The 72,089-nt window shown below is 41.8% G+C and overlaps 2 protein-coding genes across 6 annotated transcripts; both read right to left on the reverse strand.

Annotated features, from left to right (window-relative positions):
* Positions 1-13,669: 13,669 nt before the first annotated feature.
* wu:fc50b12 (Death domain-containing protein) lies at positions 13,670-17,371 on the reverse strand. Of its 2 annotated transcripts, none has more exons than XM_014163773.3 (3): positions 17,082-17,371; positions 14,734-14,897; positions 13,670-14,106 (listed from the first exon to the last, which is right to left on the reverse strand). In XM_014163773.3, the coding sequence occupies exons 1-3, from the start codon at positions 17,100-17,102 to the stop codon at positions 13,872-13,874; spliced, it is 420 nt and encodes a 139-aa protein (XP_014019248.1). In that variant the 5' UTR covers positions 17,103-17,371; the 3' UTR covers positions 13,670-13,871. The 2 variants fall into 2 exon arrangements, with proteins under 2 accessions (XP_014019248.1, XP_045560316.1); XM_045704360.2 differs by lacking the exon at positions 17,082-17,371 and adding an exon at positions 16,768-16,904.
* Positions 17,372-18,286: 915 nt separating this feature from the next.
* On the reverse strand, positions 18,287-50,783 carry scel (sciellin). 4 transcript variants are annotated; one of them, XM_014163770.3, is made up of 24 exons: positions 50,627-50,783; positions 44,226-44,293; positions 42,014-42,122; positions 41,749-41,811; positions 41,420-41,482; positions 36,171-36,206; positions 35,842-35,889; positions 35,728-35,760; positions 35,555-35,602; positions 35,270-35,344; positions 35,112-35,183; positions 27,191-27,259; positions 26,944-27,009; positions 26,786-26,833; positions 26,517-26,585; positions 25,505-25,555; positions 25,334-25,384; positions 25,013-25,072; positions 24,393-24,449; positions 20,408-20,458; positions 20,208-20,279; positions 19,419-19,527; positions 19,025-19,127; positions 18,287-18,840 (listed from the first exon to the last, which is right to left on the reverse strand). In XM_014163770.3, exons 2-24 carry the CDS (start codon positions 44,266-44,268, stop codon positions 18,824-18,826), a joined length of 1,413 nt encoding a protein of 470 aa, XP_014019245.1. In that variant the 5' UTR covers positions 44,269-44,293; positions 50,627-50,783; the 3' UTR covers positions 18,287-18,823. The 4 variants fall into 4 exon arrangements, with proteins under 4 accessions (XP_014019245.1, XP_014019244.1, XP_014019247.1 ...); XM_014163769.3 differs by having other exon boundaries at positions 19,419-19,536; XM_014163772.3 differs by lacking the exon at positions 20,408-20,458.
* Between the last annotated feature and the right edge of the window lie 21,306 nt (positions 50,784-72,089).

Genomic DNA, 72,089 nt, shown 5'->3' on the forward strand with positions numbered 1-72,089 from the left:
CAACAAGACAACGAAGTGATACGTGCCATGGAGACTTATAACGGATACTTTCCCAACACCAAAAGTTCCAACGCTGAGCGATATTGTTTACTGAACTATTATGCATACAATCCAAGTCATACGTTTATTGTCATTCGTACTCTTATTTGTAACCGAATATCTTTGCAAAATGTTCATTGTGTCAATTCAGAGCTCGGAAATATTGGAATAATGTGCTTAAGGGGACTGACACTCAAGGCGCACAACAGGATAACACAACAACCACATTTTCAATTGACAATCATTGCTTTAAATGGATGTGGTCGATAGATTTGTATAGGCGTATATAAACAATGTATTTACCTTGTAAACCAAGGTTGGTTTGTAAACATTCTATTTTGCGCCAAACATCGCCTACAACTCAATTCTAAGTGCAGCATATTGGACGACAACACAGTCATTGATTGTTCGCGACTTTAAGTCATTCCTGTTATCTCTAGAGCATCCCGTATATCTATAGCGCTGCATTTCTTCCCCATCTTACCATGGATAGGGTTTGGTGCATTCCGGAGTTCACTTATGGTCCCACAAAGGTAATCTTAGGATAAATAAATTTTAGCATACTGTAAATGCCTGTGCATAATGTGCATAACAAAGCATCATCATTTTCATTATCTTCAAAGGAATTCTGTAGAAGCAGCCTTTATTTTCAGACTCTGCAGGCCTTCTGGGAGGAAACATATTACAATAAACAGATAAGATTCATCCCACAAAAACATAAACAACAGAAAGAGAGTTGTATTTCAAGACAGTTTAGAGAAGTTGGTCATAAGAGTTCTCAATATCACTTGCAAATTGTCAGGCATGAGTAGTTGTGAAATGTTGCGAGAGGCCCTTCTGAAAGCACATGACATGGTATTTCATGGCATGGTCTCACACCTTACCTCATCTTGCAGAAGAAGCTCATGGTCCACTATCTGCTGCCCCAGAGTCAAGGCCAGGTCCCACCCCATGTCACCACGGAGCACATGAGCAACTGGCTGGTGTCTCAGGGCAAAAATCCCTTAGGGAGAGGTGAGCACCACGTCAGCACTCACCTTCACTGCCATTCCCTGCCACCAGCAGCACTCCAGGAAGTGTGGGTAAAATAAACAACAGAAAAATCACAAGCCAGGAAAGTTGAATTGCTCTGTGTTTTATTTGAAGGGTGTGGCAGGAAAGCATGGAGGAGGGAAACGACCTCGCTCGGCTGGTAAGAGAATGAGAGTTAGAGACATACTACAAGTTAGTGAGCTCTTTTACTAGCCTTTCAACAACGAGTTAGCACAGCAGGATAGATCTGTTGTGAAATTAACCTGTTTAGGATAGGGGGCAGTATTTTCACGGCCGGATAAAAAAAAAAACCCGATTTAATCTGGTTATTACTCCTGCCCAGTAACTAGAATATGCATATAATTATTTGATTTGGATAGAAACACCCTAAAGTTTCTAAAACTGTTTAAATGGTGGCTTTGAGTATAACAGAACTCATTTGGCAGGCCAAAACCTGAGAAGATTCCATACAGGAAGTGCCCTGTCTGACCATTCCTTGTCCTTCTATAGCCTCTTTATCGAAAATAGAGGATCTCTGCTGTAACGTGACATTTTCTAAGGCTCCCATAGGCTCTCAGAAGGCGCCAGAATGGGGAATGATGACTCTGCAGTCCCTGGGCGAAAAACAGTAGGGCTTTTGGAAAGTGGTCGTTCTGAGAACAATGACACGGGCGCACGCGTGCATGTGAAGACTCCATTTTCTATTTTCAGTGTTTGAACAAAAACAAGGTCTCCCGGTCGGAATATTATCGCTATTTTACGAGAAAAATCGCATAAAAATTGATTTTAAACAGCGTTTGACATGCTTCGAAGTACGGTAATGGAATATTTTGAATTTTTTTGTCACGATATGCGCTGGCGCATCACCCTTCGGATAGTGTCTTGAACGCAAGAACAAAACGCAGCTATTTGGATATAACTATGGATTATTTGGAACAAAAACAACATTGGGTGTTGAAGTAGAAGTCCTGGGAGTGCATTCTGATGAAGAACACCAAAGGTAATCCAATTTTTCTTATAGTAAATCTGAGTTTGGTGAGTGCCAAACTTGGTGGGTGTCAAAATAGCTAGCCTGTGATGGCCGGGCTATCTACTCAGAATATTGCAAAATGTGCTTTCACCGAAAAGCTATTTTAAAATCGGACATAGCGATTGCATAAAGGAGTTCTGTATCTATAATTCTTAAAATAATTGTTATGTTTTTTGTGAACGTTTATCGTGAGTAATTTAGTAAATTCACCGGAAGTTTCGGTGGGTTCCGCTAGCGACACATCTAGATGTAAGAGGTTAAACACTTGCCTAAAAATTATGGACAAAGAGCACAAGGCTTTCTGCAAGCTCCGCCGCTCCATGCACTCCATCTCGCCAGCTGACATGTGAGTTCCTTGTACTGCCCTGCATATGACTTGATCCATTTATCTCACATCTGGAACTACGCAGAAACAGACTAAGACAGTGTTCTCTGTGAGCACATTGCACATCGTTTAGCTTTGTCTTCTCCTTTTTGTTGATTTCAGCGATCCTAAAGTCCACAGCATCGTGGAGAGAGCTGTGAGGAGCATTCTGGGCAAGCAGTCCAATGAGCCCCGTAGCAACCTGCTCAGCCCTTCTCAGGTGGTGGTGGAGGTGGTGCCCAGGCTCCTCCTGGCCCTGTGGCTTCAGCCAGAGGAAGGCCATTCAGAGCACCCAATCCTAATAAGCGGGATGGCCGTGGGCATGGTGGCAGCCGTAGTGGAGAAGCTCTCCTGCATGTTAACCTGTTGGGTCTAGGGGGCAGCATTTGCACGTCTGGATAAAAAAAATGTACCCGATTTAATCTGGTTACTAATCCTACCCAGTAACTAGAATATGCATATACTTATTATATATGGATAGAAAACACTCTAAAGTTTCCAAAACTGTTTGAATGGTGTCTGTGAGTATAACAGAACTCATTTGGCAGGCAAAACCCTGAGACATTTTCTGACAGGAAGTGGATACCTGATGTGTTGTATTGACTTTAAACCTATCCCATTGAAAAACACAGGGGTTTAGGAATATTTTGGCACTTCCTATTGGTCCACTAGATGTCACCAGCCTTTACAAAGTGTTTTGAGTCTTCTGGAGGGAGATCTGACCGAACAAGAGCCATGGAACGGTGATGTCCCATTAGACACCTGGCGCGCTAGTTCATGTTGGGTACCCTCGTTCCAATACGTTATAAAAGAGTATGCATTCGTCCACCTTGAATATTATTCATGTTCTGGTTAAAAAAGGCCCTAATGATTTATGCTATACAACGTTTGACATGTTTGAACGAACGGAAATATATTTTTTCCCCTCGTTCATGATGAGAAGTCCGGCTGGCTTACATCATGTGCTAACGAGACGGAGATTTTTGGACATAAATGATGAGCTTTTTTGAACAAAACTACATTCGTTATGGACCTGTGATACCTGGAAGTGACATCTGATGAAGAGAATCAAAGGTAATGGATTATTTACATAGTATTTTCGATTTTAGATCTCCCCAACATGACGTCTAGTCTGTATCGCAACGCGTATTTTTCTGGGCGCAGTGCTCAGATTATTGCAAAGTGTGATTTCCCAGTAAGGTTATTTTTAAATCTGGCAAGTTGATTGCGTTCAAGAGATGTAAATCTATAATTCTTTAAATGACAATATAATATTTTACCAATGTTTTCTAATTTTAATTATTTAATTTGTGACGCTGACTTGACTGCCGGTTATTGGAGGGAAACGATTTCCTCAACATCAATGCCATAGTAAAACGCTGTTTTTGGATATAAATATGAACTTGATAGAACTAAAAATGCATGCATTGTCTAACATAATGTCCTAGGAGTGTCATCTGATGGAGATTGTAAAAGGTTAGTGCATCATTTTAGCTGGTTTTATGGTTTTGGTGACCCTGTCTTTGACTTGACAAAACATTACACACAACTCTTGTAAATGTACTGTCCTAACATACTCTAAATTTATGCTTTCGCCGTAAAACCTTTTTGAAATCGTAAAACGTGGTTAGATTAAGGAGATGTTTATCTTTCAAATGGTGTAACATAGTTGTATTTTTGAAAAATTTGAATTTTGACATTTATTTGGATTCAAATTTGCCGCTCTTGAAATGCACCTGCTGTTGATGGAGTGCACCACGGGTGGCACGCTAGCGTCCCACCTAGCCCCAAGAGGTTAAAGGATCCTTCCCCTCACATCTCTTTCTCCCGGGCTGCTGCTTTTGACTCTGTGTGGTCGATCCTCGGGAGAATCAGTCAGTCCTTCTCCATGGATGACCTCCAGAGCCCTTTTTATATAAGGTCTGTCTGTGCCTATGTGGCGAACGAGGTTCAGAGCTGCTTCCAGCCCCCTGCAGCCACCCTACCAGTCCCCCCTGTCCTCACGGTGGCCATCTCCACTACACGACCAGCTGACATCCAAGCAGGTGAGTAGCAATGATAGAGAGCACTCTAACAGATGCCTGTTCTGATGACATCTTGGTGCCTTGTAGTAGTAGAGCTCATCAGGATTGTTGTTGTCACCCATAACACAGACCCGGCATCTTCCCACCTGGAGGTTGTGAAAGTCACCCCTAACACAGAGGCAGACCCGGGTTCTTCCCAACTAGATATTGTGGACATCACCCCTAACACAGAGGCAGACCCGGGTTCTTCCCACCTGGAGGTTGTGGACATAACCCCTAAGACAGAGGCATACCCAGGTTCTTCCCAACTAGATATTGTGGACATCACCCCAAAAACAGAGGCAGACCCGGCATCTTCCCACCTGGAGGTTCAAGACATCACCCCAAAAACAGAGGCAGATCCGGCTTCTTCCCACCTGGAGGTTGTGGACATCACCCCTAATACAGCGGCAGAGCCCATCTCTTCCCTCTTGGAGGTTGTGGACGTCACACCTGAAGAAAGGACTCTCACGATGGCCGTCTTCACCACTCTGCCAGGTGACATCCAAGCAGGTGAGTAACACTTAGAGAGCACTCTGACAGGGGCCATTTGTCATGACGTCTTAGTAGAACCTTTCAACTGGCCAGTGTTTAGAACCTACGGTTTGCATTTGTTTACATTCTGTTCCTCTTTTTTCCCTTTCCAGAGGATGTTGCTGTGGTCATCCCGGATGTCACCCCACACGTCACCAAGGACGTGACACTGGATGTTCCATGCAGAGCTAGGAAAGGGGCAGTCCGGCGATTATTTTGCAGGCTTTGGAGGGCAGTGTGCTGCTGCGCCTGCTACAAGGAAGAGGAGGAACAATATTAATTATTCATCAGACCTTCAGAAATGGGATTGAACCATTGACCATTAAATTATTTGCATTATAATTGGACTCAATTCTGCTTTTCTTCTGTTTACTACTTAATTTCAGAACTTTTCTATAAACTTTCACTTTGCAAGTGTGGAGTAGGTTGTGTAAATACGTGGGAAACATCTCAATTTTAATGCTTTTAATAATTTACTTAGAACATTTAAAAAATATTATTTGACAACAAAAGAACGAAGGGAAAGGAAAATGGCAGACGGAAGGGAGGGTGGTGTGGCAGATGCCGCTTCTCATACGAATGCTGTTATTTTATCTAAAACATCAGGTGTACGCCGACACTAGCTAAGTAACTCATGCAAAGATTTAAAGCGCAATGATGTGTTTTATCTCCAGTACATTGCCATGATTGTCAGTTATGTAGCTGCTCTACTGATAATCTCAGTGCGTCCTTGCTGGGATGACACAATCAATCTACTGCCGGAGAATATCGACACCAAACACATTGGTTCACCGTTCTATGGGAGCAGACAGTACACAGCATACCATAATGTTCTGAATAATGGCCAAGTCTACCTCGCTCCCTATTCCACTGACCTGCTTAGGCGTAACAAACACAAGTCCAACAGTTATCGGAAACTGTTCAACTACCTGTTCACTACCCTCCTGCTCTCCGGGGATGTGTAACTCAATCCTGGGCCAAACATCACCGAGCCAGCGATACTCACCGGAGTGGAAAGCAGTGGATGTCCTCGTCTGCAGATCGTCGCCGCTGTGGAAGTGGGGGAGTGCTATGGTTTCTCTCGACTCACCCGGCTCCAGGATAGATTTTGACTCTTCAAACATACACAAGTCGCTATATACGATCCCTGACTTTGTTTCTGGTACGCAAGCTGTTTTAATTAGTTCCCCGCATCCAGTGCAAGCGGGAGGGATTGTTAATTGCGCTACCGAACTGCCCCTAATCAAAACAAAACAAAACAGCCTGAACCCAGCCATCAGAAAATACAGAAAATCTAACTTTTTTCAATGTGTCAATCACACTCTGAGCAGCTAACCGATCGCTGCAGCTGTACATAGTCCATCTGTAAATAGCCCATCCAATCTACCTACCTCATCCCCATATAGTTTTTATTTACTTTGCTGCTCTTTTGTACACCAGCATCACTACTTACATACCATCATCTGCTCATCATCATCTGCTCATCTATCACTCCAGTGTTAATCTGCTAAATTGTAATTACTTTGCTACTATGGCCTATTTATTGCCATACCTCCTCATGCCATTTGCACACACTGTATGTAGACTTTCTTTTTTTCTATTGTGTTATTAACTGTACGCTTGTTTATTACATATAACTCTGTGTTGTCGTTTCTGTCGCACTACTTTGCTTTATCTTGGGCAGGTCGCAGTTGTAAATGAGAACTTGTTCTCAACTAGCTTACCTGGTTAAATAAAGGTGAAGAAAAAAAAACTCTCGAGTCATCTGGGACCCAAGGGACTACTAGGGGGGCACTTGAACATTCGTAGTGTCATTCCAAAAAGTGATCAAAGTGAACATCTTCTCACAGACTCCAACTTTGACTTCCTCTGCCTTTCAGATACATGGCTCCATAAAAACGCTCCATATGCTGCTTTGATTGTGCCTGGTTACAATGTTTTCAGGAGAGACGGGATTGAAGGAAGAGGAGGGGGTCTGATGATTTACATTAAAGAACATATCCGATGTAAACAAATTGAGTGGTCATGTGATAATGAACTAGAATGTATTGGCAATGTATTGGCCTGAACGTTACACTGTCTCCCCAAATGTCTTTTACCCTTATTGAAATGTATAGACCACCTTCCACCAAAAGTGTGTTTTTTGATCAGTTTAATAATGTCACGTCCTGACCATAGAAAGCTGTTATTTTCTATGGTAGAGTAGGTCAGGGCGTGACAGGTTTTTTTTCTAGTTTAGTTTTTCCATGTTGTCATGTTCTAGTTTTGTATTTCTATGTTGGGTTTTGTTTGGGATGATCTCCAATTAGAGGCAGTTGGTCATCGTTGTCTCTAATTGGAGATCATACTTAAGTAGGTATTTTTCCCACCTGGGTTTGTGGGAGATTGTCTTTGAGTTAGTGTATGTTTCACCTCTGCGTCATGGTTTGTTGTTTTTGTTATTTCGTTTATTTTGTATGTATTGCATAGTTTCACAGTTCAAAAAAGAAAATGTGGAACGATACACACGCTGCGCTTTGGTCCGCTCCTTCATCGTACGACAACCGTGACAAATAACATGCTTAGGGAATGTGATTTTGGGAAAGAGGTCATCTTAATCAGAGATTTTAATATTAATTATGAAGACAAGTCTTGTAGGAAAACCCTCAAATGGATCACTAATACCTTTGACCTTACACAGCTAGTTAACCTGTTATGGCTAGGGGGCAGTATTTTCACGGCCGGAAAAAAAACGTACCCGATTTAATCTGATTATTACTTCTGCCCAGAAACTAGAATATGCATATAATTATTAGCTTTGGATAGAAAACACTTTCTAAAACAAACGTTTCTAAAACTGTTTGAATGGTGTCTGTGAGTATAACAGAACTCACTTGGCAGGCCAAAACCTGAGAAGATTCCATGCAGGAAGTGCCCTGTCTGACAATTTCTTGGCCTTCTTGATTATCTCTATCCATTACAGAGGATCTCTGCTGTTACGTGACACTTCCTACGGCTCCCATGGGCTCTCAGAAGGCGGCAAAAAGCTGAATCGTGGCTTTGCAGGCTCTGGCTGAAAAAAAGTAGCGCGTTTGGATAGTGGCTGGTCACAGTACTGTGAGACTCAGGCGCGTGCCCGAGTCGACCCCATGCTTTGTTTTCTTTCGTCTGTTTACCTAAACGCAGATTCCCGGTCGGAATATTATCGCTTTTTTACGAGAAAAATGGCATAAAAATTGATTTTAAACAGCGGTTGACATGCTTCGAAGTACGGTAATGGAATATTTAGAAATCTTTTGTCACGAAATGCGCCATGCTCGTGACCCTTATTTACACTTCGGATAGTGTCTTGAACGCACAAACAAAACGCCGCTATTTGGATATAACAATGGATTATTTTGAACCAAACCAACATTTGTTATTGAAGTAGCAGTGCTGGGAGTGCATTCTGACGAAGAACACCAAAGGTAATCAAACTTTTCTAATAGTAAATCTGACTTTGGTCAGGGCTAAACTTGGTGGGTGTCTAAATAGCTAGCCGTGATGGCTGGGCTATCTACTCAGAATATTGCAAAATGTGCTTTCACCAGAAAGCTATTTTAAAATCGGACACCTCGATTGCACAAAGGAGTTCTGTATCTATAATTCTTAAAATAATTGTTATGTTTTTTGTGAACGTTTATCGTGAGTAATTCAGTAAATTCACTGGAGGTTTGCGGGGGTACGCTAGTTCTGAACGTCACATGCTAATGTAAAAAGCTGTTTTTTGATATAAATATGAACTTGATTGTTAATCTAATGTTTTGCTTTCGCTGTAAAGCCTTTTTGAAATCAGACAGTGTGGTTAGATAAAGGAGAGTCTTGTCTTTATAATGCTGTGAAATAGTCAGATGTTTGAAAAATTGAAGTTTTTGTATTTTTGAGGAATTTGTAATTCGCGCCAAGCCTATCATTGGATATTGGAGCAGGTGTTCCGCTAGCGGAACGTCTAGATGTAAGAGGTTAAAAATTACTTATGTCAAGCACAAAGTAGATGTCCTAACCGACTTGCCAAAACTATACTTTGTTAACCTCTCTAGGGTTGGCGGGACGAAATCGTTATTCAAATACCTCAAAAATGCTATTACTTCAATTTCTCAAACATATGACTATTTTACACCATTTTAAAGACAAGACTCTCGTTAACCTCTATGGGCTAGGTGGCACGCTTGCGTCCCACCTACTCAACAGCCAGTTGAATCCTGTGGCGCGTTATTCAAATCCTTAAATATGCTATTACTTCAATTTTTCAAAAATATGACTATTTTACACCATTTTAAAGATAAGACTCTCGTTAATCTAACCACACTGTCCGATTTCAAAAAGGCTTTACAACGAAAGCAAAACATTAGATTATGTCAGCAGAGTACCCAGCCAGAAATAATCAGACACCCATTTTTCAAGCTAGCATATAATGTCACATAAACCCAAACCACAGCTAAATGTTGCACTAACCTTTGATGATCTTCATCAGATGACAACCCTAGGACATTATGTTATACAATACATGCATGTTTTGTTCAATCAAGTTCATATTTATATCAAAAACCAGCTTTTTACATTAGCATGTGACTAGCATGTGACTAGCATTCCCACCGAACACTGCCGGTGAATTTACTAAATTACTCACGATAAACGTTCACAAAAAGCATAATAATTATTTTAAGAATTATAGATACAGAACTCCTCTATGCACTCCATATGTCCGATTTTAAAATAGCTTTTCGGTGAAAGCACATTTTGCAATATTCTCAGTAGATAGCCCGGCATCACAGGGCTAGCTATTTAGACACCCAGCAGGTTTAGCACTCATCAAAGTCAGATTTACTATAAAAAAAATGTTCTTACCTTTGTTGTCTTCGTCAGAATGCACTCCCAGGACTTCTACTTCAATAACAAATGTTGGTTTGGTCCAAAATAATCCATCGTTATATCCAAACAGCAGCGTTTTGTTCGTGCGTTCTAGACACTATCCGAAAGGCTAAATAAGGGTGACGAGCATGGCGCAATTCGTGACAAAAGAATTCTAAATATTCCATTACCGTACTTCGAAGCATGTCAACCGCTGTTTAAAATAAATTTTTATGCCATTTTTCTCATAAAAAAGCGATAATATTCCGACCGGGAATCTGCGTTTAGATAAACAGACAAATGAAAAGAAACCATTCGGTCGAAGCGGGCACGCGCCTAAGCCCATAGTACTCTGAGTGGCCACTTGCCAAAAGCGATAAAGTGTTTCAGCCAGAGCCTGCCTCGATATCGTTCAACGTTTTCCCGGGCTCTGAGACCCTATGGAAGACGTAGGAAGTGTCACGTTATTGCACAGATCCTGAGTCTTCAATAAAAAGAGCCAAGATGAAACACTACTTCTCAGACAGGCCACTTCCTGCTTGAAATCTTCTCAGGTTTTGGCCTGCCATAGGAGTTCTGTTATACTCACAGACACCATTCAAACAGTTTTAGAAACTTTAGGGTGTTTTCTATCCAAAGCCAATAATTATATGCATATTCTAGTTACTGGGCAGGAGTAGTAACCAGATTAAATCGGGTACGTTTTTTATCCGGCCGTGCAAATACTGCCCCCTAGCCCCAACAGGTTAACTCTACCTACATGTACATATTACTTCAACTAACCGGTGCCCCTGCACATTGACTCTGTACCGGTACCCCCTATATATAGCCTCGCTTGTTATTTTATTGCTGCTGTTTAATTATTTGTTGCTTTTATTTTAAATTTTTTACTTAACACTTATTTTTTTAAAGCATTGTTGGTTAAGGGCTTGTAACTAAGCATTTCACTGTAAGATCTACACCTGTTGTATTCGGCGCATGTCACAAATAACGTTTGATTTGATTTGTCACTCCAAGCTCCAACTCTGTGCACTCGTTGGAAAGCCACCTTGTTTACAGTCTCCCCTCTGGATAATTGGAAGCTTCGGGTTTGTATATCTAGTTTCGACTCCCTCATCATCCTGTTTTACCTGAGTAGACAATCCATGTTGGAATCGAGGGTTTTTACCTTGGCTGTGAGTGCCTTGTTCTCTCCTTGAAGCATGAGAATTTCACTCTGACTAAACTCCAAACTCCCCCTCTGCCCTGCTACCTCCTCACACAACTTTTCAAGTGTTGCATGGATTCCAACTAGAGCACTAGCCTCTACCTCAATGGTAAGTAAATCATCCGTGTGTGTAGATGAATCTGTCTTTCTTTTTTTGACGGGTTAGAGTTATTTTGTGAGGTAGCCGGATCTTTCCACGATGGAGTACGTTTTTCCTCCATAGCATAAAGCTGTTAATACTCGTCGATATCCCTCAGGATCTCCTTAGTATCTAGGTTGGCTCAGAACTGCAAGCAGTAGTTACAAATGTTTTCCCACGACGACCGAAGATGTAACAAGGAGCTTGTTCGTGGTTTCCTCTTGGAACTGTGTCACCTGATTCCAGATCCCAGTTGAATCAGTGTTGCAAGCTCGCTAGCGAGCTGGACCCAGTTGATACAAGTTCGCAAGCGATAGCTCAAGACAGACAAATAGGCAAACAGGTGTAGTATGAGTTGAATGCGATTGAAAGAACCTGAACCAACCCTACTTGAAAAATGTATACTGAACAAAAACATAAAAGATCCCAGAAAAGATCAAAAAGCTTATTTCTCTCAAATGTTGTGCACAAATTTGTTTACATCCCTGTTAGAGAGCATTTCTCCTTTGCCAAAATAATCCATCAATTAAACAGCATGATCATTACACAGGTGCACCTTGTGCTGGGGACAAGAAAAAGTTCTCTAAAATGTGCAACAAAACACAATGCTACAGATATTTCACGTTTTGAGAGAGCATGTAATTGCCATGCTGACCGCAGAAATGTCCACCAGAGCTGTTGCTAGAGAAAATGTATGTTCATTTCTCTATCATAAGCCACCTTCAAATCGTTTTAGAGAATTTGGCAGTACGTCCAACCGGCCTCACAACCGCAGGCCACATGTAACCATGCCAGCCTGGACCTCCACATCTGGCTTCTTCACCTGCAGGATCGTCTGTGATCAGCCACTCGGACAGCTGTTGAAAGTCTGTGTTTGCACAACTGAAGAACTTCTGCACAAACTGTCAGAAACCGTCTCATCTGCTTGCTCGTCGTCCTCACCAGGGTCTTGACCTGACTGTAGTTTGGAATCGTAACTCACCTTTGATGGACAATGGCACGCTGGAGAAGTGTGCTCTTCACAGATGAATCCCATTTTCAACTGCAGATGGCAGACATGTGGGCGTCATGTGGGCGAGAAGTTTGCTGATGTTACTGATTACAGTTAGCCTACTTGATGAATAAAGTAGGCTAATCAGTAACCTAATCCTGTGGAATAACTTAATCTGATTACTTTTTGATTACTTTCACTTCTAACACACAGACATATTGTCAAAAGTTTTTAAAACGTGCTCTAAGATAGATTTTTTAAATTTAGTAACATTACTATTTGTCATGGCCTGATCTGTTTCACCTGTCCCTGTGATTGTCTCCACCCCCTCCAGGTGTCGCTTATTTTCCCCAGTGTATTTATCCCTGTGTTTCCTGTCTCCCTGTGCCAGTTCGTCTTGTATGTTTTCCAAGTTACCAGCGGTTTTCCCGTTCGCCTGCTTTTTGCTATTCTCCTTTTTCTAGTCCTGCCGGTTTTGACCCCTGCCTGTTTCTGGACTTTGTACCTGCCTTCCTTGACCATTCTGCCTGCCTTGACCACGAGCCTGTCTGCCACTGTACCTCCTGGACTCTGATCTGGATTTGACCTTTTGCCTGTCCACGACCATTCTCTTGACTAATCCTTTTGGATTATTAAACATTTTAAGACTCCAACCATCTGCCTCCTGTGTCTGCATCTGGGTCTCGCCTTGTGTCATGATAACTATTTCCAAATTGCGAATTGTGTGAGAGCATAAAGGTCCTAAATATAATATAGATTATGTGAATTATAGCCTATGTCTGAAAGCATAGTCAAAGGGCTCCATACTATCATTTAATTTGGGGCATGAGCCAATGATTTGGTTGCACCAACATTTTGTTGCGGTCAGACAATGGAAGATATGAGTGGCCTAATCATCTTATAAAGTAATTCAAAGTGCTCCATTAACTGTAGTGGATGGTATGATTCTAGAAATAAATTGTCCAAGCAGGAATGCATGATTCCAGATATTTTGATGTGCAACCTAAACCAGTTACTGTCATGAATTTTGGGTTAGACAGTCAGGCAATTGTTCCTTTTATTTACTGTCAAAATAGGGTTCCTGAACTTTAATATTTGTCTACATCTTTTTGGGCAGTAATATCAAATGGGCTTAATTCATTTGGTGCTCATTCAACACCTGAGGAAGTCGTTGGCTAGATCGCTAACTCAAAAGAATTCAGTTGAGCAATTTCACATCCTCAGGAGGAATGGATACTTTGAAGTTTACTACTTGAACCAAGAGAAGCTACCTCTGACCTCGATATGGAGGGCTGGCTATTTATTACAGTAATACTGCAGGTTGCTGGTTTTCTGAATTTTATTTCACCTTTTTATGGTATGTAGTGACAGTGCAGTGTTTTCAAAAAAGACTGAAATCCATTATCTTAAAATCTGTTTATTTGTCTATATTTTTCAAAGACTGTTTTGAATGTGAATTCAATCTGTTATTTGAAGTGGCTGTACAGGCATCCATCTCATCAGTGATAGATCAATAGATGTCTGCCTGTGTGTGTTTGCATGTGCTTAGAGAATATGTGTCCATGTGTTTTCAGGTGTATCAAGGCATATTTTTTCTCATGCCTCAGGTGAATCTGCGGCTGAGGTCATTGATCCGGCGGAGGCCGTCACGGTTCTCGATGGTCCTGTGGACAGTGATGAGGAAGGGGAAGGCGGATGGCAGCTCCACCCTGCGGCTCAATTTCTGGTGGCCCCAGTGGAGGCAGCGCAGCCTCTCAGCCAGGTCGCGGCGCCCGGCACGCTCCAGACCATCCTGCAGCAACTTGGTCTTGTTGGACTTGTCCCAAGATCTCTCATACCTGGGATGGGAGGGAGATACAGGGATAGATTGATAGAGAAATTAGGAATAGAGCGAGGGGAAGAGGGTTTAACATTATGTCTCTGCATTGGAAATTCATATTTTCTATAATCAATTAATGTAATGACTATGTACATTTCAAGTGTTGTTCTTGTGATGTTAGTATCTATGCTGTTGATCATAAATACAACTGTTTTACAGAATAAATCCAGTCATGCCTAATAGCACAAGAATGATCAGTAATCATCTGTCTCTCTTACACACACACTGCTGCCCTCTATTGAGACATAGGCTGAGTTCAACAGGGTACATTACGATATAAACTAATTATGGTATTACCTGTGTGTAGAACAAAGACAATGCCCCTCTGACGTAGAATAAAGATTCATGTCAGATCTTTACAAGACATTTCTTCCATATTACATTAGGTATTCATTCCATGACAGAGGCCCTGTTCGAACCCTCCAAAAATGCATCCCCTTGACCTTTCCTTTCCTAGTCACGGATCTGTATGTGATATGGATAGGTCAAAGGAACCAATCCAGTCATCTTATATCTGTGATTATATCAAGGACAGGAGGAAAGAAGGATGCATTGGAAAGCTATTCAAACGGGGCCCTTCACACACCAGCACTCAAGCATGCTTCTGGCCTGGACCGTCTTCTCTGTGGATGTGGTATGGAACTGATGGACCTCAGTCCTGGAGAAGCCCAGCTCGTAGGCCAGAACAGTCCACTCAAACCCCAGCTCCCTGGAGATCTCCTGGACAGACTTCAGGTTGATCACAGCATCCTAAAAAACACACCAGAGTTGTGTTGTTCAATAGACTCAAAAAGGCGGACTGAAATTGAGTGACCGAAATCTAAAATTGTCCAAACGGTTGTTTTTCATTGCAAAAAGTTTTGCTACGGTGTGCCAGAAGACAAAAACTAAGTGAAGGCTACATTTGTGATTATTTACCTTTGTTTGAACAGGGAGTCCCATTGAGGGATCCCTGTCACAAGGGAGCCCTGCATGCAAACAATTTACAAAATAATATAAATACACAAAATTCAAAACTATCAAATTCCTCAGCAGAGGTCCCCATTCATCATTTTAACCTGCCGGAAATGCACCAATACATCCAGTTGTAGGAAACTGTAGATTGTTCCATACATGGGGTGCAAAGAAACTGATTTACCTAACTCTGAAGAGACTGAAGGGATTTCCAGAGTTGGCCATCCCTGCGACCGGGTATGGTAACTCGTACGTCTAAAGGTTAATAATGATGTTTGGTGAGCGGCAGTTTTTGTAAAAGAGCTTTATAAATACACTAAAACAAAAATATAAACGCAACTTGTAAAGTGTTGGTCCCATGTTTCATGAGCTGAAAAATGCACAAAAAGCTTATCTCAAATTGTGTACACGTCCCAGTTAGTGAGCATTTCTCCTTTGCCAAGATAATCCATCCACCTGTGGCATACCAAGAAGCTAATTAAACAGCATGACCATTACACAGGTGCACCTTGTGCTGGGGGCAATAAACGGCCACTTTAAAATATGCAGTTTTGTCACACAACACAATGCCAAAGATACCTCAAGTTTTGAGGGAGCATGCAATTAGCAGGCTGACTACAGGAATGTCCACCAGAGCTCCTGCCAGAGAATCTAATGTTAATTTCTGTACCATAAGCCGTCTCCAACATATTTTAAAGAATTTGGCAGTACGTCCAAACGGCCTCACAACCGCAGACAATGCGAATTGTGTCATGTGATAAATAAACAGATTGGGGCGGCAGCGTAGCCTAGTGGTTAGAGCGTTGGACTGGTAACCGAAAGGTTGCAAGTTTGAATCCCCGAGCTGAGAAGGTACAAATCTGTCATTCTGCCCCTGAACAAGGCAGTTCACCCACTGTTCCTAGGCCATCATTGAAAAATTTGTTCTTAACTGACTTGCCTAGCAAAAAAAAAAAATGTGGGTGAGCAGTTTGCTGATGTCAACATTGAGAAAAGAGTGCCCCATGGTGGCGGTAGCATAAGCTATGAACAATAAACACAATTGCATTTTATTGATGGCAATTTCAATGCACAGAGATACAGTGATTAGATCCTGAGGCCCGTTGTCATGCCGTCACCATGCCGTCGCCATCACCTCATGTTTCAGCATGATAATGCACGGCCCCATGTTGCAAGGATCTGTACACAATTCCTGGAAGCTAAAAATGTCCCAGTTCTTCCATTGCCTGCATACTCTCCAGACATATCACCCATTGAGCATGTTTGGGATGCTCTGGATCAACTTGTTCCAATTCCCATCAATATCCAGCATCTTCGCACAGCCATTGAAGAGGAGTGGGACAACATTCCACAGGCCACAATCAACAGCCTGATCAACTCTGCGAAGGAGACGTGTTGCAGTCACACCAGATACTGACTGTTTTTTTGATCCACGCCCCTACCTATTTTTTTAAGGTATCTGTGACCAACAGATGCAAGTATATATTCGCAGTCATGTGAAATCCATAGATTAGGGCCTAGTGAATGTATTTCTGATTTCCTAATATGAACTGTAACTGAGTAAAATCTTTGAAATTGTTGCATGTTGCGTTTATATTTTTGTTCAGTATAAAAAGAGAGCAATAAATTGATCTACAGTAAGTTACTTCAAAGAGGGTCGGCCTACTTTCTGGTAAAGAATGCAATGATGAACCTGAACCTGTCGCCCGTAGTAAAACGAAGTGTGCTGGTAAACCGCATCAAACAACTTTAATGAAGATGACCTGGAGAAAAAAAAATGCATTTCCAAGTAGAATATAACTTAATAAATATTTGTATTACATGTTGTGCATTATGAGAGTATAAAGTACTTGTAATAGCTCATGGCTTTTTACAAAAGCCTTATACATGCATAATTTCTAAACCACATTACACAGGTACAGTGCATTTCCTGCTATTTTGCTTTTCTCGACAAACCTTCCAACTTGCTCATTGACTTACCTCTTGTGCTTTACTTGGCATTGTCACGTCTCGGCTCCACACAAGGCACAGCAGCCACACTTTTGTTGATTTGCCAATACAAATTCAAAAAGAATGTTCTTAAATTATTGGGCTATTTTCCCAAAGGAAAGGTACAACATTAATATCTACTCAGTCTTCACCAGCTTATCTGTTTTGCTGTTTTTTCGTACTTTCAACCAAGTCATCAATAGCTACTTGCCTATTTTTGAGACATTTCTGGAAAATAACAATCTAAAATAAAACTGAAAAGGCTCTCTCTTTGCTCATAGCTGTTCAATGGGAATGTTGCCTTAGAGATTCATCAACAACATACAATCCTGTTAAAAATTAAACTTTTTAGCCTCAGTGACTCTGTTCCACCTTATTAATTTCAGAGAATTGGGCCTCCTACCATGTAAACTGTAAGCAGAGGTTCACTCAGATTAGATCAGTACCAACAGTACCAACAGCCAAGATATAGAGCAAAACTATCACAATATGAATTAGAGTTGCGTAATATTGAATTTAAAATGAAACATACGTGTTTCATGTCAGCCCACTGTTGTTTCAAATATATTACCGTTCTTCTCTATCTTTTATTTCATATAAAACAATGCCCCCTGCTGTTGATTTCCAGCATAGAACAAAAAAAGTATTTTGTTTCAGGAATAGGGGTTTCCACAAATGATGGAAAGAGAGACATGACGGAACACATTCAATTCCTTTAAATGTGTAGGACAATGGGCATTATTTTGTAAAGCTTTCATTTACATTGTAAAATGCAGTCATTCCTTTTCAACACAGTGTGTTATAGAAAAAGACTCAACTCCCCTATATGTGCAAATGTTACTTCACTATGCAAAACCTGTCAACATCACGCGCAGCAGGGAATCATTGGACTCACCTGAACCCCATCATTATTTGATTGCCTCCCCTTTATCTGTCTGCTGCCTCTGTGTTTTCCCCGTGTCTGTATTCATGTCATTGTGTGTTCCTGTCCTGATGCTGTCCTGTCCTGTTCCATGTCTGTTGGTTAAGTTAAATGTCTACTACTCCCTGTACCTGCTTCCTGTCTCCAGAGTCGAGCCTTACATTGGGGTGCGTTCAGTTCGTTTGAGCGTTTGCTAGATTGCGTAACGCTTTGTACTGAGCGGTATGTTTACTCAAAATGCATACAAATACTGTACTTGAAAGAAAACAAACAGTTTTGTGTAACTTCTGTCAATTTTAATAAAGAATGCTTAATTGTTTTGTATTGCACACACAACCAACCCCCGGCCCTAATTATTGCACCATATGGATATCTTACCGTAAGCCTATTTTGGTAGCCTGAATGCCTGTGAAATATGTTGATTATGGAGACAAACAGCTGGCTGAGACAAGTTAAAAAAAAAATGTTTGGCTTACATGCATTTTACTGTGGATGTTTAACCTATCATGATTCAGAGACTGAGTCAATTAATTATAGGTGCCTAAAAGTAAAAAGAACAGAGATAAAAAAAAAAACATGCTTACATATCCCATATAGTATATTCATGCATGAAAACATTAACTGTCAGTGTAGTTTTTATGTAAAAGATTAATATCCTCTCCATTTTATAAACAAGAATTCATACCTAATTCTGAAAAATATGCTATTTTTCAACCTCTATACATGTCACCAAAATGTAATTCAAAACTTAAATCTATTTAAACGGCCATAGAATAAAGACCCCATCTTCATCCGCATGAACTTTGGAGGTTCAACGATGCCATTTTTCTGTAAAATAAAATATGTGTTATCTCACAGTGACCCAACATAGGTTTGGAGATGTTATGCCCCCACAATTTAGCAAATCAATTGAAAGCCAGTAAATTCTGACCCATCATTTATGAAACATGAATACAGTGTATACAGTAAATCAGTATGAGCTCTAGTTGTGTGTTTTTCTAAATGTGCTTACCTCTGGTGACTTCGAAGCAGCGCTCACAGTGGACGGTGCGTCTGTAGACCCACATACTGTCCCCGGCCTTGAGATGGCCCAGGTCACTGCTACACACCTCACACTGAGGACACAGAGACACACAATGTCAGATACTCTCATTAGGCGAAGAAGAAGATCATGATGCATGTGTATTGCCTGTTACATCTCAAGGCAGACACAGAGTCCGATAATCTCAATGAGAAGATGGTTGGCTGTAATCCAATCAATCAATTATTGGATGTAGTGGTGCAAATGTAACATATTTATATCACAATATTGCAGATCTGATAAGAAGACAGAGGCCTCTGTACACACACTCAGGCATGGATACTCAAATATTAGATTATAGTGTTCATATTTCAATAGTGTTTACCTTAAAGCAGGTAGTGTGGCAGTTGATCTTCATATCCTCCAGCACCATCTTGGGGTCAGAACTCATGGGCTTACGGCAGTAAGAGCACAGGTCTCTCTCCAAAACAGTCCTAGAGGGACTGATCATCATCACATGGCTGTATGAGAGCTCATGCATTGACCTCATGTAAGGCCAGACAGCATCAGCGAGGGGAGTTATTTTATCAACACCATCCGCGTCTTTTTATTTGTGGCTAGATAACTATGTCATATGTTCTAACTATGTCTTAGATCTGTTACAACTGTTATATGGAATAATAACCATAAAATAAATGTTTTTGTTTGTACATGTGATGTCTTAATCATGTGCACAGTCATAGAGGAAAACATGGATATAAATAGCACAGTTTGAAAGCATGATGATCATGACATAGGAGATGACGGGATTCTTGAAAATTGGGACAATCCTTGTGCTAACGAAATTAGCCCTGGAGCATTATATTGTGCTATAAAAAAATATATAGTATATATGTTTGAAAATGTGTATTACATATTTAAATAATCTAATGTTAGAATTAAATAATCAAGGCCTTTAAACACTTGTTGGACAGTAAATATAAAAATGTAATGCCTCTTATGGTGTCTGACAGAGTTAACGTAAATCATTTTCTGAAGAAAAAAAATAAGAATTAGGAGGTTGTTCCTTTATATGGTGTAATCGCTAATACTTTGGTTTATTAAAAAAAAAAGTAGAGCTTGTCCCGTCTTTCAGGAATCCCATATGAGATGATATGCATTCCTGCAATCTCACCTTTCAGGAGTAGAATACACCGTCTTGGTGGGTTTTAACATGAGAGAATCGAACAGATCGTCCTCAGCCCGGCTGAAGATGAGAATGGAATCGTTCAAATACAGTTTGTTACATGTATTCTTCAAAATGGATGTCGATGGTGGCCTAGTTCATTTACATGTAAATCACTGCCAGGTAGGAGCCGATTAATACTACCATACCTGCTGTCCTTGTAGGTAGTAGACGTGGTATAGACACTGGTGCTGGTGACACTGGTGTAGTAACATAATATATATTGTCATATAGGTGCACATAAGAAAAATCACAACCATTTACATTTCAGTCATTCAGCAGACGCTCTTATCCAGAGCGACATACAGCTAGTGTATTCATCTTAAGATAGCTAAGTGGGACACCACATATCACAGTCATAGTAAATGTTTTCTCAATAAAGCGGCTATCAGCAAAGTCAGAGATAGTAAGGCAGGGAAAAAGTCAAGTGCAAGAGTTCACAAAAGCCTTTTTTTGGGTGAGGGGGGTTGGGGTGAGATGGGGTGAATTGGGATTATTTAAAATACTCTTTGAAGATGCTTTCGAAAGATGGGCAGGGACTCTGCTGTCCTAGCTTCAGGGGGAAGCTGGTTCCACCATTGGGCTGCCAGGACAGAGAAGAGCTTGGACTGGGCTAAGTGGGAGCTGCCCTCCCATCGGGGTGGGAGGGCCAAGAGACCAGAGACCAGATGGAGTGCTCGGGTTGAGGTGAAGGGTTTGAGCATAGCCTGAAGGTAGGGAGGGGCAGTTCCTCTTGCTGCTCCGTAGACAAGTACTACGATCTTGAGGTGGATGCGAGCTTCGACTGGAAGCCAGTGGAGTGTGAAGAGGAGCAAAGTGACATGGGAGAACTTGGGAAGGTTGAAACACCAGGCGGGCTGCAGTGTTCTGTATAAATTTCATGGGTTTGATGTGGAGTCCAGCGGAGTCCAGCCAACATCGAGTTGTAGTAGTCCAGACGAGAGATGATAAGTGCCTGGACAATTGCCTGGATTAGGACCGGCGCCGTTTCCTGTGTGACGTCGGGTCACACTCAATGGATGTTGTAGCACATGAACCTGCAGGAGCAGGTCACTGCTTTGATTTTTTGAAGAGAAAGACAGGGTGTTGTCCAGGGTCACGCCAAGGTTCTTTGCACTTTGGGAGGGGGACACCGTGGAGTTGTTCACTGTAATGGAGAGGTCTTGAGCGGGAAGGTTGATGTTGAGCTTGAGGTGGTGGGTCAACATCCAAGCTGAGATATATACAGTGGGGGGGGGGGGGGAGTATTTGATCCCCTGTTGATTTTGTACGTTTTCCCACTTACAAAGAAATGATCAGTCTATAATTTTGATGGTAGGTTTATATGAACAGTGAGAGACAGAATAACAACAACAAAAAATCCAGAAAAACACATGTCTAAAATGTTATAAATTGATTTGCATTTTAATGAGGGAAATAAGTATTTGACCCCTCTGGAAAACATTACTTAGTACTTGGTGGCAAAACCCTTGTTGACAATCACAGAGGTGAGACGTTTCTTGTAGTTGGCCACCAAGTTTGCACACATCTCAGGAGGGATTTTGTCCCACTCCTCTTTGCAGATCTTCTCCAAGTCATTAAGGTTTCGAGGCAGACGTTTGGCAACTCGAACGTTCAGCTCCCTCTACAGATTTTCTATGGGATTACGGTCTGGAGACTGGCTAGGCCACTCCAGGACCTTAATGTGCTTCTTCTTGAGCCACTCCTTTGTTGCCTTGGCCGTGTGTTTTGGGTCATTGTCATGCTGGAATACCCATCCACGACCCATTTTCAATGCCCTGGCTGAGGGAAGGAGGTTCTCACCCAAGATTTGACAGTACATGGCCCCGCAAATGACGCGGTGAAGTTGTCCTGTCCCCTTAGCAGAAAAACACCCCCAAAGCATAATGTTTCCACCTCCATGTTTGACGGTGGAGATGGTGTTCTTGGGGTCATAGGCAGCATTCCTCCTCCTCCAAACACGGAAAGTTGAGTTGATGCCAAAGAGCTCCATTTTGGTCTCATCTGACCACAACACTTTCACCCAGTTGTCCTCTGAATCATTCAGATGTTCATTGGCAAACTTCAGACGGGCATGTATATGTATTCTTGAGCAAGGGGACCTTGCGGGCGCTGCAGGATTTCAGTCCTTCATGGCGTAGTGTGTTACCAATTGTTTTCTTGGTGACTATGGTCCCAGCTGCCTTGAGATCATTGACAAGATCCTCCCGTGTCGTTCTGGGCTGATTCCTCACCGTTCTCATGATCATTGCAACTCCACGAGGTGAGATCTTGCATGGAGCCCCAGGCCGAGGGATATTGACAGTTCTTTTGTGTTTCTTCCATTTGCGAATAATCACACCAAATGTTGTCACCTTCTCACCAAGCTGCTTGGTGATGGTCTTGTAGCCCATTCCAACCTTGTGTAGGTCTACAATCCTGTCCCTGACATCCTTGGAGAGCTTTTTGGTCTTGGCCGTGGTGGAGAGTTTGGAATCTGATTGATTGATTGCTTCTGTGGACAGGTGTCTTTTATACAGGTAACAAGCTGTGGTTAGGAGCACTCCCTTTAAGAGTGTGCTCCTAATCTCAGCCTGTTACCTGTATAAAAGACACCTGGGAGCCAGAAATCTTTCTGATTGAGAGGGGGTCAAATCCTTATTTCCCTCATTAAAATGCAAATCAATTTATAACATTTTTGACATGCGTTTTTCTCAATATTTTTGTTGTTATCCTGTCTCTCACTGTTCAAATAAACGTACCATTAAAATTATAGACTGATCATTTCTTTGCCAGTGGGCAAACGTACAAAATCAGCAGGGGATCAAATACTTTTTTCCCCCACTGTATGCTAGGCAGATAGGATGCAATCCAAGAGTGTGCAGAGCCTGAAACACCCAGCCCGGTGTCGAAAGCAGGGGATAGATCTAGGAGGATGAAAACAGAGAGTCAGCTTTGGCAGTGCGGAGAGCCTCCGTGAAGTAAAGAGCAGTCTCGGTTGAGTGACCCGTCTTGAAGCCTGACTGGTTAGGGTTAAAAGACTGTTCTGAGAGAGATAGTGAGAGAGTTGGTCAGAGACAACACTCTCAAGTGTTTTGGAAATAAAAGAAAGGGATGAGTCAAGGGTTGGTTTCTTGAGGAGCGGAGTGACTCGGGCCATTTTGAAGAGGGGTATAAGGATGACTTGAAAGGTACAGCGAGGGACTTCTCCAGACCATCTCTCCAGACATGGTCTGGAGAAGGGAGGAGGGGATGGGGTCGAGCAGGCATGATGTCGGGGGACAGGGCCTCACTAGTTGCAGGATTTCATCTGGAGAGAGACGGGTCAAGGGGTCAAGAGGTCAAGGCATAGGGTAGTTCTGTGTGAGTGGGACCAGTGGACTCAATAGGCTGCATGAATGTGGAGCGGATTTTGTCAACCTTCATTTCAAAGTGGTTGAAAAGTCATCAGCAGAGAGGGAGGAGGGAGGGGGAGGGGTGGAAGGTTAAGGAGGGAGGAGAAGCTGGAAAATAGTTTAATCGGGTTAGAGGCAGAAGCTTGAAATTTAGAATGATAGAAAGTGGCTTTATCAGTGGATAAAGAGGAAGAGCTAGGTAGAGAGGAGGGAGTGAAAGGATGATAGGTCCTCCGGAAAGTTTAGTTTTCCCAAATTTTCGCTCAGCTGCCCACTGCCCTTTTCTGTAAGCTCGCAATGAGTCACTCAGCCACGGAGCAGGAGGGGAGTGCCGAGCCGGCCGGGAGGAGGACAGAGTGAGTCATAGGATGTGGAATAGGAGGAACGTAGGGTCGAAGAGGCAGAATCAGGAGACAGGAGGGAGAAGGATTTAGCAGAAGGGAGAGATGATAGAATAGAAAAGGAGATAGTAGTGGTAGAGGGAGAGCGAAGATTGCAACAGCGCATGAGCATCTGGGTAGGGGCTAAGTGGTTAGGGTTGGAGGAAAAGGAGACAGAAAAGGAAACAAAATAGTGATCAGAGAACTGGAGGGTCGTGAGAGTAGTGGTCGAACAGACTCTAGTAAAATGAGGTCAAGCGTATTTCCTGCCTTGTGAGTGACATTGACTTTGAAACTATGTTTATTGATAAAGATAGATACAATCCCAGGCGTGATGCCATTAATAATTTCATCAGATCAATTTAAAGGGCATTACATACCTGTTGTCTGGCTTGCTGGAGTAGCTTTTACGGGTGTTGGTTGAGGTGTAGTCCTCACTGTGTGAGAGGAAATAGGGTGGGATTGTATGTCATTTTCAAAGTCTTGTGAGGATTTATGGGCTGTGAAACCCGTTTCTGATAGGTTGTGTTCGAGATGATTGCATTGCAGTCTGCGACAGCAGACTTACTGATTTCCAGTACATAATTACCTTTCATCCTAAAAAAAACTCATTATTATTTGTACATCAGTCAGTCTGACACCACCTACTGGACGTAGACGTCAGTTCAACTTCTAATTTTGATTGAAATTTGGTTGAGTTGTCAACTATTGTGCATTCAACAAAACATTTCACCATGTCATTGGATTTAGGTTAAAAGTGGAGAAAAACGAAATGCCCTTATGCCGATGAGTTTTTGCAAATCCATTGAGTGTTCCTCGTGGATTCAATGTCATATAGATTTTTGGGGGTTGAAATGCGATGGAAATAGTGTTGATTGAACCAGTTTTACCCAGTGGTCATTTACCCACATCACAAATTTGATGCTCTCGAGCGTGCCCATATATTAGTCAGGGGCCATTGTACAGAGCATTTTGTAGTACACCATTCTACAACCATTACCTTGGCTTGGAGCTGATGGTGTAGGAAGAGGACCTGGTAGTGGAGACATCGTCACTCCTACTGTAGGAGCAGTTTGGAACGGGAGACAGAACGCAATATTAAGGAAGATGGCATGTGTTATTGTGAAATCTGGCTGAAATGACAACAGAAATCTTATAATTTGATGTCAACTATCGGTCCAATATGCAATCCCTGGAAAGCTATAGTTATGTTGCATGAAGGACAGTAACTGTTGATCATATAAGTTGTAAATACGATATTGTTGAAGACGAATATATCATCATTAACTACTGGTTCTTGTGTAGAGGTTATCATGTTTACCTGGTGATGGTCCTAGTAGTAGAGGTCGGAGATTTCACAGTTTTGACATCCCTAAATGGAAACAAAGATTGGATACATTTTGGCTACTCACCTCACACACAGATAATGAACTGTTACTAATATTGAGAAGTATTTTGCTGAAATCGATTTTATTAAATCAGTAAAACTTACCCTTTGGGGCTGTCCACAGTGACAACTTCTTTATTGGTGATGGTTGTAGTGCTGTAAGTATAAACAATGGAAATAATATGCTCAGTTTGAGTTGATCTACAAATATCACATGATGAAACCAATTTTTATGATCAGAAATGTTATATACTGTGGACCACTTGAGTGTTCGGATGATAATAATGTTTAGCTTTAATAATGTTTACATACAATTTTACCAACTTTATATGTATTATACTGCGGCTTGTCATCCTCCAGACCCTCCTAAAAGTCTTAAATTAAGGCGCCTGTCTCGGTTAGCTGTGTCTTGCACACTTCTGTGGAGATCCTCATACAGTTTGCCGTTCTGCTCTGCTTTCTTAATCAGTCATCCTCCAGCGTTGATATCCAACCCTCTGCCTCATCTAGCCTCTGTAATACGCCCAATACATTTTCTTGCATATCCATCTGAGATTGCATGACCTGAGAAACATTCGATTCAAGAATAGTGCTGACTCTACCCATTTCTTCCATGGCCTTCTGTAGGGATGATTGCAAGGCCGACAATGAGCTGGGTTCTATGTTCTGCGTGTTCAAGGTCATGCTTGCTGAAGTGCTAGCAACAGAGCTAGCCCTGTTAGACGCTGCGCTAGCGATTGTGCTACATGCTACATACGTGCTGAAGCTGAATTCAACACAGACATTGTTGAAATACTTTGATAAAACAAATAAAAATAACTTTCCCCTCAAAAACAATGATAGTAAATTGACAATTTTATCGAACTTTGAGGAAATTGGGAGGGTTTTATCTGGAGGCTCCTTTCAGACAGCCACCTTGCTTCGCAGCATCACGTCTCAATATTGAATAATATAGATTATTCTAGCTTGTACTGAATTAAATGTATTATATTACACAGGTACTGTAGGAGTTTATTGGATTCAACAGACTTTTTAGTGAACCTTTCAAGTTCAATACAGAGGGCAGTATCCTGCAGTATCTGGAATAACATGAACACCTCCCCAAGGGAGACCTTACCTGTCAGGGGAGGAGTAGCGAGCGATTATGGTTGTCGGCAGGAGAGTATCAAAGAGGTCATCCTCGGTCCTGTGAAGATTATACTTATACTGTAATTATATGCATTACAATAGTAAATTATGTTCAATGTCAACACCGTTATAACAATTTGAAACCGAAGTCATTATCGTTAGCTAAATGGATTTTTGCACCAAACGTATTTGACAGAAGGGACAATATGAAAATAATGGACCAATCCAAGGCCTTCAATTGAAGGTCAGTATGCTTACTTTGAGGAAGTCCCCCTTGGGGTAGTGGGGGGTTTCTTGCTGCCATCTCTGAATGAAAAGGAATGTGTTTTTAGGGAAATATAGTATTTCATTACGGTTTTGCAAAAGTCGTTCACATTGTGTGTTTATGTTTAGTGCATATCGCTGCTCAAACTCACCCATAAGTGCTTTCCTTTTTAGTGGTTTTCAGTGTCACAGTATCTGTTTTGGAGACACTTGTCGTGCTTGAAGAACATGGAAGAAATGGATCAATATGTTGACCAATATTCATCAATATTCCTACACTAGTTCATTGGTGTATGTGGACACGACCAAATCAAGTAGGTATGTGAAAGTTTTTTAATCGCCTTCTAAAATCTTTTAAATAATGTGAATGTTTTATCTATTGTTAAACAAAGATCTTACCTGTCTGGGATCAAGTATTCAGTTTTGACGGATGTTGGTATCAGACTACTGACTAACTGATCCTCAGTCCTGCCAAGATAACAGTAACTAATTTATTATTAACCAGATACTGCATGGATTGAATTTATTATATTGTTTGGAGATTATACAGACATACAGTATAGCACATGTTACACATCCTATGTTATTGTGTCACTATGAGCCTTGTCAAGCCTGATTTTACACTTTGGGGGTGGTCACTTTGACTTCTCACTCACTTATGGCTTTGAAGGTGGTGTTCTATGTAAAGAATATGTAACTGTTACCGCTACCATTACCCGTTACCATTGCAGTTACATTACTGTTACTGTTACTGTTGCATTGTTACTGTTACTGTTGAGTTCTTTCTGTTACTGTTAAATCTCTGCAAGATTTACTACAGCTGGGGAGGGGGGGTTCTAAGCTGACAAGATTTTTTTTTGGGGGGGCACACGGGTAGCTTGGCCAGGCCAGGGAAGATCCGTAAGCCAGCTACCCGTGACTACAGGGAGGTGCAATTGAGGTGGAGGGCGCCATGTTACGCTGTGGTACGCACCATCTCGCCGATACGGACGCACAGCCCAGTTCGCCCAGTACCAGCGCCCCGCAGGTGCCAGGGCAAGGGGTGCATCGAGCCGGAAGGGGTGATGCCAACCCTACAATCAAGACCGCCAGCGCGCCATTTCGGTCCGGTGTTTCCCGCCAGACGCACTAGCATGGAGGTGCATGTCTCCAGGCTGGCACGTCCTATACCAGCCCCACGCATCAGGAGTCTAGTGTGTCAACCCAGCCTCGCCAGTCAACAGTCACCAGAGCTGCCCGCCATTCAACAGTCGCCAGAGCTGCCCGCCAGTCAACAGTCGCCAGAGCTGCCCGCCAGTCAACAGTCGCCAGAGCTGCCCGCCAGTCAACAGTCGTCAGAGCTGCCCGCCAGTCAACAGTCGTCAGAGCTGCCCGCCAGTCAACAGTCGTCAGAGCTGCCCGCCAGTCAACAGTCGTCAGAGCTGCCCGCCAGTCAACAGTCGTCAGAGCTGCCCGCCAGTCAACAGTCGCCAGAGAGGTCAGACTGCGCTGAACTGCCGGAGTGGCCAGACTGCGCTGAACTGCCGGAGTGGCCAGACTGCGCTGAACTGCCGGAGTGGCCAGACTGCGCTGAACTGCCGGAGTGGCCAGACTGCGCTGAACTGCCGGAGTGGCCAGACTGCGCTGAACTGCCAGAGTGGCCAGACTGCGCTGAACTGCCAGAGTGGCCAGACTGCGCTGAACTGCCAGAGTGGCCAGACTGCGCTGAACTGCCAGAGTGGCCAGACTGCGCTGAACTGCCAGAGTGGCCAGACTGCCCTGAACTGCCAGAGCGGCCTGCCCGGATCTGCCAGGGTGCCCTGCCTGCCCTCCAGCCCAGCCCGAGGGGCCCTCCTGCTCTCCGGCCCAGCCCGAGGGGCCCTCCTGCCCTCCGGCCCAGCCCGAGGGGCCCTCCTGCCCTCCGGCCCAGCCCGAGGGGCCCTCCTGCCCTCCGGCCCAGCCCGAGGGGCCCTCCTGCCCTCCGGCCCAGCCCGAGGGGCCCTCCTGCCCTCCGGCCCAGCCCGAGTGGCTCTCCAGTCCTCCGGTCCAGCCCGAGTGGCTCTCCAGTCCTCCGGTCCAGCCCGAGTGGCTCTCCAGTCCTCCGGTCCAGCCCGAGTGGTCTGTCTGCCAGGGTCAGCCCGAGTGGCCCGTCTGCCCGGCGCAGCTATCGGCGCCACCAAAGTGGGTGACGCCGAAGGTGGAGCGAGGTCCACGTCCTGCACCTGAGCCACCTCCAGGATAGGTGGGTTGGGGAGGGAGGGTGTAGCACAGTGCCGTCGGTGACGGCAGCCACCCTCCCTTCCCTCCCTTATTGTTTAGGGGTTCTTTTTTGTTGGGGTATTGGGGATTTTCTTGTGTGTTCTTTTTTTAGGTGCATCCCGGGGTCTGCACCTTGAGGGGGGGGGTACTGTCACGTCCTGACCAGTAGAGGGTGTAGTTGGGTCAGGACGTGGCAGAAGGGAGTGTGTGTTTTTTATTGTTTCATTGATTTTGGCCGTGTGACTTCCAATCAAGCACAGCTGTAGAGGGTTGTGGTTGATTGGGAGTCACACATAAGGAGCATGTTTTTCCTTTGGGTTTTGTGGGTAATTGTTTCTTGTTTAGTGTGTTTGCACCTGACAGGACTGTTGGCTGTCAGTTTCCTTGTTTTGTTTGTTATAGTGTTCTTTCTAATTAAATTGAAAGATGAATACTAACTCCGCTGCATTTTGGTCCATTCCTGAAGACAGCCCTTACAGATGGTCATACAATGGATCATTCAGCTATTTGATTTAGAATTCTAGGACCCCTTTAGGTATAAAAAAAGTAAACAAATTATTTCATAAAATATTGAATTTGGCCTTCACTACCATAGTGCATAGAAATGCATCGAATAACAAATTCAAAAATGGCAAAAGAATCTTAAACCTGTTAGGGCTAGGGGGCAGTATTGACACGGCTGGATAAAAAACATACCCGATTTAATCTGGTTACCACTCCTACCCAGTAACTAGAATATGCATATACTTATTACATATGGATAGAAAACACCCTAAATTTTCTAAAACTGTTTGAATGGTGTCTGTGAGTATAACAGAACTCAAATGGCAGGTCAAAACCTGAGAGATTCCTTTACAGGAAGTGGCCTGTCTGAGCATTTCTTGAACTTCTGTTCCATCTCTATCATTTACTAAGGATCTCTGCTCTAACGTGACACTTCCCACGTCGTCCATAGGCGCTCAGAGCCCGGGAAAAAACAGAATGTCGTCATTCCAGCCCCAGGCTGAAACACATTATCGTCTTTCTCAAGTGGCCGATCAAGGGACACGGGTTTATGCGCGTGACCCCGACCGCCCCCGCTTTTGGGATTTTTTCCTCTGTTTGCCGAAAAGGAGATTCCCTGTCGGAATATTATCGCTTTTCTACGAGAAAAGTGTCGTAAAAATTGATTTTAAACAGCGGTTGACATGCTTCGAAGTACGGTAATGGAATATTTAGAATTTTATTGTCACGAATTGCGCCATGCGCGTGACACTTCTTTACTATTTCGGATAGTGTCTGGAACGCACGAACAAAACGCCGCTATTCGGATATAACGATGGATTATTTTGGACCAAACCAACATTTGTTATTGAAGTAGCAGTCCTGGGTGTGTATTCTGACGAAGACAACAAAAGGTAATCAAACTTTTATAATAGTAAATATGATTATGGTGAGTGCTAAACTTGCCGGGTGTCTAAATAGCGAGCCCGTGAAGCCTGGGCTATGTACTTAGAATATTGCAAAATGTGCTTTCACCAAAAAGCTATTTTAAAATCGGACATATCGAGTGCATAGAGGAGGTCTGTATCTATAATTCTTAAAATAATTGTTATGCTTTTTGTGAACGTTTATCGTGAGTAATTTAGTAAAATGTTAGCGAATTCCCCGGAAGTTTGCGGGGGGTATGCTAGTTCTGAACGTCACATGCTAATGTAAAAAGCTGGTTTTTGATATAAATATGAACTTGATTGAACAAAACATGCATGTATTGTATAACATAATGTCCTAGGGTTGTCATCTGATGAAGATCATCAAAGGTGAGTGCTGCATTTAGCTGTCTTCTGGGTTTTGGTGACATTATATGCTGGCTTGAAAAATGGGTGTCTGATTATTTCTGGCTTGGTACTCTGCTGACATAATCTAATGTTTTGCTTTCGTTGTAAAGCCTTTTTGAAATCGGACAGTGTGGTTAGATTAACGAGAGTCTTGTCTTTAAATAGCTGTAAAATAGTCATATGTTTGAGAAATTGAAGTAATAGGATTTTTAACGTTTTGAAAATCGCGCCACAGGCTGCCAGTGGCTGTTACGTAGGTGGGACGAATTCGTCCCGCCTAGCCCAGAGAGGTTATAAAGGGCTACGGTTTTTGGAGTGTCTGTCCTATATCTAGGAGATATAAGAAAGCTCAGGAAATATATATATATATATATATACAGTGGGGGGAAAAAGTATTTGATCCCCTGATGATTTTGTACGTTTGCCCACTTACAAAGAAATGATCAGTCTATAATTTTAATGGTAGATTTATATGAACAGTGAGAGACAGAAAAACAAAAAAAAATCCAGAAAAACGCATGTCAAAAATGTTATAAAATGATTTGCATTTTAATGAGGGAAATAAGTATTTGACCCCTCTGCAAAACATGACTTAGTACTTGGTTGCAAAACCCTTGTTGGCAATCACAGAAGTCAGACATTTCTTGTAGTTTACAATTTAGTCATTTAGCAGACGCTCTAATCCAGAGCGACTTAGAGTAGTGAATGCATACATTTCATTTCATGCATTTTTTGGGGGGGTATTGGCCCCCCGTGGGAATCAAACCCACAACCCTGGAGCTCTACCAACTGAGCCACAGCGAAGACTAGTTGGCCACCAGGTTTGCACACATCTCAGGAGGGATTTTGTCCCACTCCTCTTTGCAGATCTTCTCCAAGTCATTAAGGTTTCGAGGCTGACGTTTGGCAACTCGAACCTTCAGCTCCCTCCACAGATTTTCTATGGGATTAAGGTCTGGAGACTGGCTAGGCCACTCCAGGACCTTAATGTGCTTCTTCTTGAGCCACTCCTTTGTTGCCTTGGCCGTGTGTTTTGGGTCATTGTCATGCTGGAATACCCATCCGTGACCCATTTTCAATACCCTGGCTGAGGGAAGGAGGTTCTCACCCAAGATTTGACGGTACATGGCCCCGTCCATCGTCCCTTTGATGCGGTGAAGTTGTCCTGTCCCCTTAGCAGAAAAACACCTCCAAATCATAATGTTTCCACCTCCATGTTTGACGATGGAGATGGTGTTCTTGGGGTCATAGGCAGCATTCCTCCTCCTCCAAACACGGCAAGTTGAGTTGATGTCAAAGAGCTCCATTTTGGTCTCATCTGACCACAACACTTTCACCAGTTGTCCTCTGAGTCATTCAGATGTTCATTGGCAAACTTCAGATGGGCATGTATATGTATTCTTGAGCAGTGGAACCTTGTGGGTGCTGCAGGATTTCAGTCCTTCACGGCATAGTGTTACCAATTGTTTTCTTGGTGACTATGGTCCCAGCTGCCTTGAGATCATTGACAAGATCCTCCCGTGTTGTTCTGGGCTGATTTCTCACCGTTCTCATGATCATTGCAACTCCACGAGGTGAGATCTTGTATGGAGCCCCAGACCGAGGGATATTGACAGTTCTTTTGTGTTTCTTCCATTTGCAAATAATCGCACTAAATGTTGTCACCTTCTCACCAAGCTGCTTGGCGATGGTCTTGTAGCCCATTCCAGCCTTGTGTAGGTCTACAATCTTGTCCCTGACATCCTTGGAGAGCTCTTTGGTCTTGGCCATGGTGGAGAGTTTGGAATCTGATTGATTGATTGCTTCTGTGGACAGGTGTCTTTTTTACAGGTAACAAGCTGTGGTTAGGAGCACTCCCTTTAAGAGTGTGCTCCTAATCTCAGCTCATTACCTGTATAAAAGACACCTGGGAGCCAGAAATCTTAAAAACATGCGTTTTTAATGGATATTTTTGTTGTTATTCTGTCTCTCACTGTTCAAATAAACGTACCATTAAAATTATAGACTGATTCTTTCTTTGTCAGTGGGCAAACGTACAAAATCAGCAGAGGATCAAATACTTTTTTCCCCCACTGTGTATATATATATATATAGTATTTGATCCCCTGCTGATATATATATATCCGGCCGTGATTGGGAGTCCCATTAGGCGGTGTACAATTGGTCCAGCGTCGTCCGGGTTTGGCCAGGGTAGGCCGTCATTGTAAATAAGAATTTGTTCTTAACTGACTTGCCTAGTTAAATAAAGGTTAATAGACTAACGAGTTTCAGAAGAAAGGTCTTTGTTTCTGGCCATCTTGAGCCTGTAATTGAACCCACAAATGCTGATGCTCGACACACTCAACTGGTCTAAATAAGGCCAGTTTTATTGCTTTGTTAATCAGACCAATATTTTTCAGCTGTGCTAACATAATTGCAAAAGGGTTTTCTAATGATCAATTAGCCTTTTAAAATGATAAACGTGGATTAGCTAACACAACATGCCATTGGAACACAGGAGTGATGGTTGCTGATAATGGGCCTCTGTACGCCTATGTAGATATTCCATAAAAAATCTGCCATTTCCAGCTACAATAGTCATTTACAACATTAACAATGTCTACACTGTATTTCTGATCAATTTGATGTGAAAAAATTTGTTTTTCTTTCAAAAACAAGGACATTTCTAAGTGACCCCAAACTGTTGAACAGTAGTGTATATGATTTTGTTTCACACATATTTTACTTATTTTTTGGGTTAGGCATAAAACTACCTCCATAATTCCATTACATTTTTATACCGGTACTGATTACCTTCAGATGTTTCCCATGACACATCGTGTTCGTGAGAATTTCCCCTTTCCACAGTGTGGTCCCAGTAGTTTGTAACCCAAACGGTTCGGACGCTACAAACAGAAGTTGGCACATCGACGCTACAGACGTTTCATGAGAAGACCAATTTTCATGGTCTAACGAACACTGCTGTAGCTTAGCCACCTTCCACCGCACATGCGGAAGGCCACAATAGATGGATTTGGTAGATTGAGACACAGTCCATGCAAAAAACAGATAAAGTATCTCCAGATTAAATTGACGGATTTTGATGGGGAATTTCTTATTATGTTACTTAGATTGACGCACCGGTGCGTCAAAAGACTCTAAGGGGGATAATTATTATGTCATTATGAGCCTTGTCAAGCCTGATCTTACACTTTGGGGGTGGTCACTTTGACAAAATACAATTACAAAATAATATAAAGATCAAGTGTACCAAAATAAACTACAAAATATATTTAATTAAAATACAAGTATATTGTATTTAAAAAATATGTGTATTTTAATTAACAGCAACAGCATTCTCAGTATGGCCTTGAAGGTGGTGAGTAGGGTGTCTTATGTAATTCATTTGGACAAATCATGATTTCACAGGTGCTCACATCTTTTGAATTTCAGAAGGGGACATTTGGCCCATCGACTCACCAAAAACGGGCTGAGAGTTTTTGTTTAGAGCGTTAGAGAGGACACTACTTCGCTTGTTAGACACGTCACCCCCCAGAACTAAATCCTGCATCTAACGCAATTACGCAAACACTACAGAACGGTACTTCAAAGCTTCACTCTACAGTAGATGTTGCATGTCTGTCTACAGCCCTGCTGCCAGCTCTGTCACCAGTCTGCCTACCACTGACATGATAAGACATCATCTTAGATGCAGCAGGGAAAAGAAAATACCACTGGGGGTAAAAAGAAAAAGTGTGTGTGCTCGTATATCTGTCTCTGTATGGGAAGCTGCAGCAGGAACATGATTGCATGATCAATGGGCCTGTCTGGGTCCTCTGCCAACACAAGTAAACATATTCTCACTGCAATCCCTCACAGACCTATCACAGGCTTCTTATATATAGCATAATGGTTATTTATAGTACAGGCCATAGATGTTTTAATACTGTGTTGTATTAAGATTACTTAATTCGTCAATTGTACACAAGGTCTAACCGAATTTTGACTTGTCCCAACCCCTCCGAAAGATACCCACACATATACAGGTTGAAGAGGTTGGAGCAGAGGGCTGCCACACTGGGTACCCGTGGAGCAGTAGTTGTGGGGGGTTAAGCTTGCTCAAGGGCATAAAATAGCATTTAGGATTTTGATACAGCAAGCCTTTGCCAGCACTTCCCGAAAGATTTTTCCAACCTGGATTCAAACTGGCAACCCTCCCGTTCCTGGCTCACCTCTCTAACCACTAGACTATCTGCCACCCCTATTTTCAAAGGGTGCGGTTTTACCCTTTTCTGGAGCTGAAGACCCGATCGGTGAAGCGCTCAGTGTTGGTGGTGGGCGATTTCACAACTGGGGATCTGTAAACAGAACCAAGAATGTTTATGTCCATCCTTTGATGGGGAATAGTAAAGATAAACCAGGTGTGCGTATGTAAATGTCATACCTGCTCACACTCTGGCTTGTGGAGATGGTAGTCTCCGTAGTTGTTCCACCTTTGGTGGTGGTAGTTGTTGTGGTGCTGAAGGAATGAATTCAACAGAATATCAAAACATTAAAATGTTACTGTGTCACCTTTGATTGCAATACGTTTATAAAGGTGGTGAATAAACTTGGCCACGGCTCCCTTGCATAAGAGATGACTAGCTTGCCCCCCCCCATTCCAAAAAAAGGAATAATAGAAACAGAATAAAAGCACTCATATTTTTTAAGTGTAAAACTGTTGATCTACCTTGTTTTCTTAGGTTTCTCTGTGACTGTTGTTTTAGAGACAGTCGTTCTGTAATGACATTACATTAGTAGAGGCTGAATATGAGACATTTCATGGATAATACATTTTATTACACAAACTATTCAGTATTGCACAAGCACAACTGGGATTCATTATCATATAGGGTCACCTACGTCTTGAGACCATCTGACTTTGGTGGTGAGGTACTGTAACAAACAAAAGACAGAATCTTTCACAACAGCTAAATATCCACTTGCAGAACAATTCTGTTCATATTCAAACATTACCTTCTTGTGTAGGATGTGCTAGAACGTCCATAAGTTGAAGGCAGGGTGCTACATCAAAAGGGGAAATTCCATTTTATTAACACTAATATAACTGCTAACTGAGTGGACAAAATTTGGGCATGGGTGTCATAATTGTGTAATTTTCTGGTTGGAATCAGTTTTTCTGGTTAAAGTGATGTCAGCTAACCAGATTATAACCAGGTAAAGACATATTTTTCAAGTTTACAACCTGACCATTGCGTCTTTTCAAGCAATTTTGCCTACTGGGAACATATTACTGCAACAAGTAAAGGTGTGAGTTCTGTAAAGGAGGAGAAAAGCCTACTGACCTGCCCTTGCTCAATTCATCCTGACTCCCACCAAATCTGCAACCAGTCAGATGAGTTTTAGAGTGCATATCATCAGTCAGTGCAGGTATTCACCCCCCCCCCCCACATTACAAAGTGGGATTGAAATGGATTTATTTGTGATTTATTTCTATAAATAATTATATAAATGTTTACAAATTAATAAAAAATGTATAACTAAAATGTCTTGGTTCTGTAAGTATTCACCCCCTTTGTTATGGCAAGCCTAAATAAGTTCAGGAGTCAAAATGTGCTTAACAAATCATATAATAAGTTGCATGGACTCACTCTGTGTTCAATAATAGTGTTTAGCATGATTTTTGAATGACTACCCCATCTTTGTACCCCACACATACAATTATCTGTAAGGTCCCTCGGTCGACCTATGTATTTAGAGCACAGATTCAACCTCAAAGACCAGGGAGATTTTCCAATGCCTCACAAAGAAGGGCACCGATAAAAATAAAAAAAATAAATAAAAAAAAGCAGAGACTGAATATCCCTTTGAGCATGGTAAAGTTATTAGTTAGGCTTTAGATGGTGTACCAATACAGTCAGTCAATACAGAGATACAGGCGTCCCTCCTAACTGAGTTGACACAGAGGAAGGAAACCGCTCAGGAATTCCACCATGAGGCCAATGGTGATTTTAAAACAGGTTCAGAGTTTAATGGCTGTGATGGGAGAAAACTGAGTGTGGATCAACAACATCGTAGTTACTCCACAATACTAACCTAGGACTAAGGACTAAGTGAATAGAAGGAAGCCAATATAGAATAAAAAATATTCCAAAACATGCATCGTGTTTGCAACAACGCACTAAAGTAATACTCCAAGACATCACTGAGTACCACTCCCCATATTTTCAAGCATGGTTATGGCTGCATCATTTAATTTCTTTTTTTTTTACTTTTTGGATTATGTATGTATTGTTAGGTATTACTGCACTGTTAGAGCTAGAAACACAACCATTTCGCTATCCCTGTGATAGCATCTACAAATCTACAGTTGAAGTCGGAAGTTTACATACACTTATGTTGATGTCATTAAAACTTGTTTTTCAACCGCTCCAAAAATGTCTTGTTAACAAACTATAGTTTTGGCAAGTCGGTTAGGACATCTACTTTGTGCATGACACAAGTAATTGTTCCAACAATTGTTTACAGACAGATTATTTCACTTATAATTCACTGTATCACAATTCCAGTGGGTCAAAAGTTTACATACACTAAGTTGACTGTGCATTTAAACAGTGTGGAAAATTCCAGAAAATGATGTCATGGCTTTAGAAGCTTCTGATAGGCTAATTTACATAATTTGAGTCAATTGGAGGTGTACCTGTGGATGTATTTCAAGGCCTACCTTCAAACTCAGTGCCTCTTTGCATGACATCATGGGAAAATCAAAAGAAATCAGCCAAAAACAATTGTAGACCTCCACAAGTCTGGTTCATCCTTGGGAGCAATTTCCAAATGCCTGAAGGTACCACGTTCATCTGTACAAGCAATAGTATGGAAGTATAAACACCATGGGACCACGCAGCCGTCATACCGCTGTCACGTCCTGACCAGTAATAGGGGTTATTTGTTATTGTAGTTTGGTCAGGACTTGACAGAGGGTATTTGTTTTATGTGGTTTGGGGTGGTCGTTTGTTTAGTAGGTTATTTGATTTATGTATTCCGGGGTTTTTGGGCACTGTTCCTTGTTAGTGTATTTCTATGTTCTGTCTAGTCTTTTGTATTTCTATGTTTTGTTAATTGGGGTTGGACTCTCAATTGGAGGCAGGTGTTTTCTAGTTGCCTCTGATTGAGAGTCCTATATATAGGTATGTGTTTGTTGAGTACTTTGTGGGAGATTGTTCTGTGTATAGCCTTGAGCCGTACCAGCCTGTGATTAGTCGTTGTGTTTTCTTTGTGTACGTGTTTGTTTTGGTTCTCCTTCTTATCCGTTTATAATAAAGAAGATGAGTGCACATTTCCCCGCTGCATTTTGGTCTATATCCGACGACAACCGCTACAACCGCTCAGGAAGGAGAAGCGTTCTGTCTCCTAGAGATGAACGTACTTCGGTGAGAAAAGTGCAAATCAATCCCAGAACAACAGCAAAGGACCTTGTGAAGATGCTGGAGGAAACGGGTATAAAAATATCTATATTCACAGTAAAACAAGTCCTATATCGACAAAATCTGAAAGGCCGCTCAGCAAGGAAGAAGCCACTGCTCCAAAACCGCCATAAAAAGCCAGACTACGGTTTGCAACTGCACATGGGGACAAAGATCGTACTTTTTGGAGAAATGTCCTCTGGTCTGAATAGAATTGCTTGGCCATAATGACTATCGTAATATTTGGAGGAAAAAGGGGGACGCTTGCAAGCCGAAGGATACCATCCCCACCGTGAAGCACGGGGGTGGCAGTATCATGTTGTGCTTTGCTGCAGGAGGGACTGGTGCACTTCACAAAATAGATGGCATCATGAGGTAGGAAAATGATGTGGATATATTGAAGCAACATCTCTAGACATCAGTCAGGAACTTAAAGATTGGTTGCAAATGGGTCTTCCAAATGGACAATGACTCCAAGCATACTTCCAAAGTTGTGACAAAATGGCTTAAGGAGAACAAAGTCAAGGTATTGGAGTTGCAATCACAAAGCACTGACCTCAACCCTATAAAAAATGTGTGGGCAGAACTGAAAAAGAGTGTGCAAGCAAGGAGGCCTACAAACCTGACTCAGTTACACCAGCTCTGTTAGGAGGAATGGGCCAAAATTCACCCAACTTATTGTGGGAAGCTTGTGGAAGGCAACCTGAAGTGTTTGACCCAAGTTAAACTACTTAAAGGCAATGCTACCAAATAGTAATTGAGTGTATGTAAACTTCTGACCCACTGGGAATGTGACGAAATAAATAAAAGCTGAATTAAATCATTCTCTCTACTATTATTCTGACATTTCACATTCTTAAAATAAAGTGGTGATCCTAACTGACCTAAGACAGGGAACTTTTACTAGAATGAAATGTTAGGAATTGTGAAAAACTGAGTTTAAATGTATTTATCTAAGGTGTATGTAAACTTCTGACTTCAACTGCATGTACAAGACCATGTTATGGGAATGCTTTTCTTGGCAAGAACTGGGGAGTTTTTCCAAGATAAAAAATAAACAGAATGGAGCTAAATCCTGGCAAACTCCTAGAGGAAACCTAGTTCAGTCTGCTTTCCACACTGGGAGACAAATTCACCTTTTAGCAGGACAATAATCTAAAACACAAGGCCAAATCTAAACTCAGCAAAAAAAGAAACACCCCTTTTTCAGGACCCTGTCTTTGAAAGATAATTTGTAAAAATCAAAATAACTTCACAGATCTTCATTGTAAAGGGTTTAAACACTGTTTCCCTTGCTTGTTCAATGAACCATAAACAATTAATGAACATGCACCTGTGGAACGGTCGTTAAGACACTAACAGCATACAGACGGTAGACAATTAAGGTCACAGTTATGAAAACGTAGGACACTAAAGAGGCCTTTCTACTGACTCTGAAAAACACCAATAGAAAGATTCCCAGGGTCCCTGCTCATCTGTGTGAACGTGCCTTAGGCATGCTGCAAGGAGGCATGAGGACTGCAGATGTGGCCAGGGCAATAAATTGCAATGTCCGTAGTGTGAGATGCCTAAGACAGCGCTACAGGGAGACAGGACAGACAGCTGATCGTCCTCGCAATGGCAGACCACATGTAACAACACCTGCACAGGATCGGTACATCCAAACATCACACCTGTGGGACAGGTACAGGATGGCAAAAACAACTGCCCGAGTTACACCAGGAACGCACAATCCCTCCATCAGTGCTCAGACTGTCCGCAATAGGCTGAGAGAGTCTGGACTGAGGGCTTGTAGGCCTGTTGTAAGGCAGGTCCTCACCAGACATCACCGGCAACAACGTCGCCTATGGGCACAAACCCAGACAGGACTGGCAAAAAGTGCTCTTCACTGACGAGTTGCGGTTTTGTCTCACCAGGGGTGATGGTTGGATTCGCGTTTATCGTCGAAGGAATGAGCATTACACCGAGGCCTGTACTCTGGAGCGGGATCGATTTGGAGGTGGAGGGTCCGTCATGGTCTGGGGCGGTGTGTCACAGCATCATCGGACTGAGCTTGTTGTCATTGCAGGCAATCTCAATGCTGTGCGTTACAGGGAAGACATCCTCCTCCCTCATGTGGTACCCTTCCTGCAGGCTCATCCTGGCATGGCCCTCCAGCATGACAATGCCACCAGCCATACTGCTCTTTCTGTGTGTGATTTCCTGCAAGACAGGAATGTCAGTGTTTTGCCATGACCAGCGAAGAGCCCGGATCTCAATCACCTGAGCACGTCTGGGACCTGTTGGATCGGAGGGTGAGGGCTAGAGCCATTCCCTCCAGAAATGTCCGGGAACTTGCAGGGGCCTTGGTGGAAGAGTGGGGTAACATCTCACAGCAAGAACTGGCAAATTTGGTGCAGTCCATGAGGAGGAGACGCACTGCAGGACTTAATGCAGCTGGTGTCCACACCAGATACTGACTGTTACTTTTGATTTTGACCCCCCCCACATGTCTGTGGAACTTGTTCAGTTTATGTCTCAGTTGTTGAATCTTGTTTTGTTCATTCAAATATTTACACATGTTAAGTTTGCTGAAAATAAACGCAGTTGACAGTGAGAGGACGTTTCTTTTTTTGCTGAGTTTATTTTGCAGATCCTTACCAAGAAGACAGTGAATGTTCCAGAGTGGCCTCACGAATTTGACTTAAATCTGTGTAAAAATCTATGGCAAGACTTGAAAATGGCTGTTTAACAATGATCAACAACCAACTTGACAGAGCATAAATAAGTTTAAAAAGAATAATGGCCAAATATTGCACAATGCAAGCTTACCCAAAAAGACTCACAGCCGTAATCGCTGCTGGGGTTAACATGTATTGACTCGGGGGTGAATACTTACTAATCAATATATATAAGTGTTTTATTTTTCATTATACATTTTTTTAGCAATTTTGTTCCACTTTGACATTACAGAGTATTTTGTGTAGATCGTTGACAAAAACATACAATTAAATCCATTTTAATCTCACTTGTAACAAAATAAAATATGAAGAAATCCAAGGGGAGTGAATATTTATGATATGCACTAGGTATAGGACACATATTGGTTCCTGAGGAGGATGACAGTGTGTGTTGTACGGTGATATTGATACCTCTTTTTTAGGGCCTCTACGGAGGTTGTCGTTTGAGGGGATTTTAAGTCTGCAGTCTCAGCACTGTGGATGAATACGTTTGTTAAAACCATAGGTCTAAGAGATGATTATATTGAACCTTGGATAATAACACTGATAATGTAGTAAGTAGACCACAATCTTTTAGTAATGATCAGAGGCCGCTGTTTTTTCAGTGAAAGATCCATGAAAATGTGTATTATTAGTATTTCAGGTTTTTTGGGATCTATATACAAGTTGAAGCCAAGATGGGGTGATATATGAGGGAAGGGACTACAGGAGATACAGTATCAGGAAATTAGAGTCTTTACCTGTCAAGAGCCTCATTGGACCGGTATTTGTTCAGAACCACTCTGCCAAAGTTTGGATCCTGGCTAAATGAGAGAAAAGAAGAGGACATGTTGAGAGGCAGTTTCTTGTTATTTGAGCAACCACTACTAATATTTTTTTATTGAACAGTAATGACACAGCAGCCATGTTTAGTCACATCCTAAACGTCTACCACACCCTACAGTAATGATGGGTGGAGGTGTGTGTGTGGTTTGTATGTTTGTTCGTGTGATGCCAGTGTCTCACTCGACTGCTTCGTCCTGATCTGCGTTGCTCCTAATCCAACTTCTGTCCTTTAGCAGAGAAGTCTTCTTCTTGGGGTCCTCAATCGCCTGGCTGGGACTGCTGCCCTTAGCTACAACCACCATAACACCACACCCAGACACAAAACATTGACAAACTGACCTATACATTGATCTTATAGAAAATATTGCAATAGACTGAACAAAAGCAGTACTGCATAATAATGACATAATTATCACAATTGAAAGTGCATAACTATTACTGTTGTCCTATTAATACATCTAACTCAGGGACTGTCTTTGTCTTTCACCTGATTAAGTCATTCTGGTTACTCAACACCGGTTACAATGCTGACCCCTTTGTGAGGTTATGACACTGTGAAACCGCACCCACTGTCAAAATCCACCGAGGAGTTAGGTACCCTGAGCAGCCCCTAATATTTAACTAGTGTCACTGCTGTTCAGTCCTCACACAACGGGCCTTCTGCTATAGCTCCATTAACAAAGCTTAGGGGTGGATTGGGACACAAAACAAGGCTGAATGAATGGACAATTGGAGGAGTGAACACTGGGTGTATAAGTAAAAATCATATGTCTACCACATTGCTGCTAAGAATGTGTGTTAGGAATGTGAAATTCCAGCTGTGTGGCACGGATAATGCTCATATGCTGTGTTATTCTGTATACAGTGCCTAGCAAAAGTCTACAGCCCCTTGCACAGTTTTCACATTTTGCTTCTTTAAATTTCAATCTAGAAAGTTACTACTTTGGGATTTTTTTCCACAGCCTACTCCACAGTTGTAGAAATGTTCTGCAGTTAATACAAAAATAAAAACAAAGAAGTCTTGATTGCAAAAGTCTCCAAACCCCTTGTGGCACACCTAAATATGTTCATGAAAAATCCCACAATTTGTTGAATGAGGTCCATCTGTTTGCAAAATAAATGGTTCTCATTATTTAAGACTGACTTCCCCTGTCTCAGTCCCTCAGTTGGATAGTGAATTTTAAACAATGATTTAACCTCAGAGCCACCAATGATCTTTAGAAGCATGTCTGGGATGCATTTTTTAGACAGGCATAGATCAGGGGAGGTTACGAAATAATTCCAATTCACCGAATATCCCTTTGAGTATTGTCAAGTATGGTAATTCATCTGTGGATGGTGTATCATATACCCAGACACTGCAAAGATCTGGCCATCCTCCCTAACTGAGCTGTGGGGAGAATGGAAACTGCTCAGGGATATCACTATGATGCTTATAGGTCCAATGCAGATGTTTTTATCTCAATTTCAAATCATTTCTGGGTAACAATTAAGTACCTTATTGTGATTGTTTTAAAAAATTGCTTCTTGGCAATGAGTAATAAGCAATTTCACAACCAAGAATTTTGCTAGGACTGTCTCGGGAATGTTCAGAGTGGGTAGGGGAAAACGGAAAACTAGCAGTAGTCAAAACTTTGGACACACCTACTCATTCAAGGGTTTTTCTTTATTTTTGAAAACCTCTGGAATGTGATCAAGAGGAAGATGGATGGTCACAAGCCATCAAAGCTGAGCTGCTTGAATTTCTGCGCCAGGAGTGGCATAAAGTCACCCAACATCAATGTGAGAGACTGGTGGAGAGCATGCCAAGACTCATAAAATCTTTGATTGAAAATCAGGGTTATTCCACAAAATATTGATTTCTGAACTCTTCCTCAGTTAAAACATTAATATTGTGTTGTTTAAAAATGAATATGAACTTATTTTCTTTGCATTATTCGAGGTCTGACAACACTGCGTCTTTTTTGTTATTTTGACCAGTTGTCATTTTCTGCTAATAAATGCTCTAAATGACAATATTTTTATTTGGAATTTTGGAGAAATGTTGTCAGTAGTTTATAGAATAAAACAAACATTTTAATTTGACCCAAACACATACCTATAAATAGTAAAACCAGAGAAACGGATCATTTTACAGTGGTCTCTTGATTTTTTCCATTGCTGAAAATGTGAAGACCTACATAATCAATACATACATTGTTTTTATTTTTTTTATTTAGAACATTAAAAAAAACGTTAACTTAAAAAAAAAAAATTGTAGTTGGTCGTGTACATCAGTAGTGGGATTTTTTATTTATTTAATCCTTTTCATATTAAAATTGAAGGCAGCAAAATGTGAAAACTGTGCAAGGGGTGTGTAGACTTTCACTAGGCACTTTACATAGTTACTTACCGGCACTGGTAGAATAAGACCTCTTAGAGTAGGAATAAGACATGTTGATATTGTCACGTTTGTTGAATCTGGAAAAAAGGGAAATATTCTAAATTCAGTAACCATTATTCATCCACAGTGTGGTGCTATTGGTCACAATATTGTTACTGTATGGCAATAAGGAGCTGTGTTCAAGAACAAGGTAAGCCACTCTACTGGGGTAATATATACATTCAGAGAAACTATAACAATGAGATGACCAGGACATGTCACTGTCACCTGTCATCTTAAGTAACAAATGTGTTGTTATAGAGAAATATATCCAACTCCTACACAAAACCAACCAAGTCTTTAGGGTTATATTTTTTAAATGTATTTCCCATTCTAAATCAACTATTATGACAGCTGACTTGCTTTAAATAATGTTTACCATCTTGATAACATTGTCCCACAAGCAGTAGTAGTAACACCAATGACGGTAACACCAATGACAAATTTGAGCTTTTTTTTGGTAACCAATTATGTACTTTTTTTGGTCTCTTTTTGTGGGGGGGCGTGGTGTTACAGGTACAGAAACGATCAAAGATTAACCAAAACCCCCAGCCCTCATTCCCCATCCATCCGCCCGCATCCTCCCTTCCCACCCGGAAACCATGTTTCCCATGTTGATAGATTGAGAGATTCAAGGGGCTATCATCGTTAAGTAACATAATAGATGCAAAGCATTGAATATTTAAATTCATGCACTTCAAAATAAATGTTATAACTATGCCCCAGAAGCATTCAACTGCAGGGCTCTCCCACATCATATGACGGAACGTGCCTACCTGATTGAGGGGACACTGAACAGTTGGGAGTTGGGGCCAATTTCATTGTAAAACATTTTCTTGGTGTTAAATAGTCTGTGAACAAACTTAAAATATATAAATTGGTGATTCGGATTACGGGATGCCAAGGTCATATTTTTCCATATTCTGTTCCAGTTAAAGGATTGTTTAGATTCAATTAGATCTGTGGACCATACCTTTTTAAATGGCTAACATTCCAAAAGTTCTTTATATATTATAGAGATCAGTTCTTTCAGGAGCCATCATTGGATGGTTCAGTAGTTTATTTATTTATTAACTTTTATTTATTCAGGGGAAACCAATTCAGACCAGGGTCTCATTTTCAATGGTACCCTGAGGACATAAAATAAAAAATAAACTGCAAGATACAAGATAGAATAACAAGATACAATAACAAGTACATTACATTAGAACATCACAAACATCACAGGCATCATAAACAAACTATTAAAGTCATCAATCAAAACAATTGCACACCTCGGTGAACTCATTTATCATCAGGGTTTTAAAACTGCCCTAATGGCAACAGGGAATTCAAATGTAATTCATTTTGTAAGTGATTCCAAAAACGTGGAATGTTAAAACTAAAAGCGGATTTACCTAGTGCGGTGGAGATGTGAGGACCAGACAACCTTTGGATACAGGATACAGTGACGCGTATTAAAACTATCACCTGTGATATAGCCAAGGATGTTATAGTACATGGCATCCAAAGGTTTAAGAGTAGTGGCTGTTTCATTCCAATAAATGGTGTCCCCGTAGTCAAGAACTGGCGGGAAAGTTGCCTGTACAATCTGCCCCCTGCTGTTCAGGGAGAGGCATTATCTATTTCTATAAAATAAGCCTACTTTAAATCTCAGCTTCTTAAATAGCTCATCCGTATGTTTTATAAATGTCAAATTACTTTAAATCCCAAATCCCAGATATTTATAGGTGGGAAGCTGCTCGATGAAAGAGCCATCCAATGCATAAATGTGTAAGCCATCTGAAATATTTCTACGAGAATTAAAAAGCAGCATACATTTAGTTTTTCTCACATTAAGTACCAATTTTAAATCAACATAGCCTGGTCAGCCTTAGGGGCAATAGTGTACAAAACAGCGTCATCTGCATATAGATTAATGTAACACATTTTTGCAGATTGTCACGTCCTGACCAGTAATAGGGGTTATTTGTTATTATAGTTTGGTCTGGACGTGTCAGGGGGTGTTTGTTTCATGTGGATTGGGCTATGTATTTAGGTAGAGGGGTATTTGTTTTATATGGTTCGGGGTGTGTGTGTATGTAGAGGGGTGTTGGATTTATGTGTTCCGGGGTTTTTGGTTTATGTTCTTGTTTTGTATTCTAGGGTTTCTATGTTGTGTATTTCTTTGTTGGCCTGGTGTGGCTCTCAATCAGGAACAGCTGTACATCGTTGTTTCTGATTGAGAGTCATACTTAGGGAGCCTGTTTTCCCACCTGTCCCTTTGTGGGAGATTGTTTTTTGCATTGCTGTTTTGGATAGCCTGCGAAACTGTCGTACTGTCGTTTCTTGTTTTTTTTCGTGTTCACATATAAATAAAATAATGATGAGCACGCAACCCACTGCGCCTTGGTCTAATCCCTTCGACTACCGTGACACAGATAGACCAATATTATTTATATAAATAGTAAAGAGGACAGGTCCCAAAATCGACCCCCATGGGACACCTTTAGTAATATCAAGGTAATTTGACTTGACACCATCAGAAAGCACACACTGTGTCCTATCTGACAAATAGTTCCCAAACCACTTGCAAGACACCTGGTCAAGGCCCATTTCAGACAATCTTTGAATGACTAGGTGATGGTCAACAGTATCAAAGGCCTTGGATAGGTGTAAAAATATGGCAGCACAGTGATACCTATGATCTAAGGAATTTTATATAAAATTTAAGACAAGCATAGCTGCTGAAATGGTTCTATGTCCAGGTCTAAAACCAAACTGGTACGCATTAAGAATACCATTTGATGTTTAAAAAGTTTGCCAGTGATTCTAATATTTTTGCAAGACAAGATAGTTTAGAAATTGGGCAGTAGTTATCTAGGTCAGAAGGAGCCCCGCCTTTGTAAAGGGAGAGGACATGCGCCACCTTCCAGATCTTAGGGACCTGGAAGCAATGTTTAAATAAAAAATGTGGGTCCAAGGTTCTCCAATGAGGGGGGAAGAAAGCTGCAGTAGAAAGGGATCAAGCAAATCAGCTACCAAGATCAGGGTCATTTTTTCACATTTCAGATCATTGAGGATTTTCATAAATGGGTTGCAAATGGGATGCAAATGCCACTCCAGTTGAAGAATGACCCAGAGACAATGAACATTTTTCATTTTGCTGTAACATCAGGCAGCCCAACTACACAACACACACACGACAGGCCAAACTATCTGTCTGCACTGTAGTATGTCGACATAGGCAGAATTTGTTCTTCAGATAGAAACCCTTGTCCACACTATGTTGTTGTACCAACAGTGCCAACTGCCAGTGCTCTCTAATCCCTGACTCACCAGTTAAACCCGCAAACCTGTTTGTCTTGCTCTGCCCCTAAAGAGTGAGACACAGACACACCCTGAACGACACACCTTTCCTATACACACCTTTGAAAGTAGAACACAGAGCTGCACATAAGCAACATTCCTCGGGCCGTTCATGATTAGGATTATACTCTCTCCCACTAACACCCACATTATTCGGTGCGAGCACAACCTTGACAAAACATTAGCAAGCATTTCATTAGCAAGCCTGTATCAGAGCTGGGAAGTATAGTATCTGCCCAGAGCCATATACTTCTATATATACGGCTCTGTATCTGCCTATAGAGCAGAAATATGAATAAATAAAAACTACTGTTAATCTTTTTTAACCACTAATTATTGAATAGTGATTGATGGATTGGTTATTGTATCTCATACAGCTAATGTCAATCTAGAGGTGGCACTGAGATCCAGAGTAGATTAAGTTGTGGTACTCATTTCTAATGCATAACCAGTTTGATTCCAAGCAAAGGACTCCAGCTGTGCTTCATAACTTTCGAAAGAAAAAGTATCCTGCCTGTGCTGTGTTGCCAACTCATACGATCATTGTCATGCCTGGCAAGACAGCATCACAGACAGATCAGGGACCAGGTCAGTAAATTTAGCATTCCCAGTTTTAAACAACAAGGATAGGAAAACCAGCATCTAAGCTTGACGACTGATAATACACTCAGATCAGATCTCCAGGTGGGTGAGAATGCTTTCACGCTTCTGAAAACACAAACATTCTAACCATAACGATGCCCTGATGATGTGATTATAACTGAATGCCAAAATGGCCTTCATGTCTGTCCCAATAACCAGATGGAATTCAGTTATTTCTAACAATATGCTGTTCAGAGAATAAAAAAACTGATAGTAATTCTCCTGTTTCAGATTCAATAGTTGCTTTATCAACTAATTGATCATTACTGTGTAGCTTGTTGGCCAGGAAACGACTAGGACGATTATCATGAAATTAACGGATGAGTCTAACTTGATGGATGGCAAATTGTGCTCTCTGTCTAATCAATAAAGTAAGTTCTGTCTTGACTTTGGAAAGAGAAATAGCAATCTTTCAAATAGTAGTAGCCAACCCTTTCTGTTGTCGAGTGTTGAGAGCTGCCATGTTCCCACAGGTGAATTGTGAATGGACAGATTATGCTAGCTGCTGGAGCGAAATAGGCCTGCTAGTTGTTCCTTGTAATAACTTAATATAGTGTTATATGTTGATAATTATTTTAAAATAAGTCTGTTAATTCATAGTTATTTTGCAACAGAAAGCCATGAGCAAGCCACATGTTCCAATGCATGCCACCCGAAACGGAAACCAAGATCAGGGTCATTTCTTCACATTTTTGCTAACTGAGGAGTTTCATAAATCTGTTGCAAATGGATGCAAATGCTACCAATTCCAGAATGACCCAGAGACAATGGACATTTTTTATTTTGCTGTAACATGACGTAGCCCAACTACACAACACACACACGACAGGCCAAACTATCTGTCTGTACTGTAGTATGTCGACATAGGCAGAATTTGCTCTTCAGATAACAACCCTTGTCCACACTATGTTGTTGTACCAACAGTGCCAACTGCCAGTGCTCTCTAATCCCTGACTCACCAGTTAAACCCGCAAACCTGTCCGTCTTGCTCTGCCCCTAAAGAGTGAGACACAGACACACCCTGAACGACACACCTTTCCTATACACACCTTTGAAAGTAGAACACAGAGCTGCACATAAGCAACATTCCTCGGGCCGTTCATGATTAGGATTATACTCTCTCCCACTAACACCCACATTATTCGGTGCGAGCACAACCTTGACAAAACATTAGCAAGCATTTCATTAGCAAGCCTGTATCTGGCCTGGGAAGTACAGTATCTGCCCAGAGCCATATAATTCTATATATACGGCTCTGTATCTGCCTATAGAGCAGGAATATAAATAAATAAAAACTACTGTTAATTTTTTTATCCAGTAATTATTGAATAGTGATTGATGGATTGGTTATTGTATCTCATACAGCTAATGTCAATCTAGAGGTGGCACTGAGATCCAGAGTAGATTATGTTGTGGTACTCATTTCTAATGCATAACCAGTTTGATTCCTAGCAAAGGACTCCAGCTGTGCTTCATAACTTTAGAAAGAAAAAGTATCCTGCCTGTGCTGTGTTGCCAACTCATACGGTCATTGTCATGCCTGGCAAGACAGCATCACAGACAGATCAGGGACCAGGTCAGTAAATGTACCATTCCCAGTTTTAAACAACAAGGATAGGAAAACCAGCATCTAAGCTTGACGACTGATAATACACTCAGATCAGATCTCCAGGTGGGTGAGAATGCTTTCACGCTTCTGAAAACACAAACATTATAACCATAAGGATGCCCTGATGATGTGATTATGACTGGGATTGGCATAGATTGGCACAGACAGGTCGGTAGTGTTTCATGTTCACGAACATTCTACTGGCTTATTGACATGGGCAAGTGTCAATAGCAAAGCATGCTCTAACTCTGTCATATCCCTGTTGCCTCCAATTCTACATTTCACATGAGGTAAGAACAGACTGCTGCTACGATTTGAGATTGATTAACAGCTCACATTATGAATATAGAGATTTTAAAAAAGCTTTGCAATAGGCATTATCTATAGATCATTTTAAGAAATTAGACTATATTTTCAAATTTCATGTCAATGTAAAAATATGTACATATTATTATTTATAGTCCGTGTATAAGACTCTCATAACCCATTTAAATGCTCTGACAAATACATTCACACATGCAGATCATTGTGTGAACATATTCATTCAATACTTTCAATTCTTACTCTTTCAATACAACATACTTTTCTCATAGCACATTATCTCAACACAATAGCCTATGTTACAACGAACAACATGCATTCAAATCCTCTCGGATATACGAATAACGTATAACAAAACGTACATTTGTCTTTACATACCTCCAGGCTTATGTTACTGAATCAAAAGCACTGACTATGCGTATATGATTGGGCAGAGAGACAGGCTACATACCCCTGGAAGCTGAAAGCTGGTCCGCTCACGCGACAGATATTCAAAAGTTTGACTAGCGCCTAGGTACTCTTACAAGTCTATCAGTCACTAGTTTAGTCACTTGTTATTACGCCTTTCTTTATTCTCTATCCCTGTTTTTGACCTCCAGGGAGGGGACACCAAACTGGCCAATGGCACACGAGGGTGTGGCCTCAGAGACATCTCTTTCGTTCTTTCTTTATTTCTTTCATCATCATCGCACTCCACTGATTGCTGTATGTGTTGTTTGGGGTTTCACAGAGAATGGAATCAGCTAGGTGGAGTAGAGTAGGAGGGACACCTCTAAGTTCACCAGCTTTTGCTTCAACAGGAATGTATGAGAAGCATAGCCTACAGTGGACCATTTTTCATGTTTTATATCATACAAGATATTTGAACACCTGCCATCAACTAAATTAACTATCTTGTGAGGCAAGAAATACAGATACCAGATATGTTCTGCGGTAGTAGTGGCACTAGCATCAATTCTTTGTAGGATAATAATTTCTTACTATATCTATGTAATAGACCCTGTGATAGACTAGTGTTCTGTCCAGGTGGTGAATTTATACATCAAGCTGCCTCACAGAACAGAAAAAGGAGGTAGCCAAGGCTTGTGCAAGGCTACTTACTACTTATATCTACTGTATGTAATACAGTACATAGGGCTAGTACCTTGCTTCAGGTTTTCATTACACTGTTCTGGCGACTGCAGTGATGCACTGCAACTGGTCCGTCAGACGCTGACGCAACTTCGGCAGCAGCAACTGGCCCTTCCGACAACGACGCACCTTCGGCAGCAGGAACTGGCCCTTCCAACAAAGATGCAACTTCGGCAGCTGCATCAGGTCCTGATCAACACGCACTGCATTCCTGTGATCATCCTCGGAGCCGGTGTATTTATTAGAGGTACCCCTCGCTCTTTTGTTTGGGTCTCAACCCTGTGTTTTGTATACGTGTCTCTTTGGTTTTTGTCCCCATGCCTTTACATGGCACGCTGTAATTGGGTAAAAAAAAAAAAAAATATTACACATTCCTGCGCCTGTCTCCCGATCCATTTACATTACATTTAAGTCATTTAGCAGACGCTCTTATCCAGAGCGACTTACAAAATGGTGCATTCACCTTATGATATCCAGTGGAACAACCACTTTACAATAGTGCATCTAAATCTTTTAAGGGGGGGGGGGGGGTTAGAAGGATTACTTTATCCTATCCTAGGTATTCCTTAAAGAGGTGGGGTTTCAGGTGTCTCCGGAAGGTGGTGATTGACTCCGCTGTCCTGGCGTCGTGAGGGAGCTTGTTCCACCATTGGGGTGCCAGAGCAGCGAACAGTTTTGACTGGGCTGAGCGGGAACTGTGCTTCCTCAGAGGTAGGGGGGCCAGCAGGCCAGTGGTGGATGAACGCAGTGCCCTTGTTTGGGTGTAGGGCCTGATCAGAGCCTGATCAGATCGATCCCTTCGTACCAACGTGACATAATGAGAATGTGTGATGCAAACAAGCCAGGACAGCCAAAGGTATTTATGAAAGTACAATCCCCGCTTGAGAAAACAAAATCACCAATACACAAGCGCTCCTCAAACATTTCACACCCTTGCAGTCAATTTTTTGGCATAGGGGAGAGGGGCTGTTAGTGTACTCTTCTAGCCTATTATTTCTATTGTTGGCAGTGCTTGTCTACTTAACATCAGAACTGTAGGTGCTCATACACAACAATACATTTATTTTTCCTTTATTTAACTAGGCAAGTCAGTTAAGAACAAATTCTTATTTTCAATGACGGCCTAGGAACAGTGGGTGAACTGCCTTGTTCAGGGGCAGAACGACAGATTTTTACCTTGTCAGCTCGGGGATTTGATCTTGCAACCTTTCAATTACTAGTCCAGCGCTCTAACCACTAGGCTACCTGCCACCCCTACATGACTAGATGGTCTACAATTTAACCCTAACACTCTACAAGTTAAGCCCACCTCAAACTTTTCACTGACTTGAGTGTAACAAAACACATACCAGTCTATGCTACCCTTTTTCATTTACAGATTAACATGGCTTCTTGTATGTTTACACATCCTTATGGTCTGTCTTCATGTCTTTCCAGGAGACTTGCAGTACAAACAAATCTTCCACAAGAGGTCAAGGCAGTGGGTGGTGAAGAAAGTGTACGAGCCCAAAACCCACCACTTCAGGCAGAAAGGACAAGATGGTGGTCTATTAGCACCCAACATCACCACAGCGCCAAAGACTGCTAAACCAGCTGCCATTACCCAACACAAGATGAGGTTAACCAGCTGAAGAACATTCAGGACCCTGACTGGAACATTCAGCCATCACAACATCCATATTCAGTTAGACTGATGTTGTAGTATAATATAGAATAATACTCCAACTGCATTGTGGTATAGCTATTGCTAACTCTTGTACATATGCATATAATGGAGTTTTCTATAATATTTTTTAGTGTACTGACTAAATGAGTCATGTGACGGAATGAGTCCAGCTGCATCAGAAACCAATAAAATGTTTACTTCAACTCCTGGATCAACAACAGCTACCAACTAGCTACCAACAGCTAGCTTCCAACAGCAAAACCACTTACTTGTATGTCATTTGCCCTCTTGGTCCAGTGGGTCTAAGCTGCCGCCGCCAGGTGATCGTTGAGGTTCTGAAGAACGTCTACAGCATCCCTCTATCCATATGTGCTTTGAAACTTCGATTGTCTGTCACACACACAATCCATGGGGTCTGCAGTGACCCTCTCCAGTAACAACTGTCCACGATCTAATTAATTGCAGCACAGACATTCTTCTTTCTGTCAGCATGGCTAGAAAGCACCCGCATTTGCAGCACCAGTCGGAGTCTGACCGTGGCTCCCCAGGATCTGGATCAGCGCCGGCGACAGCTCCTCATTTGAGCCTCTTCAGTGTATTCCGGCTCAAATGAATAGGGCTGTAGTTAAGATTTGTGCTAATTTTAATTCTAATTTTTTTCCTCAGATGGTTCCCAAATGTAAAGAAATGGTGGTCATACTTGTCTTGGTCAGTCAGTTGACTGTTTGTCAATATTATAATTGCAAACCAACATGAAGTTAAGGCCACCAAAAGTAGAGAAGACATGATGAGGAATAAAATTCCACATAGAAGTGGGTCTTCTTAGGAATTGCTTTATCCAATTGATCTTAAAAGTATTATTTAAGGTAGTAAAGTCCAGAAAATTCAGACCACATTACAACAGTTTTTCTAATGTAATGGGTACGGTTTCTCCACAGAAAGTTGAAAAGCATCTGGTTTATCTCCTTGCTTATTTTACTGTCAAAATATAAAGATAGAGCACCATATGTTAGTCTAGAGATACCTTCAGCCTTGGTTATTAGGACTCTTCCTTTTAAAGATAAGTCCCTCTGTAGCCATTGATTTAGCTGCTTCTGTTTTTTTAATGAGGGTTAAAATTTAGTAAGCCTCTAGACTTCTGATGCTTTGTAATGGTTATGCCTAAATATTTAAGTTCTTCTTTTACTGGAATACCATAATATGAAGGTGTCACACAATCTTTGACAGCCATGAGTTCACATTTATTAATGTTAAGATATAGACCAGACGCTTTGGAAAAGGATTGTATCACATTGATCGATATGGGAATTTGGTTAGCATCTTTCAGATAAAGTGTTGTATCGTCAGCCAGCTGGCTTATAATAATTTCTTTACCAGCTATGGAAATACCTTGTACAGGACTATTATTTAAAGAATTTTTAAGAAGTTGGGTGATTAATAAAAACAGGTACGGAGAGATAGGACAACCATGCCTAATTCCTCTCTTTAACTCAAATCTAGGTGAGGTGCCATATTTCAATTTGATAGAGCTGTTACCATTTGTATAGAGAGTCTTAATAGCCTTACAGAAAAACTCCCCAAGCCAAGTCTCTCAATGGAGTTGTCACGGGTATCGTAGGGATTAGACCAAAATGCAGCGGGAACATGTAAACTCATCTTCTTATTTTATTCAAGAAGGAAAACAAAAGAAACACGTATACAAAAAACAACAAACGACACTAAACAGTCCCGTCAGGTGCACGAACACAAAACAGGAAACAACTACCCACAAATCCCATAGAAAAAAGACCCCTACTAAATAGGACCTTCAATTAGAGGAAACGATGAACAGCTGCCTCCAATTGAAGGTCAAAACGATAAACTAGACATAGAAATAGAAAAAATAGAAAATGAACATAGAAATACAAAACATAGAACACAACCCAAAAACCCCGACAACACAAAACAAACACACCCCTGCCACGTAATGACCAAACTACAATAACAAATAACCTCTTTAACTGGTCAGGACGTGACAGGAGTGGAAGAGGAACTGATGCTCTACTGTGTCAAATGCTTTATAAAAATCTAAAAATAATATGAAGCTATCCTCGGTTATTAGGTCTGAATAGTCAAGTATGTCTAATACTAGTCTGACATTGTTAGAAATATGTCTGTTCCTCATAAAGTGTGTGTTTCATCAATGATTGCATCCAGGACTTCTTTAATTCTTTTTAGAGTGAAATTTCTCAAGTCTAAAGAAATAAGATGAATTCTGTTCTCCCTCCTCAATCAATTTTTTCCTAGATCTAATAAAGGCTCCTTCTGCTTTTAATCTATATATATTATCCAGTTTATTTTGTAACTCAATCAGTTTCATCTTCTCCTCCCCCGATGGGCCGGCTGGGGACCTCTGAGAAAGGGAAGTTATCTTAATGATCACCTTTTCCTCCTCAGCTCTTCTGGTTTAGCAAGATTACTACTATATTTTCTAAGGTATTTGGACACCTCAAATTTAAAGAGCTCCCAGTTCTTGCAATAATATTTTTCTTCACAAGCCCTTTCCCAAAAGTGTGAAAGCAGCTCTTTAAACTCAAACTTAACTATATCATTATTTAATAATGAGCTATTTAGCTTCCAGTAGGATGCTCTACCAAGGTTAGTATCAGAGGTAAATATTTTGATATCAATGTAAATGGCCCTATGGTCTGTGAGGGGAGTAGTACAAATATTTGTAGTAACACACTCACTATCAATACATTTGGATATAAGCCAAAAATCTATTCTCGATTGTCTGGAACCTGTTTTGTTACTCCAAGTGAATGATCTATCGGCCGGAAACCTCTCTCTCCATATATCAGTAAGATCAAACTTTTCCATAAAAAGTATTAAACCCAAATTCTGATTGGTTGGCCTACCTGGGGGCCATCTATCAGTTGAATTATCTATAGTAATGTTAAAGTCCCCTCCTATCAATAATAACGAATTCGGAAATTTAGATAACCAATGAAGTATATGTTTTTCTATAGATTCAAGCAACTCATCATTCTCATGTTTGGTGTTTTGTACCCGCAGAAGTTTACAGTAATGAGCGTAATGTCATTGTAACTGATCACAGGACAAATAAAGTGACCAAAGGGATCACATTCCGAGTGTAGAATATTACCACCAAAGGTATTTTTCATTGTAGTGACACCAGCGGAGTGTTCAGATCCACGGGAAAGCCAAATATCGTTGCCCCACTGTGACCTCCAGAAGTTGGCATCAGCCGAAATTGACTGAGACTCTTGAAAAAAGCAAAAATCTGTTCGAAATTCTTTAGCAAATAAAAATAAGGCCTTGCGCTTCACATTGTTTCGTAACCCCCTAGCATTAAGAGAAACTATAGACAAAGACAAAACAACAAAGATTATATAAAAGTATAAACTGTAGTAGGATGAGTCAAAGACGTAGGGACAGTGAACGTAAGCAATAAGGAACCGAGATCTGCACCATTTAAGTCAATTTAAAGTGAAAATAGCTTATTCCATAAACTTTGAGCTAGATGTTATCTGGCTTTTGAAATTCAACTCAACTGAAAATTATGTTCAAGACCAAACCAAGGGTTCTTGTAGTAAGAGAGACTAAAAACCCTCTTTAGTGTAATCAGGAACTATTCTGACAAATAAAATACAAAATAATTATTGAAATAAAAGGATACCTACTATTTTAAGTGCATATGAAAACTGATCATAAAAAAAAATTGAATAGAAAATGTTTTACATATACACGTTAACTAAATAGAACAATAACCGTGTAAAGTCAGAGCAGACCTGTATGCCCTTTAAAATAGTATCTTAGTTACTGTATACATAAAAAATAAATACAGCTTTCAGTCTTCTTCGTATGTTTGTAAACAAAATAGGCCTTCTGGTCATACAAGAACAAACAAATAAATTGAAGTACCTGAGTATTCTGAAAAATAGTCACCTGATGCTTGTTTGGTAAAGTTAAACAATACAAGGAAAATGAGAATACCATGGCCGAAACCATCAATCTGTTCCTTCTGGTGAGATTTTAGGGAGGAATATGGATTTCTGAACTGTTGATGAAACCTCGTCCTCCGATGAAATAAGCAGCCTTTCCCTCATTTCGTGCTTTCTTGATCATTGGCCACAACTTGTTCCTTCTTTCTATGTCCTCCGGGCTGAGTTGCTCGGCGAAACGCAGACCATGGCTCTGAAGGAAGACGTTCTTCCTAGCAGCTTTCCAGACAGCATCCCTGTAGAATCTGGCAGTGGAGAGGATGATGATAACCCTTGGTCTTGAATCGTTTTGCTGTTGCTTCTTGCCGAGGCGATGCACAACGTCGATGATATCACCAACTTTGTTCTTCTCTGCAGGCATAACTTCTTGGCAGATGCGGATAGCCTCTCCTCGCATATCTTCATTCTCCACCTTTGGCACGCCGTATAGTCTCAGGTTCCATCTTCTTGTGTATTGTTCCAGACGTCTATGGTAGACATTCTTATTTTTCCACCTTTTCCACACTTTTTTTCAACTTTTGCCACTCTCATTTTCACATCCTTGATTTCACCACATGCAAACTCCAGTCTTTATCAAGCCTTCGATAACCATGGTGTTCGCGCTTACCATTTTCTCAATGGCGTCAGACCTGGAGTTGATGAGTAAGGAGAGGGTAGCCACGATGTCAGAGTTCATGTTAGGTTTTTTTGGAGGGTGGAGGTTTGCACGGAGTAACTGGTAAAGAGGGGAACTCGTCATCTTCAACAGCATTCACGTACTGTAGTTATGGCAGTTGTCTAGTTATGGCGGTTGTCTATTTCTCTCTTGTTGATTAGCAATAGAACGGCTAGCTTCTTCCTTTCTTTTTTGTCATGACTTCGCATGGACATGCCAAAATAAATGATCCAATTCTTATTCCAGTCACAGGAAAGTTCTTATATCTTGAACAAATAAAAACAGTAAACTTGTTTTTTTCACAATCTTTCTGAAGTTTGGTGCGGAGCTTGGTAAAAAAAAGTGTCTGTTCAAGCCGCCATCTTGGCACCTCGCCAAAAATAAAATTAAACCATCTAGTGTGCAGCGAAATGACAACACAATGTGAAATACAGGTAGCCTAGTCAAATAATTAACATCCAAACACATTAACCGTTACTCTCTCACAGGAATTCCACTAATGGTCCGTATGTAGCCAAACGTAGCTGCTGCTCATGTTGGTATCTGTACCTATGGCGCAAAAGCCATGACAGGGAGACATAGTGGAGTGGTAACGTGCGTGAAAGCAGTTGTTCCCGACGCCACTTGGGTACACTGCAGCATCCACCGTGAGGCTCTTGCTGCCAAAGGAATGCCTGACAGCTTGAAATACGTTTTGGACACTACAGTGAAAATGGTTAACTTTGTTATACAAGGCCCCTGATTTCTCGTGTATTTTCTGCACTATGCAATGTAACGTTTTTACAACATACAGAAGTGCGCTGGTTAACAAGGGGCAAAGTATTGACACGTTTTTTTTTAAATTGAGAGACAAGCTTAAAGTTTTTTGTACTGACCATAATTTTCACTTGTCTGAATGCTTGCATGATGACGAGTTTCTCACACAACTGGCCTATCTGGGTGATATTTTTTCTCACCTGAATGATCTGAATCTAGGATTACAGGGACTCTCCGCAACTATATTCAATGTGCGGGACAAAATTGAGGCTATGATTAAGAAGTTGGAGCTCTTCTCTGTCTGCATTAACAAGGACAACACACAGGTCTTTCCATCATTGTATGATTTTTGTGTGCAAATGAACTTAAGTTTATGGACAATGTGAAATGTGATATAGCGAAGCACCTGAGTGAGTTGGGTGCGCAATTACGCAGGTACTTTCCTGAAACGGATGACACAAACAACTGGATCCGTTATCCCTTTCATGCCCTGCCTCCAGTTCACTTACTGATATCTGAACAAGAGAGCCTCATCGAAATTGCAACAAGCGGTTCTGGGAAAATTTTATTTAGCCTCTCTGGCGCAGGTGTGCCGCTAGCGACCCACTTCGACAACATCCGGTGAAATTGCAGAACGCCAAATTCAAATTACAGAAATAGTAATAATAAGCATTCATGAAAATACAAGTGTTATACATCGGTTAAAAGATAAACTTCTTGTTAATCCAGCCACTTTGTCAGATTTAAAAAAGGCTTTACAGCAAAAGCATACCATGCGATTATCTGAGGACAGCGCCCCGCTTACAAAAGCATACAAACATTTTCCAACAAAAGTCAGAAATAGCGATAAAATGAATCACTTACCTTTGAAGATCTTCCTGTGGTTGCAATCAGAAGGGTCCCAGTTACATAATAAATGGTTGTTTTGTTTGATAAAGTCCCTCTTTATATCCCAAAAACTCAGTTTTGTTGGCGCGTTTTGTTCAGTAATCCACTGGCTCAAAGGCGGTCAAAACACGCAGACGAATACATCCTAATAGTACCATTAAAGTTCGTCGAAACATGTCAAACAATGTTTATAATTAATTCTCAAGTTGTCAATTGTCTAAATAATCAATAATATTTCAACCGGACAATAGCGTATTAAATAGAAAGGAAAAACAATGAAGGGCACGCACACGGTCATGCGCGCAAACCAGCACTGCATGCTTCCTCAGTCCACTGACAGAAAGGTCTCATTCTTCTTCATTTTTCAGAAAACAAGCCTGAAACAATGTCTAAAGACTGTTGACATCTAGTGGAAGCCATAGGAACTGCAATCTGGGCCCTAACCCATTACATAGTCAATAAGCATTCAATGGAAAACAACTCACATCAAAAAAATCCCGCTTCCTGGATGGATTTTCCTGCCAAATCAGTTCTGTTATACTCACAGACATTATTTTAACAGTTTTAGAAACTTCAGAGCGTCTTCTATCCAATGCTACAAAGTTTATGCATATCCTAGCTTCTGAGCCTGAGTAACAGGCAGTTTACTTTGGGCACATCATTCTTCCGAATTTCCAAATACTGCCCATGTCACTAAAAAGTTAATCAGAAGCCACTGCCAGATCTCTGGATTGGGCTGCGCTCAGAATATCCTGCCTTGGCAAACCGCGCTGTTAAGACACTGATGCCCTTTGCCACCACGTACCTATTTGAGAGTGGATTCTCGGCCCTCATTAGCATGAAAACTAAATACAGGTACAGACTGTGTGTGGAAAAGGATTTAAGACTGAGTCTGTCTCTGTCAAGCCTGCTCCCGCTCTTCCCCCCTGGTGCTCAAGGGCGCCAGACTTCCCTGCATTACGTATTCCTGCCACCATCATTTACACACACCTGCCTTCTCTCGTCACGCGCATCAGCGATATTGGACTCACCTGGACTCCCTCAATCACCTGTTTATTACCTCCCCTATATTTGTCAGTTCCCCAGCTCTGTTTCCCGCTGCTGCATTAATTATTTGTCTGTGCTACCCGCGTGCTGACGTTGTTCCTGTCTCATTCTATGTCGGTTCCATATTAAATGTTTGACTCCCCGTACCTGCTTCGCCTCTCCAGCGTCATCCCTGTGACACTCTCCAATACAACCCAACATTACAGAGTTATGTGCATCCTTTCAAGCATACCCTTCTCATTAACCTGTGGTGAGTTATTCACCATTTTCGATGAACAAATAAGGTTTTATATGTAAGATGGCTAAATAAAAAGCAAAATATTGATTATTATTATATTATTATTTGTGCCCTGGTCCTATAAGAGCTCTTTGTCACTTCCCACGAGCCGTGTTGTGACAAAAACTCACACTCATTCTTGTGTTTAGTAAATGTACCGTAGTGTGTGTGGCAGGCTTACAATGATGGCAAAAACAACATTTGAGAGTACGCTGACCCTGGTACTAGAGGGGGTACGCAGCTGGAGGTTGAATGTTTGAAGGGGTACGGGACTATAAAAGTTTGGGAACCACTGCCTTAGATGATAGAAAGAATTGTGCTGCCATGTTTGTAGACTTCTCAAATACTTCAGTAGGTCATGTTATTCTATTGAATAAGCTGTCCTGGGAACTGATGTTTGCAGATTGTTTTCATTATTATCTCAATGACAGAACTTAGGCCATCAAGGTAGATCTGGTCACATATACACATATACACATATACACATGATAAGACACCCACTCTACACACAAGTGCACATGGATGTTGTAAATATGTGGTGGTGGAGTGGTGGCCTGACGGAACACACTGAATGTATTGGGTAAGGTCTTATGAAATGTAATGTAATGTAGTATTTGAAACTATATGTAACTGTCTTATGTTGCTGAACCCCAGGAAGAGTAGCTTCCGCCTTTGCAGCAGCTAATGAGGATCCATAATAAATACAAAAAAATACAAAATACAAATGGGTGCCCCAAGGTTCGATACAAGCCCACTACTGTTTACAACGTATATTGAGCTCTGAGCTCTGACCCCTGTTCATGGTGACTGATGGGGTTAAGTCTGAATTTCTTGAAGTACAGTGCCTTCGGAAAGTAGTCAGACCAGTTGACGTTTTCCACATTTTGTTACATTACAGCCTTATTCGAAAATGATTAAATAAATTTTAAAAAATCCTTAGTAATCTACACACAACAATGACAAAGCAAAAACATATTTTTAGAATTTTCTCAAATTTCTTAAAAATAAAAACAAAAATACCTTATTAACATAAATATTCAGACCCTTTGCTATGAGACTCGAAATTGAGCTCAGGTGCATCCTGTGTCCATTGATTATCCTTTAGATGTTTCTACATCTTGATTGGAGTCCACCTGTGGTAAATTCAATTGATTGGACATGATTGTAAAGGAACACAAATATATTGTAGTCAGATTACAGATACTTTTGAAAATGTAGATGGTTACTTTTAAATTCAGAAATGATGTTATGGAATGGTCTGCCTATCCATGAGACACGCAGACTCGGTCTCGAAATGTTAAGTCTTTATTGAAGACTCATCTCTTCAGTAGGTCCTATGATTGAGTGTAGTCTGGCCCAGGGGTGTGAAGGTGAACGAAAAGGCACTGGAGCAACGAACCGCCCTTGCTGTCTCTGCCTGGCCGGTTCCCCTCTCTACACTGGGATTCTCTGCCTCTAACCCTATTAGGCGGGCTGAGTCACTGGCGTACTGGTGCCCTTCCATGCCATCCCTAGGAGGGGTGCGTCATTTGAGTGGGATCACTGACATGGTCTTCTTGTCCGGGTTGGCGCCCCCCTTGGGTTTGTGCTGTGGGGAGATCTTCGTGGGCTATTCTCAGCCATGTCTCAGGGTAGTACGTTGGTGGTTTGAAGATATCCCTCTAGTGGTGTGGGGGCTGTGCTTTGGCAAAGTGGGTGGGGTTATATTCTGCTTGGTTGGCCCTGTCTGGGGGCATCGTCGGACGGGCCACAGTGTCTCCCGACCCCTCCTGTCTCAGCCTCCAGTATTTATGCTGCAATGGTTTATGTGTCTGGGGGCTAGGGTCAGTCTGTTATATCTGGAGTATTTCTCCTGTCTTATCCAGTGTCCTGTGTGAATTTAAGTATGCTCCCTCTAATTCTCTCCCTCTCCCTCCCCTCCCGGAGGACCTGAGCCCTGGGACCATGCCTCAGGACTACCTGGCCTGATGACTCCTTGCTGTCCCCAGTCCACATGGTCGTGCTGCTGCTCCAGTTTCAACTGTTCTGCCTGCGGCTATGGAACCCCGACTCTCTATCTACCGCACCTGCTGTCTCTAACTCTGAATGCTCAGCTATGAAAAGCCAACTGACATTTAGTCCTGAGGTGCTGACCTTTTGCACCCTCTACAACCACTGTGATTATTATTATTTGACCCTGCTGGGCATCTATGAACGTTTGAACATCTTGGCCATGTTCTGTTATAATCTCCACCCGGCACAGCCAGAAGAGGACTGGCCACCCCTCAGAGCCTGGTTCTTTTCTAGGTTTCTTACTAGGTTCTGGCCTTTCTAGGGAGTTTTTCCTAGCCACCGCGCTTCTACACCTGCATTGCTTGCTGTTTGGGGTTTTAGGCTGGGTTTCTCTATAGCACTTTGTGACATCGGCTGATGTAAAAAGGGCTTTATAAATACATTTGATTTGATTTGATTGATTGATTGATTGATTGATGTCTGTTCACAAATCTAAATGTGTATTTGAACCAAATAATGGTTAAATTCAAGAAGTTTAAGCTGTCTATCAATCATTGTTTTTGAAACCAGTGGACAGCCAGTGAAAAATGTGCTCTTGCAACAGCTGCATAGTGTGGATCCCAGCGTATGCAATAAAAGTGGGACTTTTATTGCTTAATCTAATTACATTTACATTTACATTTAAGTCATTTAGCAGACGCTCTTAACCAGAGCGACTTACAAATTGGTGCATTCACCTTATGATATCCAGTGGAACAACCACTTTACAATAGTGCATCTAAATCTTTTAAGGGGGGGGGGGGGGGGGGGTTAGAAGGATTACTTTATCCTATCCTAGGTATTCCTTAAAGAGGTGGGGTTTCAGGTGTCTCCGGAAGGTGGTGATTGACTCCGCTGTCCTGGCGTCGTGAGGGAGCATGTTCCACCATTGGGGTGCCAGAGCAGCGAACAGTTTTGACTGGGCTGAGCGGGAACTGTGCTTCCTCAGAGGTAGGGGGGCCAGCAGGCCAGAGGTGGATGAACGCAATGCCCTTGTTTGGGTGTAGGGCCTGATCAGAGCCTGAAGGTATGGAGGTGCCGTTCCCTTCACAGCTCCGTAGGCAATCACCATGGTCTTGTAGCGGATGCGAGCTTCAACTGGAAGCCAGTGGAGAGAGCGGAGGAGCGGGGTGACGTGAGAGAACTTAGGAAGGTTGAACACCAGACGGGCTGCGGCGTTCTGGATGAGTTGTAGGGGTTTAATGGCACAGGCAGGGAGCCCAGCCAACAGCGAGTTGCATTAATCCAGACGGGAGATGACAAGTGCCTGGATTAGGACCTGCGCCGCTTCCTGTGTGAGGCAGGGTCGTACTCTGCGAATGTTGTAGAGCATGAACCTACAGGATCGGGTAACCGCCTTGATGTTAGTGGAGAACGACAGGGTGTTGTCCAGGATCACGCCAAGGTTCTTGGCACTCTGGGAGGAGGGGACAAGGGAGTTGTCAACCGTGATGGCGAGATCATGGAACGGGCAGTGCTTCCCCGGGAGGAAGAGCAGCTCCGTCTTGCCGAGGTTCAGCTTGAGCTGGTGATCCGTCATCCACACTGATAATTAATCATTAATAATAATAATAATAATTATAATTCATAATTCATGCTGATAAAAAAACTCCATGAGAACCCAAAATATAAGCTTGTTTTTCTCCAATGTTTGTAAACATTGTAAATGTAAACAAACGCTGTATACCCTCATAACATGGTTAAAACAATAATTTTGATATCATGAATGGTCAGTCCTTGCATCCATAGCTCTGTCTATTAAACTGAGAGTGGTTACATTTCTCCAGGACCATCCCTCAGCTTTTTACCAAAATAGAGGCGGGGTAACCGTTTTGTTATTGTTTCATCTGCGGATTTAGCCTTTAAACAGCTGTACATTATCAAGATATCAATGTGTCACCAACAAAAAGGTAAACAATAGGCCTATAGCAAATGCAGCGCATTCATTTTTCACATGTAATCAGCACTTTTCAGTAGTGCTCAAAGCATGCCATTCCATGAGCGCAGCATTTGTTTTTCAACTCGAATCAATGAGCCAATCAGTCCTCCATGACAACACAATCATAAACAACAGAGCACGACTTGGTAATAAGTCCTGAGTTCCGGGTTAATGCTTAGGTAAAACAATTTGCCTAATTCACACTTCCATATTTCCAAGTCCTGCTCTTGAAGATCAAGGGGTAAAACATTTATTGGAATGACTGGAATTCTGATAGACGTTGGTTTTTAAGTTAAAGATATAACTTAATCGTATTACTATATGTAGTAGAAAGTGATGGGTTAGAAGAAGCCTACATAACCAACCCATAAAGTAAAATTTAACATCCATATATGGCCAGCTATGTAAACTTTAACATTGATTTATCCTGCAATAGATGTTGTTCAATTGGTAACATCCATATTTGTCTTCTTCTAATGCCTCTTAAGGGGAAAGTAATCTAAAAGTAACTGAATGTAATCAGATTGTTACTGATTTTGGGTTATCCAAAAGTTACGTTACTGATTATAATTTTGGACAGGTAACGAGTAACTGTAACGGATTACATTTAGAAAGTAACCTACCCAAGCATGCTTATTACGGGAAAACTAAATACATGTTGTTTTCAAGTTCTCGTAAGATTATCTCAGATGGAATACATCGGATGGTTCTATAATCAAACGAGTCCCTACATACAAATATCTTGGTATTTGGATTGACAATGATTTATTGTTTAAAAAATAAGATTTAAAGTGAGCTTTTTTTTACAGAAACAGATCTTATCTCTCTCTAGTCAGCAGGAAGCAGATTGTGCAGTCAACCTTTATACCTGTTCTTGATTATTATTCTTTTTAACTCGGCAAGTCAGTTAAGAACAAATTCTTATTTTCAATGACGGCCTAGGAACAATGGGTTAACTGCCTTGTTCAGGCACAGAATGACAGATTCTGTAACCTGTCGGTTACTAGTCCAACACTCTAACCACTAGGCTACCTGCCTAGTGAGACTATTTATCAAAGTGCAGCTGCCTCTACTCTTAAACCCTTGGATACCATTTTTTCATTACACTTTACATTTTAGACATTTAGCAGACACTCTTATCCAGTGCATGCATACATTTCATACATTACTTTATTTATTCCCGTACTGGTCCCCCGTGGGAATCGAACCCACAACCCTGGCGTTGCAAACACCATGCTCTACCAACTGAGCCACGCGCCCTTTGTTTTATCACAGGAGACAGTTTTATTACTCATCAGTCTTTACCCAAAGGTTGTCTGCACCTCTTTGAAGTCACATAGATCACATCATTATGCTCTTTTTGTTTACAAAGCCCTGCTCCACAAACTTCCTACCTACCTAACATCACTGTTAAGATTTAAAACGACAAGTTATCAAACCCATTCACAATGTTGGAGACTCCTTTGGTAAATCAGACTTCCTTGCACCTTACATGTGGAAGGAGCTACAGTACACCGTAATACTGGACGTGTATTTTATTTTGTATATAAATGTGTAGTTAATGTGTAAGGGTGGAGGGTAGGCCCCTTATTTGCCCTGGAAGAATGGAGCAGTCTGGCTGGTGTTGGTCACCAAGGAGAGGCAGGAAGCAGAAGATCCAGTGCATGGTTTTTATTTTAAGGCTCTTGGAGCAGGTGCAGGTATTTACAAAATATACAAATCATCCAACAAGATGATGGACCAGGCTCAAAGTAAATAATAAACTGATTTAAAAAAACTAGTCAAATGAATATAAAGACTGAAGATCAGTCAAACTAACCCCTGCAGAAACAGGCAGCCATCTTCAACTCCCATAAAGCTATACACCTGAGCATATACGTAAATAGTCCAGGTGGCCATTTGACTAATTGTTCAGCAGTCTTATAGCTTGGGGGGTAGAATCTGTTAAGGTGCCTTTTGGACCAAGACTTGGCACTCCGGTACCGCTTGCCATGCGGCAGCAGAGAGAACAGTCTATGACTTGGGTGACTGGAGTCTTTGACAATTTTTTGGGCCTTCCTCTGACACTGACTAATATATAGGTCCTGGATGGCAGGAAGCTTGGGCCCAGTGAAGTATTGGGTCGTACGCACTACCCTCTGTAGCACCTTACAGTCGGATGCAGAGCAGTTGCCATACCAGGCGGTGATGCAACCGGTCAGGATGCTCTCGATGGTGCAGCTGTATAACTTTTTGAAGATCTGGGGACCCATGCCAAATCTTTTCAGTCTCCAGAGGGGGAAAGGTGTTGTCGTGCCCTCTTCACGACTGTCTTGTTGTGTTTGGATAGTTTGTTGGTGATGTGGACACCAAGGAACTTGAAACTCTCGAAACGCTCTGTTCTGGCCTCCTTTTCCTGTAGTCCACGATCATCTCCTTTGTCTTGCTCACACTGAGGGAGAGGTTGTTGTCCTGGCACCACACTACCAGGTCTCTGACCTACTCCCTATAGGCTGTCTCATCGTTGTCGGTTATCAGGCCTACCACTGTTGTCGTCAGCAAAGTTAATGATGGTGTTGGAGTCGTGCTTGGCCACACAGTCATGGGTGAACAGAGAGTACAGGAGGGGATTAAGCACGCACCCCTGAGGGCCCCAGTATTGAGGATCAGCGTGGCAGATGTGTTGCTGCCTACCCTTACCACCTGGGGGCGGCCCGTCAGGAAGTCCAGGATCCAATTGCAGAGGGAGAGGTTTAGTCCCAGGGTCCTTAGCTTAGTGATGAACTTTGTGGCCACCATGCTGTTGAACACGGAGCTGTAGTCAATGAACAACATTCTCACATAGGTGTTCCCTTTGTCCCGGTGGGAAAGGGCAGTGTGGAGTGCGATTGAGATTGCATAATCTGTGGATCTGTTGGGGCTGTAGGTAAATTGGAGTAGGTCTTGGGTTTCAGGGATAAAGATGTTGATGAGAGCCATGACCAGCCTTTCAAAGCACTTCATAGCTACTGACGTGAGTGCCACCAGGCGGCAGTCATTTAGGCAGATTACCTTGGTGTTCTTGGGCACGGGACTACGGTGGTCTGCTTGAAACATGTGGGTATTACAGACTCTGTCAGGGAGAGGTTGAGCATGTCAGTGAAGACACTTGCCAATTGGTCTGCACATGCTTTGAGTACACACCCTGGTAATCCGTCTGGCCTCGCGACCTTGTGAATGTTGACCTGTTTAAAGGTCTTGCTCACATCGGCTACGGAGAGCGTGATCACACAGTCGTCCGGAACAGCTGGTGCTCTCATGCATGCTTCAGTGTTGCTTGCCACAAAGCGAGCATAAAAGGCATTTAGCAAGTCTAGTAGGCTCGAGTCACTGGGCAGCTCGCGGCTGGGTTTCCCTTTGTAGTCCGTAATAGTTTGCAAGCCCTTTCACATCCAAGGAGCGTCAGAGCCGTAGTAGGATTCAATCTTAGTCCTGTATTGACGCTTTACCTATTTGATGGTTCGTTTGATTGCATAGCGGGATTTCTTATAAGTGTCCGGATTAGTGTCCCGGTCCTTGAAAGCAGCAGCTCTAGCCTTTAGCTCGGTGCGGATGTTGCCTGTAATTTATGCACTAAATGATGAAGCCAGGCTGTGTCATATCCGGCCGTGATTGGGAGTCCCATATTGCGGCGCACAATTGGCCCAGTATCGTCCAGGTTTGGCCGGGGTAGGCCATCATTGTAAATAAGAATTTGTTCTTAACTGACTTGCCTAGTTAAATAAAGGTTAAATAAAAAAAAGGTTAAAGCCGGTACCTGAGGTGGTTTACTCCTCAATGCCATTAGTTGAATCATGGAACGTATTCCAGTCTGTGCTAGCAAAACAGGCCTGTAGCGTAGCATCCACATCATCTGACCACTTCCGTATTGAGCAAATCACTGGTACTGGTCACCGCTTTAGTTTTTGCTTGTAAGCAGGAATCGGGAGGATAGAATTATGGTCAGATTTGGAGGGCGAGGGAGAGCTTTGTATGCATCTCTGTGTGTGGAGTAAAGGTGGTCTACAGTTCTTTTTCCTCTGGTTGCAAATGTGACATGCTGGTAGAAATTAGGTAAAATGGATGAGCATTTTCTTGTTTGCTTATGGCCTTATACAGCTGGTTGAGCGTGGTCTTAGTGCCAGCATCGGTTTGAGGTCGTAAATAGACGGCTACGAATAATATAGATGAGAACTCTCTTGGCAGATAGTGTGGTCTACAGCTTATCATGAGGTACTCTACCTCAGGCGAGCAATACCTCGAGACTTCTTTAATATTAGACATTGCGCACCAGCTGTTATTGACAAATAGACATACACCCCCGCCCCTTGTCTTACCAGATGTAGCTGCTCTGTCCTGCCGATGCACGGAAAACCCAACCAGGTATTATCCATGTCGTTGTTCAGCCACGACTCTGAGAAATATAAGATATTACAGTTCTTAATGTCCTGTTCGTAGGATAGTCTCGACCGTAGATCATCGAGTTTGTTTTCCAGTGATTGCACGTTGGTCACTAGAACCAACGGTAATAGTGATTTACTCACTCGCCTACGAATCCTAACAAGGCACCCTGACCTTCTCGCTCTGTATGTCTGACCTTTTCTTCAAATGACTGGGATTTGGGCCTGGTCTCCGGAGAGCAGTATATATTTCACGTCGGACTCATGAAAGAAAAAATCTTTGTCCAGTTCGAAGTGGGTCATTGCTGTTCTGATGTCCAGAGTTCTTTTCGGTCATAAGAGACGGTAGCAGCAACTTTATGTACAAACAATGCGAAAAAATGAACAAAATAGCACAGCTGGTTAGGAGCCCGTAAAACGGCAGCCATCACCTCCGGCGCCATTATCAAAACAGATAACCTATATTTTCTGTTCTTAGAGCTTTAATAAAACCTCCCAGGAAAACTTTTAAGGAACCAGAGCAAAACGTTCTCAGAATGTCCGTGCAACCTAAAAATCTAAATAATATAAAAAATATAAATATAAAATTCCCAAAAGATACGTTCCCACAACTTCCAAGAATCCGAAAGTGCTAGCTGGGTACTTATTTTACTCCTGCTGTATAATTTGGATATACATTTTTAAAAACTGCTCCCATGTCACACCATAAATACCAATGCCTCATATCAAATTAATTCCACAACACATAAGATGTGTTAGGACAGTAGATATACAAGATATAAGATATACAATCAGACAGGAATGAAGGTTGTTAGGTTAGGTGTGGTTTTATATACACTCATAGGAAAGACAGGTGAAAAGCAGAGTCAGACTTGAACATTGAACTGTGAACTGAATGTTAGCTTGGTTGTTGGGAGTGCCTCAAGTGCCCTTTGTAGCAGACGGAAGGTATGAAGAAGTGCATAGCACGGGAGGGTGTGACAGAGGATGAGATGTGATTTGTAGTGCACCCTCCCATAGCGTAACCATGGACGATGCCAGAGGAATGCACTAACTGTGTCATTGTAGAGGCACAGGGCGAACTTTGACTGAGTATTAGCAGTTGCTCCTAGACACTGATCTAAGGTCAGTTTGTCTCCTCCCTAAATTTGAGGTCAGGATTTTGTGTAGGGTAAGTTAGATCTTTGTCCTTATGCAACTTCTACTCAGAGTAACTCAAAGTAACTATGACAGGGAGCTTTCTCACTTCAAACGCTCCCAATTGATAATCTACGAAAGATAAGTAATGAAAAAAAGTTATGAAAAATTCTCAAGGTTTCTCAGAATATGTTTCACAATAGTGCATAAATGACACTAGATGGTGCCATCATAAAAATGAAAACATTAATCATGGGTATCTTACGGTAGCGTATCACATAATTCCTCAGCACTAGATGATCTCAGGTGATCTCGTTTATTGACCAGATTTTACAATAAAGAGTGTGAAGTGTGAAATCTCCTTTGGAAACAGCACACCTTGTATCAGCTAACAGCTACACGTGTAAACACCTTTGACAGTATATTCCATTACCACATCTTAATGCAGTATGACATGTTCATTTCACACCTTTTTACCAACATCATCATCGATACACCATACCATATCACACCACCATTTGAGTGTAATGCATCCATGTTATGAATAAAGATAGTAGATATCAATATGAACACTTTGATATTATGGTACTGAATTAGTACTGGAATTAGTACCTAAGTGTACACAACCCTTTGAGTTTAATCCATCCATGTTATGAATAGAAATAGTGTCTATCATTACTAACACTTTGATTAGGGTTGCAAAACTCCAAGTAATTTATCAAAGTTATCAAAGACATTTTCAGACATTTGGGAAATCTATGGAAATAATGGTAATTAATTAATGGTTAGCTCCCACTGACCGTGGATAACGTGGTGGTGGCTTGCTATATACAGTGCATTCGGAAAGTATTAAGACCCCTTGACTTTTTCGACATTTTGTTACATTACAGCCTTACTCTAAAATTGATTAAATACATGTTTTACTCATCAAGCTACACACAATACCCCATAATGACAAAGCGAGAACAGGGCTAGCTAAGTATTCAGACCCTTTGCTATGAGACTCGAAATTGAGCTCTGGTGCATCCTGTTTCCATTGATCATCCTTGAGTTGCTTCTACAAGTTCATTGGAGTCCACCTGTGGTCAATTTAATTGATTTCACATGATTTGGAAAGGCACACAACTGTCTATATAAGGTCCCACAGTTGACAGTGCATATCAAAGCAAAAACCAAGCCATGAGGTCAAAGGAATTGTCCGTAGAGCTCAGATACAGGATTGTGTCGAGGCACAGATCTGGGGAAGGGCACCAAAACATTTCTGCAGCATTGAAGGAACACAAGAACACAGTGGCCTACATCATTCTTAAATGGTAGAAGTTTGGAACCACGAAGACTCTTCCTAGAGCTGGCCGCCTGGCTAAACTGAGCAATCAGGGGAGAAGGGCCTTGGTCAGGGAGGTGACCAAGAACCCGATGGTCCCTCTGACAGAGCTCTAGAGTTCCTCTAGGGAGATGGGAGAACCTTCCAGGACAACCATCTCTGCAGCACTCCACCAATCAGTCCTTTATAGTAGAGTGGCCAGATGGAAGCCACTCCTCAGTACAAGGCACATGACAGCCCGCTTAGAGTTTTCCAAAAGGCATCTATAGGACTCAAACCATGAGAAACAAGATTCTCTGGTCTGATGAAACCAAGATTGAACTCTTTGGCCTGAATGCCAAGCGTCACGTCTGGAGGAAACCTGGCACCATCCCTACGGTGAAGCATAGTGGTGGCAGCATCATGCTGTGGGGATGTTTTTCAGCGGCAGGGACTGGGAGACTAGTCCGGATCGAGGGAAGGATGAACGGATAAAAGTAGAGAGATCCTTGATGAAAAACCTTCTCCACAGCTCTCAGGACCTCAGACTTGGGCGAAGGTTTACCTTCAAACAGGACAACGACCCAAGCACACAGCCAAGACAACACAGGAGTGGCTTCGGGACAAGTCTCTGAATGTCCTTGAGTGGCCCAGCCAGAACCAGAACCTGATCGAACATTTCT

This window comes from Salmo salar, chromosome 21 (assembly GCF_965601325.2).
Source record: "Salmo salar chromosome 21, fSalSal1, whole genome shotgun sequence".
In the NCBI taxonomy this organism is placed as follows: Eukaryota; Metazoa; Chordata; class Actinopteri; order Salmoniformes; family Salmonidae; genus Salmo; species Salmo salar.

Coding starts and splice junctions, on each gene's coding strand:
- wu:fc50b12 (XM_045704360.2), bottom strand. CDS start 16,884: ATGCATTTTTTTTTCTCCAGGTCATCTTCATTAAAGTTGTTTGATGCG. Junction 14,898..16,767: donor ATTGCATTCTTTACCAGAAA/GTAGGCCGACCC, acceptor TGTGTTTTTTAG/GATGCTGTGATCAACCTGAA. Junction 14,107..14,733: donor AGAAGCATGCTTGAGTGCTG/GTGTGTGAAGGG, acceptor CTCCCATCCCAG/GTATGAGAGATCTTGGGACA.
- scel (XM_014163769.3), bottom strand. CDS start 44,268: ATGTCTTATTCCTACTCTAAGAGGTCTTATTCTACCAGTGCCG. Junction 35,345..35,554: donor GAGAAACCTAAGAAAACAAG/GTAGATCAACAG, acceptor TCATTCCTTCAG/CACCACAACAACTACCACCA. Junction 26,834..26,943: donor AAAAAGGAAAGCACTTATGG/GTGAGTTTGAGC, acceptor CTTTTCATTCAG/AGATGGCAGCAAGAAACCCC.